Consider the following 72,089-nt stretch of genomic DNA (forward strand, 5'->3'; position numbering starts at 1 on the left):
AAGTCATTGTTTGGGTGCAAACAAAATCACACAATAATATTTAAAATGATAGTGTATTGGCGGTGTGGGGAACGGCCCAGAATAGTAGGTTGGCTGGGCCCTGGGCCCGTCCGAGGACCGTTCTGTTCGAGGAGATGTCGCAGCCCAGAATCCTTGCTCAAGCCCACTGGAGCAAAGAGAACACGTCCGAGGAGTAATTCCTCCTTGGACGTTCCAAAATCCAGGTCAAAGGTGCATCCCAGCTACTGTAGTCCTCCCTCCAAGCACGTAAAAAGAAAGGAGTCCCAAAATATCCCAGCAAAGGCTATCACCACCACATTAAATGCACCACAGCTACTCTCCTGGCCGCATTAATGAAGAGAAGACCCCTGAATAGTGCTACCTTGGTCACTGCAACTCATAAAGAACTGATAAGAGTATCTGATGGGACAGGTGCTCAAGTAGGGGTTTGGATGATCAACAAGTGTAAGGCCCAGATGATAAAAGAGGGCCTATATAATATGTAAGAGTCTCCCAAGAGAAGGGGATAGAGGAAAAAAGGAGAGAAGGAACAGAGGAGCAAAGGTTCATTGTACAAATGCATGCCCATGAATAAAATTTCCCCATTCACATCCACTTTCTTCATTCTTGTTTCTATATCTCCTGAGTCCATGCAACGAACCATTTAAGCCAACTGGAACCAAGTTCTTCAGCCCACACTCTACAAAAATTCATTGTGTGGGACCTTTTGAGCCAAGGCTTGACCATCCAGGACCGGGTCAACTAAAATCGTATCCTTACAATTGGCGCCGTCTGTGGAAAGAACTAAAGTATCGGTAAGCACAACAGTCGAGCATGGTAGAACTAGGTCCACACCAGGAGAATCCTCACTAGGCTAACCCTCAATAGACAGAACCCATTGAGTCCCAGCGGCAAAATAATCCTGCCAACCCAAGCAACAGAGGGAATCGTGAGGGAAGCGTGCATACTACCCAGACGAGCCAGAGTCACACCCAGATAGGTAGTCATGTATCCTAGAGGCGAAACAGTCATCAGGCCATACAGCGAGAGATAGATGACCTGAAAAGGAAGTTACGACGTGTATAGCGAAAGCGATCTCCCTCTAGCTCAGATGAGTCCTCTAATGGGGAGGACGCGAGTTATCGGCGGAGGTCGAGAACCCCCCCAAGTGAAACCTTTTCTTACGAGAGGGAACAACGCTATGTACGAAAATACGAGAGCCCATCCAGCAAGGGTTCGGGGAACGATGCTATGAATAGGGCACTAGACCAGATTTCAAGATCACCCTTCATGTACAGAATTGAAGGGGCTAAGTTGCCTCGATCTTTTAATCAACCAGCGTTCACCATCTATAACGGCTGAGCAAACCCGATGGAGCACGTGAGTCAGTTTAACCAGAAAATGGCTATCTACTTGCAAAATGAAGCCCTGATGTGCAAAGTCTTCCCATCTAGCTTGGGACCAATGGTGATGAGATGGTTCAACAGCCTGAAGACAAATTTCATAGGCTCATACAAGCAGCTCACTCAGGCTTTCTGCTCCCGCTTTATTACAAATAGCAGAGTCCCTCGATCCCTCAGTTCGCTATTGTCCTTATCCATGCACGAGGGAGAGACCCTGAAAGCATATTCGGATAGATATTGGGAGATGTATAACGAGTTAGATGAGAACCATGATGATGTTGCTATCAGCACATTCAAAAGCGGTCTCCCCACCGAGCATGGCTTAAGGAAATCTCTCACTGGTAAACCAGTGGCTAACGTTCATCAGTTGATGGATAGGATTGACAAATACAAAAGGGTGGAAGAAGATCAGCTACAAGGAAAGGGAAAGGAGAAGATCATTCCCCCCAAAGCGAATGATTTCAGGTCAGAACAATATAACCATAACCAGCCGAGGAGAGATTTTTCGAGACAAGCTGGACAGAGTAACATGTAAACGGTGAATGCCGTGTTCAGAGAGCCAGTACAACAAGTGCTGGAGAAAGTAAGGAACGAACCCTTCTTCAGATGGCCAGAAAAGATGGCTGGAGACCCTTCAAAACGTAACCAGAACCTGTACTGCCACTATCATCAGGATCATGGGCATACCACTGAGGATTGCAGGAATCTATGGAATCACCTAGATCAGTTGGTCCGAGAAGGGAAGTTACGTCACCTTTTGCACCCCTCGAGCAGCCATCCTGGTCAGGCAATACAAGAGCCTCGAAAGGATGTGTCATTAAGACCCCCCACATGGACGATACACGCCATCTTCACCGCACCAGGAAGAAATGGGCCATCTCCTTCCAAGGTACTGGCTGTTGGTCGGCTCCCCTTCGAGGACAGGCAAAGGGAACCTAAAAGGTCTAAAAAGGGAAGCTCTTTGATACTAGGATTCTCGGACGAGGATAAGAGGGGAACTATCCAACGTCACGACGATACCTTAGTGGTTACATTGAGAATCGGAGGCTTCGATGTGAGAAGGGTGTTGGTAGACCCAGGAAGCACAATAGAGGTAATGTACCCTGATCTATACAAGGGGCTGAACCTGAGACCGGAGGATTTGACGGCTTATGACTCTCCCCTTATCAGCTTCGAAGGGAAGACTGTTACGCCAAAAGGGCAGATCAGACTACCCATACAGTTTGGATCAGAAGTGGTGGAGGTGAACTTTATCGTGGTCGATGCCTACTCACCCTACACAGTGATAGTAGCCAGGCCATGGATCCATGCCCTAGAAGCCGCATCCTCCACACTTCACCAAAAAGTAAAATACTCATCCAGAGGCCAAGTAAAAGAGATTCATGGAGATCAGGCCATGGCCAGGCAGTGTATGGTGGCCGCCATCTCACATCGGCCCATGCCGAGTCCTCGGCCCTTGGGAACTTATAGCAACCAGCCACCTCGGCAGGGCAAGAAATTGAGCCAGCTGAGGAGATAAGGTGTGAAAGTTTAGAAAATTTTATCGTCGACAACCACCTGGAGAGATTTTTCCAAGTCGGCTCCGAGTTGCCTCCTCAAGAAAAAGATGAGCTGGTCGGATTCCTGAGAAGAAATGTTGATGTGTTTGCATGGGACGCTTACGACGCCCCGGGGGTTGACCCTAGCCCTATTTGTCACCACTTGAATGTTAACCCATCTTCTATTCCAAAGAAACAACCACCCCGACGTCCCTCACAGGAGTATGCCAGTGCCGTTAGAGACGAAGTGATGAAACTGAAAAAGGCAGGAGCTATTAAAGAAGTTTTTTACCCCGAATGGCTGACAAATACGGTAGTGGTGAAGAAGAAAACGGGGAAGTGGAGAGTCTGCGTGGACTTCACGGACCTAAATAAGGCGTGCCCAAAGGATCCATTCCCCTTACCGCGAATTGATCGATTGGCGGATGCAACTGTAGGCCACTCTCAAATGAGTTTCCTGGATGCCTTCCAGGGCTATCATCAGATACCCCTTGCATTAGAGGATCAGGAGAAGACGACGTTCATGACACCCATCGGAAACTATCACTATAAGGTGATGCCATTCGGACTAAAAAACTCAGGGTCAACGTACCAAAGGATGATGACCAAAATGTTTGAACCGCAACTAGGCAAAGTTATTGAAGTCTACATAGATGATATGGTGGTAAAAAGCAAGATGGTGTCCGAACACGTGAAAGGCCTAGAGATCATTTTTGGCATCTTAAGGGAGCATAAGTTGCGGCTCAATGCTTCCAAGTGCTCATTCGGGGTTGGGTCTGGGAAATTCTTGGGCTATATGGTCACCCACAGAGGGATAGAGGTAAGCCCAGAGCAAATCAAAACGATTAATAGCCTACAGGCTCCTCGGAATCCGAAAGAAGTGCAGAAACTCACTGGCATAATCGCAGCATTAAATTGATTCATATCCCGATCTGCAGACCAATGTCGACTTTTCTACCTCTTGATAAATAAGTGGAAAGGGTTTGAGTGGTCAGAAGATTGTGTCCAGGACTTCTAGCAACTTAAGGAATACTTGTCGCAACCACCCATCATGTCCAGCCCTGAGGCAGATGAGGTACTGTTTGCATACATAGCCGTAGCTCCCCATGTTGTAAGCCTGGTACTGATACGGGATGATAATGGGATACAGCGACCAGTTTACTACGTAAGCAAATCATTACATGAGGCTGAAGTGCGATACTTACCTTTGGAAAAAGCAATTCTGGTGATAGTGCATGCCACACGGAAGCTCCCTCACTACTTTCAAGCACATATGGTCATCGTTCTAACCCAGCTTCCCCTTCGAGCGGTGCTTCGAAGTGTCGACTACATGGGAAGGATCGCCATGTGGAGTGCGCTTTTGGGAGCCTTTGATATTAAATATATGCCCAGATCCTCTATTAAAGGTCAAGTCTTCGCAGACTTAGTCGCGGAATTCGCTGAACCCTCTGTAGAAACAATAACCAAGAAGAAAGACATGGATGGAAAATCGGTTGGCACAATTTCAATAGGGGAAACCTTGCGTTGGAAGGTCTACGTGGATGGTGCGGCCAACCAAAGAGGATCTGGAGTTGGGATAGTTTTAATATCGCCCGACGGTGTTGCCATTGAGAAATCACTGAGACTCGAGTTCTCAGCTACAAACAACGAGGCCGAGTACGAAGCCTTACTTCAAGGGATGACGATGGTTCAAAGATTGGGCGGAACGGTAATGGAAGCATTCTCGAACTCCAAATTGATCGTCGGCCAAGTGATGGGTGAGTTAGAAGCTAGAGATGCTAGAATATATGTAGTCAGGTTTTGAATCCTTCAATCTGACACACGTTTCCAGAAGTGCAAACACCCATGCAGACTCGCTGGCCACACTTGCCACATCCTTGGCGCATGATCTGCAGCGAATAATCCTTGTTGAGGATCTGGTCCAAGCGAGTTCCATTAGAAGAGACCCAGCTCAGGTCCATCAGGTTAGAAAGAGTCCCAGCTGGATGGATCCTATAAAGAACTTCCTCAAAGACGACCCACTACCAAAGGGAAAACTGGAGGCTGAGAAGATACGGAGGAATGCTCCTCGGTTCTGGTTATCAGAGGATCACAAACTATATCGGCGCTCCTATTTTGGGCCATACCTGCTATGTATACACCCAGAAGAGTTCGAGTCCTTACTTGAAGAATTACATAAGGGGATTTGTGGAAGTCACACCAGAAGGAGGTCGCTGGCGCACAGGGTGCTCACCCAAGGATATTGGTGGCCGAACATGCAAAGGGAGGCCCAAGAATATGCAAAGAAGTGTGATCAGTGCCAGAGATTCGCCCCAAATATCCACCAACCCAAAGGAGTCCTTAACCCCCTCTCCAGCCCCTGGCCGTTTGCTCAGTGGGGTCTTGATATTGTCGGTCCTTTCCCTAAAGCTGCAGGGAATAAGCGATACATAATAGTTGGGACTGATTATCTCACTAAATGCGTGGAAGCTGAACCTTTAGCCAACATTCGGGACGTGGATGCCTAGAAATTCATCTGGAAAAACATTATTACCCGCTTCGGAACTCCACACACACTCATCTCGGACAACGGTCTGCAATTTGATAGTAAGAACTTTAGGGAGTATTGCTGCGAGTTTGGGATCACTAACCGGTACTCCACTCCTGCCTACCTCCAAGGAAACGGACAGGCTGAGGCCATGAACATTGTCATAGTGAATGGACTGAAAAAGAGGTTGGACGAGGCAAAGGGGAGATGGGTAGAAGAGCTCCCACACGTCTTATGGATCTATCACACGACGCCGGGACGGTCAACCGGTGAAACCCCATTTTCAATGACCTACGAGGCTGAGGCCGTGCTCCCAATCGAGAACAGCTTCCCCACATTGAAGTCTAACACCTTTACCCCAAACAACAACGACGAGTTATTGGGGAGAAGTCTAGACTTAGCCAAGGAAAGAAGGGAAAAAGTAATGATCCATATGGTCTATTATCATCAGAGACTAAGACAAGGATATGATGCTAATGTTAAACTGCGACCTTTAGGTCTAGGTGATCTCGTGATGAGAAAGATTCTCGACAGCGCAAAAAACTCCTCTTGGGGCAAGTTGGGGCCCAATTGGGAAGGACCGTATCACATCACATCTGTGGCCAGAATAGGTTCCTATTATCTAGAAGATTTAGATGAAAAAATTGTACCTCGTCCGTGGAATGTAAATAACCTAAGAAGATATTATTATTAATGAAAACGGTTTTGCCTGTGTTTTGTTCCATGATCATCGCGTACCCATCGGTCCATTTCCATCTATACAAGTTTTAAACAGAACCTAAGTCCTGCATGGCTCCTCGGACCACAGACTTAGGGGAAATTATTACTTATGGTATCTATTCAAGTTTTAAACAGAACCTAAGTCCTGCATGGCTCATCGGACTACAGACTTAGGAGAAATTATTACTTATGCCATCTATACAAGTTTTAAACAGAACCTAAGTCCTGCATGGCTCCTCGGACCACAGACTTAGGGAAAATTATTACTTATGACATCTATTCAAGTTTTAAACAGAACCTAAGTCCTGCATGGCTCCTCGGACCACAGACTTAGGGGAAATTATTACTTATGACATCTATACAAGTTTTAAACAGAACCTAAGTCCTGCATGGCTCCTTGGACCACAGACATAGGGGAAATTATTACTTATGGCATCTATTCAAGTTTTAAACAGAACCTAAGTCCTGCATGGCTCCTCGGACCACAGACTTGGGGGAAATTATTACTTAGAACTCTCGTGCAATTTCAAGGTACGTGCGTAGTCTAGCATTGTTACAACCATTATTCAAATTCGTTGCACGACATTCTTCTTTCTTATTCGTTTATATTTATTTATATCATTGCGAATGTTAAATGGAGGGACAGCGTTAGTAAACATCCGTAGAAAACGAAGAGAACATTCTATACTAATATTCCGAGGTCAATATAAAGAGAGGTCTTTACAAAAGAACAAAAATAAGACAACTCTCATTCAAAAAAAAGAGTACAGTAATTAAAAACCTAAAAGCTAAGCATCAACAGGAGGATCCTTTTTCTGCTCTGGCTGAGGAGGAGGAATCTCGGAGATGGAGTCCTTGGCAGGATCCTTGGCTTTATCAAGCAAAGGGATGGCATCAGACACAGCCAAGCCCTGCTCAGAAGCTGCTTGAGCGCCATTGGGATTCTCTCGGATCTCCTGAGGGTAGAAGACCTTCTCAGGCAATCTCAGCGCCGAATCTGCAGGAATTCCTGCAGCATCAAGGGCATGAGCCCATGAGATGCTACAGTAATCCCTGCACACCTCGGGAATTTCCTCGGAGAGCCTGGCCTTAATTTCTTGAATCCCAAGCTGATGAACAGCTTTCTTTTCAGCCTCTGCAGCCTCCCGGATCAACTGAGCCTCTTCTTTAACTCGCCGTATCTCCTCCTCAGCTTTCTGCAGAGTGGCCTTAAGATCCAGTACCGTCTGCTTTTCAGTGGCAAGACTAGTCTCGGTTACGAACAACTGTTGGCGCTGATCCTCCGCTTGGGTTTCAGCACTCTTCAGGCCAGCCTCCATGCTCCGACGCTGTTTCTCCGACTCTTTGAACTTCTTCGCAAGTTCAATGTTCTCTTGTTTGAGGGACCCCACGGTCTTCTCCACCTCTGTCCGAGACTGGACCTCAGCTTTAGCCAAGCTGCGGTTGCTGCGACAGAACTCTTCAGCCACAAACACCTGCTAAGTGATCTGCCAACAAAACAAAACCAAAATTGTGTTAGAATGCAACAATGTCTGATGACTTAATGAAAGGGTAGAAGAATGACTTACCATCGCAAGGTCCCTCTTAAGGGATAGAAAGAGCTCGGGCTAGGAGAATAGCCTGTAGGCCTCCATGTCCTGAGGAAGGAGCACTGGCTGCTCCAGGGCCTCAGCTATGTAACCTGCTCTGCCCTTGTTGTATTCTCGAACTGAGGCAGTATAGGGGATAGCGACCCTGTCTAATTCCAGCTTCGGACTCCATACGCGTGGATTAACGCGCACTTCAACCCGATTCTCCTCATCTCGGCTTTCCACGGAATTGGCCCTTTTACTCCTCTGCCCCCGAGTGGTTTTTTGCTGCTTTGCCAGGCGGGGGGCCACTTCACCTTCCTCAGGAACGTCAACCGACCTTTTTTTTTTTAGGTCCGGGTTAACCTTGAGGCCAAGGTCGGAAGGAACCTGAGGGGTAGCTGGAGGAAGGTCCTGGGCCTGCGACTGAGCAGGCACTTTCGAAGATTGACCCTTTCCTCAGTTGGACATAAATTCTCGTAAGGTTTTTCCCTTGCCAGCCATGTTGTCTACTTCCTCGTCCGAAGAGTCATCCGAGCAGGCTATAATCATCGGAGCACTGACCACGGAGTTTCTATCCTGCTCTCCTTCAGGGTCCGAGAGCTCAATTAAGGGGGCTTTATCAACCTCCTCTTCAAAATAGAACTCGTTTATTTCCTCCTTAAGGGAAAGACGAGATGATTCGGTCTCTCCTTCAACTGGCACAGCGACTTCAAGGTTGTCTGATGGAGGCAGTTACGTGGTCGGTGGAGGATCCCGAACATCAGGTAGCACAATTTGGCTTAAGATCTTCTCAGGCTAGAAACTTAGGCTTGGATACGTCAATCCTAGCCAACCTGGGACTACCAGCTCTGATGGTGTGGCCAATGGCTTGGAAAGAACAGGTTAGTGGTTGATAGCCCAAAACCAAATGACACGCGCGTAGCTGCCCATCCTCGACAACGTAGATTTCTGACCTTAGAAGATAGTTCAAGGCCGGAATGTTCACGTGGCTCAACCTGGGAGCAACCGAAGCTCTATCTGCAATACAGCCGAGAAGGAAATTAGAGTTAAACTACAAAATTTATGGCTCAAGCAAAAAAGGGAGTGAATTCGAAGAGCTAAACCCCCTCCCTAAAGGATTGGCCCTAAAGGCGCCGCACTTGGAATTCCTGCCCGAGTTGGACAATGAAAACCATCGCTCCATTCTCTTGAGGCAATGAGGAAGTCATCCTTCATAGTTTTATTAGATATGGGGAGGCAGGAGATTAGCCTAACCACCTCGGATCGAGATTTAAGGTAATACCCTCCCTTTTCGAGGTAGTGGCACCTGTACATGTGAACCACATCATGCCAGGTCAGACCTAGACCCATTCGCTTGTTCAAGACATCTATGCAGCCTAATACCCTGAACATGTTTGGAGCACACTGGTGTGGTGTCAGCCTATGGTGGAACAAGTAGTCCCGAGTAATCCTATGCATGGGAAGTGTCATTCCTCCTTGTATAAAGGCAATCATAGGAATGACTACTTCACCCACATCTCTATCTAGCAATACTCCTTCTAGGGGACAGTACCGCAGAACCATCCCCTGCGGGATGTGGTATTTTGCCCTAAAGGCCTCCATGGCAGCCGGAGTGTCTACTAGGTCTTTGAATCTATCCATCTAGGCTGAACTGGAGGGACGAAAATAAAAACTGAGGAGAAAAGTAAAATCCGAGGAGAAATTTGAAGCGACGCAACAAATGAAACTTACGGGTATCTTCACAAACGACCGATGAGATGCTTGAAAATCTCTTCTAGGAAGGACACTTTGCGGAAACGATTATGGAAATTTGAAGAATGGAAGTGCTCGTAGGGTTTTAGGCGCTGGAGCTCTCTGGAGTTCTCTGGACTTCTAATATGAAGATAAAAAAAGAAAAAATAAGCCTCTCTAGCGCTTTATATAGTAAGAGGGAGAGAGAAAATCACTCCCGCTCGAAAATTCAAGGAGAAACGCTGACCGTCAGATCTACACCACGCCGTTGGATAAAGGAGACATAAAGCTGCCTGGAATAAATGGCCGCGCCTCATAAATTGTGGCGCGTCAAAAGTAACTACCCGCACGTGCGGACCAAGACCTCATTAATTCCTTCCTTTGTAAATGTCAAAACCCCGCTTTTCTCCTTGGAAGGAGATCAAAACCGGAGTTTTGAGGGGCTATTGTGGGGATCGGCCCAGAATAGTAGGTTGGTTGGGCCCTGGGCCCATCTGAGGACCATTCTGTCCAAGGAGACATCGCGGCCCAAAATCCTTGCTCAGGCCCACTGGAACAAAGAGAACACGTTCGAGGAGTAATTCCTCCTCGGACATTCCAAAATCCAGGTTAAAGGTGCATCCCAGCTACTGTAGTCCTCCCTTCAAGCACGTAAAAAGAAAGGAGTCCCAAAATATCCCAGCAAAAACTGTCACCACCACATTAAATGCACCACAACTACTCTCCTGGCTGCATTAATGAAGAGAAGACCCCTGAACAGTACTACCTTGGTCACTGCAACTCACAAAGAACTGATAAGGGTGTCTGATGGGACAGGTGCTCAAGTAGGGGTTTGGATGATCAACAAGTGTAAGACCCAGATGATAAAAGAGGGCCTATATAATATGTAAGAGTCCCCCAAGAGAAGGGGATGGAGGAAAAAAGGAGAGAAGGAACAGAGGAGCAAAGGTTCATTATATGAATGCATGCCCATGAATAAAATTTCCCCCTTCACATCCACTTTCTTCATTCTTGTTTCTATATTTCCTAAGCTCATGCAACGAACCGTTTAAGCCAACTGGAACCAAGTTCTTCAGCCCACACTCTATAAAAATTCATTGTGTGGGACCTTTTGGGCCAAGGCCTGACCATCCAGGACCAGGTCAACTAAAATCGTGTCCTTACAGGCGGTATTGGTATTATTTAGTTATATATTTACTATACATTTTTAGAGAGATTAAGATACGAAATCTAAGTTATTGTAAACCATTATAATGGATTTATTGAACATACATTAAGACATCATATACTATATGATAAAAGTTGGGTTTAGAAGTCATGGTTGCGCCAAGTGGTTTACCAAATTGTAGAATTTTTTTTTGATTTTAGGAAAAATATATATAATTTTTATTCTCCTATAATTTCTAAGTGAATAAAAATCTTAATTTGATTACAATCTAAATTCTACGTCTAATCCATCTAATCATTTTTCTTTTTACATATGATGTATTATAAAAAATAAAAAATAAAAAGCAACTTTTTTTTTTAATTACTACACCGCACGTAAAAAGAAAATATTTATATAAAATAAATAAATTACAAATTTTAGGATTAAAAAAAAGCTAATAACGTATTTGATTTTAAATAAATTTCTTCCTTTTTTTTTTTTTTTTTTTTTTTTGCTGATATCAACTTCATCACAACTTTCATTAGGAGGATATACAAAAGGAGAGTTATTGATAATAAATTTTTTATCTACTTTTTTTCAAATATTTTTTTAATTTAATATTTTTGGATAAATTTATTTTTATGGAATTGGATTTTAATTTAAATTTGTTCTCTTTTTTTTTTTTTTTTTTTTTTTGTGGCTTATATCAACATCTTCACAACTTAAAATTATTGTTTTAAATAGAAACAACTTCTTATCAACTTTTATCGTGGTTGAAATTTTGCTTGCTGGAAAAATATAAGAATGATTATGGATAATAGTTTTATTGTACCATGACTCTCATATTTATATTTTCAGAACAATATAAATAATAAGGCCAGATTCTTGATTTTTTTTATTAATATTTTGAACGTCCAAGTATCTATCATGTTATTTGTTATTTGTTTAATTTTGTTTGTTTTTTTATTTTTTATTATTATTAATGTTTTTTATTCAAGGAGTTTTCTTGAGGTTTCAAAGCACTCGATCAAATAATACTCTTGGTATTGAGTTTTTCTCAAAAAAATTTCTTGAAGTTTATATTTACACATTTTGTTTTGATAGGGTGAAATTCGGTGCCTCCTACCTCATTTTCAAAGCCAAAAATTCAATTATTATGTAAGTTTATCTACTTTTATTTTTAATGTTTAGTAATTTGGGTTGTTCATAATTCTTAACTATTACATTGAGGTTACCACTTAAATATGCTTTTAATTATTTATTTTTTAATTATTGAATTCAAGGTTTTTCATTTAAATAAGCACTTGAGATTTAATTATGCAAAATCCTTTTATATTTTTTTAAGGCATCTCTTTTATATTAGTTGCATAGTTATCTACTATATTCCATTCAATTAATTTTGAACTTATATATGATTTTATTTATTTATATCTTACACAATATGCATTCATTATATAACTTAAAGTAAAAGGTTACTTTGTTTCTAAAAAAAATAGAGTAAAAGATTACTTTATTTTTATTATCTATTTAATTTTAATTAAAATAATTTTTTTTCATTAATTTACACATGATTCTTGATTAAGCCGTGCATCGCACGGGCATAAAACTAGCTAACAATATAGTTGTTTCAAAGGCTTTTCACTGTGAACTAAAACCATCAAACCAAATCATATTAATATGTGTGTGTTTCCACTTACTCTCTTTCTATTTTCTCTCTCACTTTTAATTCCAATATAAATTATACCATTATATTATAATTATAATTGTAGGGACATGTTTTTCAGGCCCGGCCCAAGATGTTTGGGACCTTAGACCCGTGAGCCCGATACAATGAATTTGTAGAGAGTGGGCCAAAGAACTAGGCTTTTGGCTTATGAACAACAATAATTGCAGTGTTCTTCATGGATCGAGTCTACCAGATAGGATTGCTCCTTGGTATGGTCCAGGGAGCTTTTTCCGGTGCCTCTGGTGGGATGGGGGGTCTCAACCCCCTCTCTCCCTTTTTCTCTCTTTTTTTTTTTTTTTTTTTTTTTTTAGTAGTTTTCTTCCTCCTGAATGGGGTCCTTAGGGTAGGTACTTGTCCCATCAGCCCTTCCTTCCAGTTGTTAGGAGTGGTTGTAAGGACAGAGAAGTATAGCCGGGTCAGACACAAGACACTGAATGCAATAATGGTAGCCTTTCCCTTGGACACTTCCATTTTCTTCGCTGTCCTTTTTTGCTTTAGTGCTTTTCCTACTCTGTGGAACGATATGGAATGTCACTACTAGTGGCAGGTTGCCTCTTTTATCCTCGGCTATATCCATGCCGAGGAGGATTCTCCCCATGGCCGAGGAGGGGCTTTCCCTTCCCATGATCGGGGAGGAGTTTTTTCCTTGGGTTGGGCCCCTGACCCAGTGTAAACATCGACATGGGCCTATTAGTCTTTTACCTCCTCACAATAATAATGGTGCCAATTTTTGATCTCCAAATTATCGTTAACAAAAATAATAATGATGGAGAAGTATAAAATTAGTCCAAATCCAGTTCGTCCAAAGGCATCGTCTAGAGCCAATAGAGCAGGTTGGACCAAGAATCAACCCAGAAAAAGAATATATGTTTATGGACGATAATATTACTCTTGATCGGTCAAGTCTCCCATGGACGATAAACTCGTCCATGAAGGCCGTCCATGGACGATCAACAGATGTCTAGGGACGACCAAATCATCATACACTAGACGGACGAATACGCAACACTTAGAAAACTTTATACTCTCTGTAGCGGTTACTAAACTCATAGTTATCGCCATGAATCCCTCAAATGAGTTAACTTCCGTTAGCGGTTACAACTTTAGTAGTCATTGAGGAAGTTAACTCCGAACTCATTGGTTTCCACACATCTTGGGGAGGTTATTGGACAAATAACCGTCCCCAGGATCTCTATATAAAGGATCGGTCTGAACTCGAGAGGGATAAGAACATTCTGAGACTTGACTCCCAAAAACTTGGAACTTCATTTCTGTGAGACTAACTTTGCCATCGGAGGGGGTTTGGCCGGTCTTCTCCGGTCCCCTTTTTTGACAGCGTTTGCTTTTTGTAGGCTTTCCACCGCTCAGTAGCCCACCGAAGCCAGAACATTCACCTTACTGATTCGAAGCGATATCAAATAATATTTAGGATATTGATAATTTAAATAGTATCATTTGTACATCTCATAATTTAATAATATTGAAGTGTTTATCTTTATAGTGAAACTCATTTTATTATAATTTCTGTCATTGTATTCTATTTTTCTTTGAGGATATTGATAATCTAATAATATTCGTTCATCTTATTATAGTGAAATTCATATGTTTTCATTTCAATTATCGATTTAATTTATTCTCTGTACCTATATTTGGCCATTGGCCAAGGGTTTTACACTATAAAAAAATAAATAAATAAAAGAGTGTAATACAACAATTTTAGAATAGAAGTGACAGAGACTAAAAATTTATAATCAGATCATCATACCATTCAATTTTTGGTATAAACCCCAATCTCTTATATTATGCATAAGAGCCTCTATGGTTAAGCTAACTGAATCCTACACCGACTGTCTAGCTTCATAAACTTGTGATAGATTCAAAAAGCCTATTAACCAGCCTGAGCTGGACGAGTAAAAATGACCTCGACCAACGACGACCACCGCCACCGCCAATTCTCCGACTCCGATTCCGACTCAGACCACGGCCACACCGGATCCTCCTCCCTCCTCCACGCCGACCTCTCCAACTCCATTTTCAAATCCTACCTCGAATTCACCAACCAATCATCTCCCTCCGCGTCGGACCTCTCCAAAATCCAATCCTTCCTCACCACCTCCTCCTCCGGCGCTCTCTCCTGCCTCATATGCCTCGAGCGCATCAAACCTTCTCACCCGACGTGGTCCTGCTCCTCCCTCTGCTTCGCCGTCTTCCACCTCGCCTGCATCCAGAGCTGGTCCCGCCAGTCCTCCGATCTCTCCGCCGCGCGCGCCACCACGCGCCTCCCCATCTCCTCCCAGCACGCCTCCGAAATCTCCACCTGGAACTGCCCCAAGTGCCGCGTCCAATACTCCAGATCCCAAATCCCTAAACACTACCACTGCTTTTGCGGAAAATTACAAGACCCGCCCTCCGACGACCCGTGGATCCTACCGCACTCTTGCGGCGAGGTCTGTAACCGTCCTTTAAAACACAACTGCGGCCATAACTGCTTCCTGCTGTGCCACCCTGGCCCCTGCCCTTCCTGCCCGAAACTCATCAAATCCAAATGCTATTGCGGCGCCGTTTCCGAAGTCCGCCGCTGCGGCTTCAAAAACTTCTCCTGCAACAACCTCTGCTCGAAACGGTTACAATGCGGGGTCCACAAATGCGCCCAGCCCTGCCACGACGGGCCCTGCCCTCCCTGCGCGGCGCGTGCGTTCTACGCGTGCCGGTGCGGGAAGGAAAAGCAAGAAAGGGAGTGTCACGATCGCGAGTTTCGGTGCGAGGGCGCGTGCAACAGGGCGTTGAAATGCGGGAAGCATCGATGCGAGAAAGGGTGCCATGAGATTGGCGGGTGCGGGGAGTGTCCGCTACAAGGGAAACGGGCGTGTCCGTGCGGGAAGAGAGTGTATGAAGGGATGCCCTGCGATGTTACGACGCCGTTGTGCGGTGCGACTTGCGATAAGACTTTGAGCTGTGGTCTGCATAGGTGTCACGAGCGGTGCCACCGTGGGACGTGTATGGAGACTTGTAGAATCGTCGTGATCAAGTCGTGCCGGTGTGGGAGCCTCAGGAAAGAGGTATTCACTTTTGCTTTGTTTGCCTTTTGAAGTTTTGTTGAATTTAGAAACGAGCAATGCTAGGGACAAATTTCGATTCGAGTAACGTCGTTTTCATATGCATTAATCTGTAATGAATGAATTGTGAAATTTTTTTGTGTTGCTAGGTTTAATTGATTTGGTGCTATAGTGGTTGCTTTTAGTCTCTAACAAGTTTAAAGTAGTCTGTTTTATACCCTTGAAAACTTAGGTGATCGATTTTAGTTTCTAGCAAAGTTAGAGGGATTAATTTTAGTTTCTAACGAGTCTAATAGAGTGATCACTCTAAATTTCATAGATTAAAATCATTCATGGACTAAACTTTAGGGACTAATGGTAAATTTTAAGCCTAAAAATAGTATGAGCAATGTTAGAAACACCAACACGTCATAAAATATATATAGGAGTGGCACTAGCAAGTAGTGATTGGAGCAACATCACCTCCACATGGTACGACCAGTAATACCACTTATAGTTTATGCCGGTCACAAGATGCCACCTCAATAATTGTGAAAAAAGTTTTGAAATTTTGTGTGTCACTAGCCTTATTGAAAAATGTTTTGTGTGGGTTTAAACTTTTGGAAGTTTAGTATGGGAAAGTGTAATTGAATGTAGAATAGGTTCCTTGTTATCAAGATTTGGCATGTGAAAGGAAGTGCCAGATAATGCGGGACTGTGGGCGTCATGCTTGTAAGCGTCGTTGCTGTGACGGGGATTGCCCTCCATGCTCAGAGGTTGGTGTTTGTGTGTGTGTGGCTAATTCAGTGTTGTTACTTTATTTTGAGGAACTATTTGTGACTATTGATTTTTTGAAATCTTAGGTTTGTGGCAGGAAGCTAAGATGTAAGAACCATAAATGCCCTGCCCCGTGCCATAGGTATGTGGCCTTTTCTCATTTGCTGTAAGCTACAGATGGTGATTCTGTTGTCATATGGTATATGGTGCTTAGGGTGTTTGTTGAGATAACCATTAAATTTGAGGAGTAGGAGGAATATCTACGGTTAAGTTAAGCTGAATATGATTAAATTTGTTTGGCAGGAATAGGATACAGTAGGTTCTGCTAATGTAAGAAGGTTATGATTAGTGGATTGTTTCAATTTGTATAATCATGAATTATCAAAATGTGAGCCTAAATGATGGTCAGTTTGTTGTTGCAGAGGTGCCTGTGCTCCTTGCCCAGTGATGGTGACAATTTCATGTGCTTGTGGTGAGACACACTTTGAGGTGTGATTTTGGTCTTTTAAATTCTGTAATTTGGTTTCTTACTGGCAATTGGCTTTTCTTGTATTATTTCACTTGGATTCGTGAATGATTGTTCTTTATTGGGATTGGTTGTGACTGTTGTGAAATCATTGTTGTTTTCTGGTCTCAAGGAGGACCATCTCTTTTTTCTGCATTAATTTTGTCTCTGGTCCCTATAAGTGAGAAAATTCAGATATAATTGGTAATGTCTTTCATGACAAAACCTTTTTTACAACACCTAGTGCTGGGATGGTGTTCACTGGACATAATGACCATGTATAACATGCTCATTTCCTTCGAAAATTCACAAGGGCTCAAATGTTACAGTAGAGATGATGACTTTTTCATTTGTGAAGTTTTCATCTTAAACACCAGGCTCTATGAAGCTTGGAGCAGTTTTTATTACCATTCCATTCTTTTGTTATATTGAGTATTAGAACTCTTCTAGTACTTGTTATTAACAGTTGTAATGTAGGTACCCCATGCTAGTAGTCATATAGGATGTTAGAAATGTACAAATAACATTGCCACTGTCTTCAATAATGGTATTAAGCTTTTGTATAAATTGCTTCCCCACCCCCCCAATCAACCCCTTCTAAAAATGAAATAAAGAAAGAAAAGACTTCCATGCAGTGAATGCATGCTTGCTCTTAATTAGACTGTCTTTGCTGAGTACTTTGTAATGGATTTTGTATCAGGTTCCTTGTGGTACTGAGATGGATCAAAAGCCTCCTAGATGTCCCAAGCAATGCCATATTGCTCGTTTATGCAGGCATGGATCAAATAGCAAGGTACTTGGTTGCTTGTTTCATTTCCATGAAGATTGGTTAGATCAATTGAAGACATTAGAGCATTCTAGATTTCTTCAGATATATGTCAACACTCTCTAAGAAAATAATATGAGTGGTCCTCTACATTGGGAGCATACTGGCATTTGCCAACAATCATCATGATTTCTTCTTCCTGATTTTTTAGCCAATGGCCATCTTGATTTTCTTCCATGTGTGGTTAATAAAGTAATGAAACTGAATACTTGAAATTCCCTGGGATGTCAATGAGGAGATGGTTCTTGATATCTTTAGAAGTTTTAGGTTTTTATCTGTAATTATGCCTGTAGCTCTTGCAGAAGAAAAGATTAGTCATTCACTGCTTGTTCTGTCCCAGAGATTTTTTTTTTTTTTTTTTTAAAAAAAAAAAAATTTTAACAATACTTTTTTTTTTCTTTTTTTCCAGCCACACAAATGCCATTATGGTGGTTGCCCCCCATGTCGGTTAATTTGCGATGAAGAATATCCATGTGGCCATAAGTGCAATCTAAGGTCTGCAGTATTTTAGTTCATGAATGTTATCTTAAAATCTCCTTGAGATTATGATACTAGATAATGGCCTTTCTTATGCAACTTATACTTGTTTTCCTTTTGTGTTCAGGTGTCATGGCCCTATATCTCCTCCTAATCCTGAATTTACATTGAAACCAAAGAAAAAGAAGTCAATACATCAGACTGAATATACGCCTGGTTCTCCATGCCCTCCTTGCCCAGAACTGGTTTGGAGATCATGTGTTGGCCAACATGTTGGGGCAGATAGAATGGTTGGTTGCATTTTCCTTGCTATAAATGGATAAAATATTTTAACTTGCGACTTCATTTTCTAGAACAATCAATGCCATTTTAGCCTCATTTTCCCCAGATTTTTTTTGGGAAAAAAAAAATAATGGTTTTCCCCTTGTATCAGATGGTGTGCTCAGATAAAACACAATTTTCCTGTGATAATTTATGCGGAAATCCTTTATCTTGCGGCAATCATTATTGCACTAAAACTTGCCATGCCTTGAAGAACCTTTCTGCAACAACCTTCAAGAAAGAAAGAAGCAATTCTTGTGAAGAGTGTCATCTTCCTTGCCAAAAGGTGTTTACTCTTATATTTCCTCCATTCCTCAAGTGTTATGTTCTGTATTTTCTCATGAATTCTCCTCATCTTGTGGACTGAATTGTGTCCTTACTAAGTGACTTTTCACCCTTGTATGTCTGAGTGAAGAATGGATGTATTTCTTCAGCCTCATCATTTACTCTCACAACTCATTATTTGCCTTCTTATTTTAAATGTCCTCATTCAGGAGAGAAGACCCACATGTTCTCATCCTTGCCCCTTGCCATGTCATCCTGGAGAATGTCCTCCTTGCAAAGTACTTGTAAAACGATCATGTCATTGTGGTTCAATGGTCCATGTCTTTGAGTGTTTATACTACAACAGCCTGTCTGAAAAGGAGCAGATGGCTGTTCGCTCATGTGGTGGACCTTGTCATAGGTAATTCAAAGATATATGCTCACATTAGCATATGGAGGCATGGTTGTTGATTCACTTATTCTATTTACATGAGTAAACTAAACGTACTTACTGAAGAAAAGTAAACTCAATAGAGCCTCAGTCTAAATTTATATATTCTTCATGATTGCTCTGGTTTTATTCTTTTGGGTTAAGAATTGTGACTGAAATGAGGCTTAAAGGTGATTGTGATTATGCAGGAAGTTGCCCAATTGTACACATCTATGCCCAGAGACGTGTCATCCTGGTGCATGCCCATCTCCTGACAAGTGCCGCAAGAAGGTAATAATGTTAATAACTTTATAGGGACGATCTTGTTGTTTAATTGAACACATGGATTTCATATCTTGTTTTTGGTCTTGAATCTCAAATATTATCCAAAAAACATTACCATTGGAACTGGCATTTGTATATTTGATTTACCTTGTCAACTCTTTCTCTTGCAAGGTTTTTGTTCGTTGTAAATGCCAAACCTTGAAAAAAGAATGGTTTTGTCAAGATGTGCAAGCAGCCCATCGGAATGCTGGTTCAGATCCCAGAGATATACCAAAAAATCAGTACGGAATTGGACTTCTTCCTTGCAATTCTGCTTGCAAGAGTAAAGTACAAGTTGTTGATTCAGAGTTACACTCACGTAAATCTAAAGTCATGGAGGTAATATCCTTTGAATTTTGCCAGAATTTTTGTGGATTCCTGCTGCATCATCTATTCTGGCTGGCATTTCTAGTTGTATGGTTATTTTGAACTTGAAAAGCAGTCTCTCTTTGCTTGGTTTTCTCATGCGTGCTACAAGATTAGATGTGTAATTGTGTATTGATTCAACCAGACTCAACAAGAGGCTCTAGTTTGGTAGAGAGTGTTGATGCCATATACACCTTTCAAATGGCTCAGCTCGTTGATTCATATCTACCAGATATGGGAACTTTTGGTTTCTTGAGCCCCTTACTTACCAGGATGTCATTGTCTGCTTCCTGAAACCTTTTGCAACTTGGCTGTCATTTGACAGAAGAGGTTGAACTTTTTCCATGTACCATGGACTGATTTCTCTAATTGCAAAAATGAATAAATAAAAAATAGGTACAGTTGTAGTACGGGTTCTTCACTTGGGAAACATAGGAAATAGTGGGGATGGCAAAACGAAGAACATGTTTCTTCATGCACAACCCATAACAGGGGATTCAGTGGACAGTGAAATCTATGCACTACCCATTCCCAAGTTGGTTGCTGATAGGTTGGAGAGAATTCAGAGGAACTTTCTGTGGGGTGCCACAAAGGACGTGTTAAAATTCCTGTTGGTGGCATGGGATAAGGTTTGTCTACCTGTTGAGGCAGGCGGTTTGGGGATTATGAAGATAGGGAGGTTTAATCAAGCTTTATTGGGGAAGTGATTATGATGCTTTGGACATGAAATTACTCAGTTGTGACGATGTGTGATAGCTTCGAAGTATGGGGTAGACGGGTGGTTCAACTAAGGGTGCATGGTTGTAGTCTTTGGCAGAGTATCAAAGTGGGGTGGGACAGTTTTCTCCCACGTCTTTTGAGGTTGGTGACGGTACATGTATAAGATTTTGGCACGTTCGTTGGTGTGGGAACCTTCCCTTGAAGGATTTGTATCCTGACCTATTTGTTTGTGCAACTGACAAAGATACCTCCATTTTTGCTTCTCTGTATTAGCAATAGATCAGTGGGGCTAGGAGCTGGGACGTGTGTTTTCTTAGAGACTTTCATGATTGGGAGTTGGATTCAGTGAATTCCTTTCTAGACCTATTATATTCCTAGATGCCTAGGGGGTTGGGGGATGATAGGTTGAGATGGTGCCTAAATGGGAGTGGCATATTTGATGCTCGTTCCTATTATAAGGTGATTTGTGGTACAAGCGTGTCTTCATTCCCTTGGAAGAGTATTTGGTGTGTTAAGACCCCCAAGAGGGTGTCTTTCTTTGTTAGGATAAGATTCTGACTAATGATAATCTTCTTAAGAGAGGTTTTTATTTAGTTGAATGGTGTTGTATGTGTTGGTGTCAAGGACAAATAATGGACCACTTATCGCTTCATTGCAATGTTGCCTATGGCTTGTGGAGCGGAGTATTCAAGATATTTGGGAATATCTTGTCAGTAGTAGCTCTTTTACTTGGATGGAGGAATTTGTTTGGGAGACACTACTCTGATGTTTGGAGTCTTACTCCATTGTTTTTTATGTGGAAAGTGTGGAAGGAAAGGAATACCCGTACTTTTTAGGATAAGGAGCAATCCCATGATCATTTGAAAGCCTTGTTGATCCAAACCTTGTTTGGTTAGTCTCATGCTTGGGGTTTTACTCATTTTCACTCTATTTTGGAGTTCCAAGACTCTTTATTTTCCTGTTGATTTCTTTGTAATCTTTTAAATACTTTTGTGTTCATCATCATGAACCTGAAGTAATCTTTGTTTGACTGAATAATACTACTTATGAAAAAAAAATTAAATAAATAAATAATCTATGCTACTGAAAATATCAGTCTAAAAAATTAATATCCATCTCTGAAAATTATTGCACGAAACTTTTCATACTTGAATCTTGCTTATGTTTTGCATATAAAATTCAGTAGCATTTTGGTAGATGAGCTCTATAAGGTCAAATCTAATACCACGGAAATTTTGTTTACAGGAAAAGGAGCCAGAAACTGAAAAGAATGTACCAAAGCGTAAAAGGAGACGACAACAGGTACAAGAAGGCAAGCAAATATCAAGACTGCAGGTTTGTTATTTTTCCAAAGGGAAAAAAATGAGTTCTTTCAAGTGCCCTTTTATTTACTCATTAACAGAATCTGTTCTTTATAAACAGAAAATTGTTGCGGCTATGAAGTGGCTACTTCTTATTGTCACCCTTGTGGTGGTCCTAATTGCTATAGCAAATTATGGTTACAAGGGTCTCATGTGGCTCTCTGATTGGATGAACGAAGTTGAAGAGCAAAGACAAAGAAGAACATACCGTCGGGTCTAAACATTCTTGAGGCTTTTTTTTCTTTGATACTTGAAATGTGAATAGATCTACAGAAGGTTAGTACATTAAATCCTATAGGCGTTGATTACTCACCATGCATTCCTTTCCTTATCGGCGAGAAGATGATCATTCACCATTTTTCAGAAGAAAGTTTGGAAGTGGTCGAAATTTTGGAATTTTGTCCCTCACTAAATTAGTAGTGTGAACCATAGAATTGATATTATGTATTCCCAAATCATGAATATAATTCTTGAACGCTGATACCTTAATTGGTGATAAATTATGACATGAAAATAATGGAGCCATTTGTGATTACTGCAGAACTTTTCAAGAATTGTCGAGCTGTCTGAGCTGGTTTTTGAAATAACCAACTACATTACTGATTAGAAACCTGATACAACAATTATACATGATTTATTCACTGATTGATTGATTTTACACAATGTATTTCCATTTCTGATTTTCTTCTTTTTATTTGTCTCTCTTTTTGAGTTACTTGTATCTGTTTTAAGTACAAAGTGTTCACCATCATGAACATGATGTCCTTTTTATGCAATAAATCTTTTTTTACTCATAAAAAAAAAATCACTGATTGATTGATTGATTTTAAAACTACTTTATGACTATTTGAATGTGAAAACACTAAAATTTAAAAATTCATTTGTGGATAGGATGTGCGTTTGGAAGAATCAATTCTAAAACCATAAAACTGAGATAATTAAATCTTCTTTTCTTTTCTTTTTTTCATTAGGAATGAAATAATTAAATCTTGGCTAACCAGGTTTCATGACATGCTAAACACCCCTTTTAATTGGTCATTTTGCGCAGGTTGGGATTGGTGCGAATAAGTACCGGAACATGTGAAAGTTTAAACTGGTTTTATGTTGAAAAATGAATGTGAAAACACTAAAACTAAAAAAAAAAACCCACTTTTGAGGAGAATTGCGTGTTTAAAAGAATCAAATCTAAAAGTAGTTTTGTATTTTTAATATGATTTTATTCAATTCAATTGACTGGACTAAGAAAAAGTCATCAAACTGAATAATTAAAAACCAGTTATTTAGCTAACCAGGTTTCATGACATGTCAAACACCCCTTTGAAGAGGTCATTTTGTGCAGGTTATCTTATTGGTTGCATTGAGCACAATAAGATAAGAATAGTGCTTAACTTTTTCCGTAAACAATATATATTATATTGGGCTTGTTTCTGGGTTTTATAAATTGGAGAGCTCATATTGGTTCAGATGCTTGAAATGAATTGAGCTGTAGTTAAATTTGGACGGTGCTGTCACAGACTGAGTCTTCTTATATGAAAACAGATGATGACTGACTATGAAAATGAAGCGCACACTTGTGTATGCTGCTATCGAATAAAGCAAAACGTGTTGGACTCGGTCCCTCGCAATTTTCTTCACGTTCTTCAGCCGTGTGAAATGTGCATGAGTGATGACACCTGAAAGCAACACAAAGGAGGTGTGTTCTAAGGCTTCTAGGACTAGAAAACAAACGCGAGGGAGTGTGAGAATTTTGTGTCAACGTCGTGGATTATGGGCGCTTTACATGGTCATATATTATATAGGGTTTTACTAACATATGACTATTGCTATGATTCCATGGATTAGGTCAAGCTTTGAAAAATACTAATTCAATAACGGGCTACAATTTAACCCAAAATTCTACTAGTTATTTATGACTCCTATCAAATAATGACCACCTTGTTAAAGGACACTAGGAAGTGCCAATTGAACGGATCGATCATTAATTTGATACAACTAAATATTAGGTATTATAATCAAACTCAAGTTAAAATTTGATTATGATACATCTTCAAGCGATTAAGTGGACTCTTAATTGAAATGCGATGCTTACTACTATATGGTTCACAATTAGTTTAATGATTCCGCATACTCCTTAAACGTTGGTTGAAGCGTATCTTTGGTTTAAGGTATAATTACATATTTAGTCTTACACCTTTATCTCATATTTCAAAATGGTACCTATCCTTGAAATGTTTCATTTTAATTCTTATACTTTATGTATGTGTCAAAAAATGTCCCTAACATTAAATCTTGCTTTGATTTTGAGTTGGATATTCAATGAATTCCCATGAATTTTGATAGCAGCTAGAGGTGGGCATCCAAACAACCAACCCAGTAAAATCTGGACCCAATACAACCTAAACACCTTGGGCTAGTTTTTGCGAGTTGGTGGGTTAGGTTGTAATTTTATTTTGAGCCGCAAGTTGGACCGAATTGGGATTTTCTTTTTCCGATCCATTTTACTCAAACGACCCACCATATATATTAGTTCATTTTATTACCTTTATTTTAATTTTGTTATTTTCTGGTATTTTGAGAATTAGTTATTGTAAGGACTAAACTTGGATTGGACCCAGTATAAGATTGAGTTTAAGCCCAACAAGCCCAAACAATGAATTTATAGAGTGTGGGTGAAAGAATTAGTTCTACTTCTGAAGATAGACAATAAAAGTTGCTGAATTAAGATTGTTAAGTACAAGTAAAATAAGCAAATCTGTCCTCGGCAAGGCCTGAGGAGCTTATGTTATAATATCTTATTAATGAACACAGTTTCAAGAGTTCACAATGTTATTACAAAGATTTCTTGATTTTTTCCAATCCCCACTTTTAGGCCAACTTCTCATACCATACCCGTGTAGGTTGGATTCTAGGAACTCCTTCTTGTCTCGTCCAACACCTCCCAGAACCATCAACTAGTAGCTGTAAGGCTGCTTGACCATTGTTCAGATATCACCTCCACATTAATGCGGCCAGAGAGTTAGTTGGGAGGCATTTAATATGGAGGTAGCAGCTTTTGAAGATGTTTGTCGCCTCCTTTTGCTCATACCTTATCCAATGTCCGACTCTTAGTTGTGATGCAACTTTGAAGGATGTTTGGGGTGATAAGGCATTCTTACTGACCTCGGATCTTCGTTTCCGAGATGATTTTTCTCCTCGGACGTATTTTGGGCTATTACATTTATTTCTTCTTCTTATACCATTCCCATTATAACTTTGTTTGACCATCCTCGGATTGATTGATATCCTCGGATTGGGTCATAGGCCCAACTCAGACAGTTTCAATAGTTCCTTCTAGATGATTAGCCCCTACAGTTATAATGAATTTGGAATATAACTTATGCATATTACATGAATTATAATATTTTGTTAAAAAAATACATACTTTATGAAAGTACATTTTTTACAATGAAAATTTAGAAACAAATAATAATAAGTAAGATTAATTTATTTAATCAAAACTATCATATGCAAATATATACGCATAAGTTGCAACTTGAAAAAAATAATAAACAAAAAAAATAAATAAATAAGTGGGGTGCAAGAAGGATTCTATGGAAAGACCATTGGTGAATATATATATATATATATATATATATATTTATATATATAAGTTTTAAAGTTTTGATAATGGATTTTTAGTTGGAGTAGGATTTAAATTTCTAAAACTTAGATGATAAAATTTTAGCTAAATTAAATTATAATTAAATATTATCCCTTTGATTTGAGGAAATATATCCTAATAATTAATAATTTTTTTTTAAATGATTAATAAAACGTAAGGAGCAACTTGAGGGGGAAAAAGCGTGGGATGTTGTGTGAGGGGGAATTAACAAGTTTATTTTATTTTGTTTTATTTTCTAGGGAAGGAAGTTTTAAAAAAATTATAATAGACTTTTAGTTTGAATAGAATTTAAATTTGTTAAAATTTAAATGATAAAGTCTTAGGTAAATTAAACTATTGTTAATTTTATCCCTTAATTTGAGGAAATATATACTAACAATTAATAATTAATTAATTTAATAATTAATGAGAGTAGTTGTTTATTAGGAAAAAAAATTGCTCGAGAGAGAGAGTATCATATAAATTTATCAACTTCAATGGATCTATACAACATGTATATCATTCCAATACAAATACATATGCATAAGTTGCAACTCAAAAAAAAAAAAAAAAAAAATGAGGTGTAAGGGAGATTCTATGGAAAGACAAAGACCATTGGTGAATATATATAAGTTTTGAAATTTTGATAATAAATTTTTAGTTGGAGTAGGATTTAAATATCTGAAACTTAGATGCATGTTGCATGTTTTGTTAAAACACTTATTGTTACTTTATCTAAATAAATTGATAAGAACAAATAAGTTGTTGTCTTTGTTAACTGAAACTTAAATGCATATTGCATATTTTGTTAAAACATTTATTATTACTTTATTTAAAGAAATTAATATTTACAAATAAGTTGTTGTCTCTATCAACTGAAACTGAAACTTAAATGCATGTTGTATGTTTTATTAAAACACTTATTGTTACTTTAGTCTCTATCAACTGAAACTTAGATGCATTTAGCATGTTTTGTCAAACACTTATTGTTATTTTATCTAAAGTACATGTTACATGTTTTATTAAAACACGTATTCTTACTTTATCTAAAGAAATTTATACGAATAAATAAGTTATTGTTTCCATCAATTGAAACCTAGATGCATGTTGCATGTTTTGTTAAAAAATTTATTATTATTTTATCTAAAGAAAATGATAAGAACAAATAAATTGTTGTCTCTATCTAAAAAATTATTTTTTATCCAAAATATTGCTATAATTTGGTGAAACCACTTGGTACAACCATGAATTTTAAAATCTACCAATTATATGCATTGACATGTGAATTTATAAAATTTGTAATGAGTTTAGTATATCTTCTTTCTTTCTTTTTTTGATTGATTTCAACAAATGGTATCTAGATTTTGGAATTGTTACATTGAATTTTGATTCACTTAACTAGAATTGCTTATAATTAAATGATCTAAAATTTAAATATCCATCCATTTTAAAATGAGAAGATTGAATCTTGTTATACTATCAAAATTTAAACAATAATCATTACTATTTTTGATATATTTTTAAAGAGAAGTCATACATCCGCAACATTTTCACAATAAATCATAAGTGGTAAGTTGTTATTCGTTCTAATTTGAATCCACAACTTAAATTACTTTTTTGCTCATCCATAAGAATCAGTAACAACCTGCCACTTAAGATTTATCGTAAAAATGTTGTGAAAATATGTGTACATAGGATTTCTCATGAATAATTAATACTATGATAAAATTCGGTTTTTACTCTTTCTTTTTTTTTTTTTTTTTGGAGCAAAAAATTTATTTATTTTACTTATTAGTTATTACAATAGATAAAGCCATAAAACATAGAGATACCCTAATTCTTGTGTTTTGGATATAGTTACCTTGGGTGCCGTAAGGGGTGTCGTCTGATTTGCACGTCGTAAACATTATCCAATTTTTTATCCACATGAATTTTTGAGCAAATGGTATCTGCATTATTCTCGAGTCACATCCTTCAATCTTTGATTCACTTAGCTACAACCGCCCATAATTAAATGAGTTAAATAATAATGGCCAATTAATGGACAAAAAGAAAATAATAATTGCTGATTCGCTGTTTTGCATATAGAGATTTGGGCATAAAATTCCAATAGGCAAGAAATGGATGATTCATAACTTTATTCATGTGCAGTGGTGGGGTCTCCTATATACATTATACTTGTGTTTCATAATTAGTTGCATTTTTTTTTGTATGAAACACACACCCAAGTCTCATTAAAATTTGTGCATAGTCTTCACCAAATATCTAAATTATTATGAACAATGGAGGTGGTGGCGGCCACCGGCCACCTAGAGTTTAGACTCACCCTTTCTCTGAGTCTGTTCCTCACACTATATTAGATGCTAGTATTAAATTTATAGAGTTATTGATTTGATTGGTATTAACTATAGCATATTTACATTAAATATTTAAATGCTTTGCTTGGTTATTAAAATTTAAGAGGCACCGTTTGATTTAATGAATTTATTCTCATAGCTGAAGTCCAATAGCATAGCATCATAGTGATGCAGATCCAGAGTATTGGGATCTTGAACAGAGCAGTTTTAATCTTAACTTGTTAAAGGGAATTATAATTTTCACAGTTGTTGAACCTCTGCATTTTATTAAATTTACAAAGTTGTCTTAGATTCTCAATTAAATTGTGGGTTCCTAGTTAATTGAAGAGGTAAAATATTTTGTAATCAAATAAGAGATTTGAGATTTATCATTTTTTACACAAAAAAATTATTGATGTACACAAAAAAATTATTGATGTTTTAATCTGATAATAAAAAATAATTATTATAAGTGAACATCATAAATTAAAATTCTCTTATTTCTTTTTATAAAAATTCTCAATTAAATTAAATTATAAAATTATATACTGATTACTTCAAGAAAAATAATATTATATTTTATTAAAATCAATTATGTGATTCGTTAACCAATAAATCCATATACGACAGTTAAAAAAATGTATAATACAACATCTAAAAAGAAATGTGTGTGGAAATCTAATTAGGTCAACTGATAAAAAATTTTATGGTTTAATAAGAGATTAAGCCTAACTAAAAATCGGTTGGTGTTTTAGTTTAATGATAAAGAGCACAGTAAGAAGTGAATGCCATAATTAGCCCAATTAGTAAATATTTTTATAGTTGAATAAGAGATTTGGAAGATTAACTTTACACCAAAAATCGATTAAAGAGCACAACACAATCATCAACAAATGCATAGTTTGAAACTCAATAAATTAAATATAAAGAAAAAAAAAAAGTGTCCAGAATAGTTGTTGCGTCGTGGAAGTTAAGAAACTACTAGGCCATATCCTATTGACTGCTCTCATTGAATTTTCAAAGTCAAAGTGTGCCCAGCGCGTAAAAGTGTGGACTGCATTCTCTCATTTCAAATTGTCGGACCACAATTCCCATCTACCCCTGTTTTTTAGTGGGACCATAAAAAAATAGCATGGTTGACAAATAAATTTGAGTACCTGCACTGTGGGAGCAAAGGACATACGTTACCCCCAGTCTTTGTTCACAAACTTCACCATACTTTTTATCATTCTTTGTGTCATATGCTTATCAAATTTATGAGTGAAAAATACTCTCTGCTGCAATCGGAAATTATTTGGTCAAACAGAAAACAACACATTATATACGTTGATAATAATGAAAACAAAAAAAGGTAACAACTTGAGAGAAAAGAAAGGCTATTTTCCTGAAAAATAAATCATGTAATCCTTCTTTCTAGCTGTTAGTGTTCACAAAATCCTACACCTACAGCTCAATATTAGATGAAAATCCTAAAATTTACAAAACACAATTTTACCCAATGTGATTATCCCCAAAAAAAAAAAAATCAATAAAAATTGAAGAAAAAATGTAATTTTTTTTTCCCTTTGGAATTTCATTCTGAAACAATGGAGATTGTACCACTAGAGATGCTACCATGACTATGATCGCAGAGAGACAATGCCCGGTCCAAATTAGCAACAATGTCAGCCATGGTTGGCCTTTCCCTCCCTTCCAAATTCACACAATGCAATGCTGTATAGGCCATCAGTTCTACTGCCTCTGCTTCATTCAGTTCTGGAGGCCCAACCCTTGAGTCCAAGACCTTTCCCAATTCTCCAGCCATAATTGCTGGCACCGTGAAGTCCACCACACTTATGGGTGCCCCTCCATTTTCACCATTCTTGAATATAGCTCTCTTCCCTGTCAAAAGTTCCAATAATACTACTCCTAGACCATAAACATCACTCTTTGCTGTTAGTACATTAAGACCATAATACTCAGGATCAATGTACCCAACTGTTCCAGCTGCTTTCATTGGCCTATAATCGCGATCAGATTCTGGACCCATTAAAGACAATCCAAAATCAGATACTCTGGCTGTCCAGTAAGCGTCTAACAATATGTTAGAGGACTTGATGTCTCTATGAATTATAGGTGGGACTGCATAATTGTGAAGATATTCGATCCCTCGAGCTGCATCCAATGCGATTTTGATCCTCATTTTCCAAGAATTCAAAACACTGCTACTCTTCTCCACATTGTTCTTGTCATGTAAATGATCATAAAGTGCACCATTCTTCATGAACTCATAAACCAACAGCCTCTCTTCCTTTTCATCACAAAACCCAACAAGCCTAACTAAATGCTTGTGATGAAGCCGTGACAAGAATGCCAATTCTGAATCAAATGCGCTTTCTTTCTCTTGATATTTCTTCATAATTAAACTAGTATCACCCCTTTTGATCGCAACCTCACGGCCATCTACCAATTTGCCTCTATACACAACACCGAAGCTTCCAGCACCAATCTTGTTCTCCAAAGCGAAATTGTTGGTGGCTGCTGCTAGCTCAGCTAGTGAAAATTCCTCAGCCTTATCCGTGTGCTTTGACGAGGTACCACTCCTCTGCCGCCTCATAATCCTCGACCCTTGACGCCTAATTGTGGATGACCTTGAAGGCGGGCTATTGTTCGAGGTTGTTCCATTGTTAGAACTAGCAGCTCTAGTGATTGTAGGTTGCACTGAATTATGCACTTTCTTCTTCCCAAAACAAACACCAGTCCACAAGCAATAAATCACAGTGCAAATACCCGCAAATCCTCCAATCGATCCCACAATGCAAAAGGCCAATAAACCCCTTCTCAAACCCTTGGATGGTGATGAATTCGATGAGGGGGTTGGGGTTGGGGTTGGTGAAGGTACTGGCTGTTGCGTTGAATTTACATTCTTACAAACCGGACAAATAATCCCAAAACCAGAGCATAAACTCTGAGAATCTGGATACACACTACACAAACAATTAGATTGATCCACACAAGGACCTGGAAGAATCTTAGGCAAAGATAACTCAACCCCAGAACTCAAATTACCTTCATTAGGCCACCCGGGTCCCCAACACAAAATCGATAAATCAATCGTCTTTAATCCACAAGTAAAATTAGACCCAGACGCAATTGCTTCAAACGAACCCCCTTCTGTCACATTCAAAGAATATCCCCCTCTCCCACCCCAACACACCGCAAATTGATTCGATTTCCTAATCCCACAACTATGGCTTTCTCCGAGCGACAACTTAAACAAGTCTCCCACCGAATCCGAAGGAACATCTAACTGACCAGAACTGTTATCTCCTTTGCAAACAACAGACTCACTTGAGTTTAACCCACACGCGTGTGAACCACCAGCTACAATACTATTCATCGACATGTTCGTAAAACCACTCTGTATCAAATTCGATAACACAGTATTGCTTCCCCAACACTTAACTTGTTGACTGCTGTTTAAAATTCCACAAGAGAAACCAAACCCAGATGAGATTGACGAAAACGAATCAGACCCAGGTGGCAAATTGAAATCTTTATTGCCTCTCCAGCAATAGACTGAGTTTGTACCATTGAAAGTGGCGCAGACTTGGTCGCCACCGACGGAGAGGTTGTTTAACAAAACGGTGTCGTTGAAGTAAAGGCGTTTGGAGCTGAAGTTGTTAGAGGGGTCCCAGCAGAGGAGACTGTAGCCACCGGAGCGGAGGCCACAGAGGAGGTTGGTGCCGCCGGAAATGGAGGTGAAGTTGGTGTTGGGATCGACGGATATGACTTGGCCACGTTGGTAGCATTGGATGCGTTGGGTTGGTTGTGAGGCTATTATGCCGCAAACGGTGGCGGAGGAGGAGATAACGGCGAGGGTGGCGCCGGAGCCGAGGGCGTGGGTTTTGGAGAGGAGGAGGAGGTGGAGGAAGATGAGGAAGATGGAGGGTAGTTTCGTCATTTAAAGAAGTGGGGTTTTCTGAAGGGTGTGGTGGGTTTGGGTTTGAGTTTGAGTTTGGTGTGCTTCATTGGGCGGAAATGGCCAAGCCAGAGAGAGAGAGAGAGAGGCAAAAGTGGGATTTTCAGCAGAAAAAGAACAGGGCGTATCTTTTTAAAAGAGAGAGTTAGAGAGAGATTGGAGAGTAATTTGGTTTTTTTTGAGAGAGAGAGAGATATGTAGTTACAGGTTTAGTAGAATTGTAGCAGTAAGTAAAAAGTCATGAAAGTTAAAGCTTAAAGGTAGTGTTTGGTCTTGACAACTTTGATTGTGTGAACAGTGTTCACAATATTTACCAAGGATTTGTTTTCTTTTTTTTTTTTCTTTTTTTTTTATTAGGAGTGAGACTTGGGACTTGTGAGTTGTGAGAGACTTTGATTTGAAAAGAAGATGGAACACCACATCCTGATTTTGTCATGTACAGGAGTCTGTCACAGGACTCAGGAGGTTCACTGCAAAAAACCATTGTGAATTAGGATTTAGGAAAGGTTCATGTTCAATAAGAAGTAAGATGCAATTTTTCTTTTGGAATTTGAAAACTACAACCATAGGAAAGAAGATTTGAATCCTAATTCTTATCTTAGAAAAAAAGGAATAGTATTACCAAATTACAAGATTTGTAAAACAAGTAACTATATAAATTCTAAAAATAGGGTTATGTTAACAGGTGTATTTAGGTCAATTGTTAATAAACTACGTTAAGAAAATTTTGACCTCACTTTTATTGAAAATATAAAAAACTGTTAAAAAATTATTGTTTTATCATTTTTTGATTAAAAATAGTTTCTAAAAATAGTTTTGTAAACCAACATTTTTTTTTTTGATTGAAATTTTTGATTGGGCAGAATTCACAAACTACTTACTTAATTCTAGCATTTAATATCGTATTTGGAATTTTTTTTTTAAATAAAGAGTTTTCATAATGTTAAAAGATGTAAATTTTGAATTAGTATACGAACCGAAGGATTTCATTTTATTTAGGAAATGTTTGAGTTGTTATCAACCTAAAGTCAATCTACTAAATTAAAACAATTTCATTTAAAATTAAGATTAGATAAAATAATTAAAATTATTTTAAATTTCTATCTAGAAATATTAGTGGTTTTTTTTTTTTTTTTTTTTTGGAGAAGAATGGTATACTTTAATGATGTTTATGAGAGAACAGAGATTAAATTTAATATTACCTAGAATATAAGATACTATAATGATGCATGTTCTTATTATATCTTTCATACTTGCAAAATTTTAAGAAAATCAAACAACAATTGCTATACTATTAAACAAATGTTAAAATTTCAAGTTTTTGTAATTTAAAAATGTGTATAAAAAATAAGTTTATTTATCGAATAGTAAATAACATCTGTTTTGAACGAAATTTGATATGCATTTAACAGTTGCATTTTCAAAATTAACACTCAAAATAGAGATACATGAGAGGTTTGTAATTTTTCCTAAATAATTTTTCTTTTTGTTTAAGGTGCTTAAAAAATGCTGGTAAAAACTAAAAACACTGATTTTAATAATGAACCAAACACATCCTTAATCGTTTGTTGGTAGTACGGGGATCACCAAACACGGTTGTCGAAACTAAAATTCAAATACTCGCCGCCACTGACGAACACGTAACATCGCTATCGTCTACGCGCCTGAATATGAAGCACGTGCATGCAATAATGAAATGAAATGAAGCACAACCAAAGCAAATTTGTAAAACACAGGACAGGTGGCGCGATTTGACCAAAAAAGTCTGCGAATCCGTTTTATCTCAAAGTTAAAATCCGTGTACGTGTGTGTGTGTTTTTTTAAAAGCAATTGTGTTTTTTTTAGACTTGGCAAAATTGGATTCAACTTAAATTCAAAGAAAAATATTGGAGTCGAACTCAAGAATTTTTAATTTTGATCTAAAGAAAAAATGGGTTGACCTGTGTTACTGTGTCACCCTTTTTTCAACAATTTTTTATTTTTATATTTATATTTAATTCAAACCATTTAAACTAGCAAATAATTTCAAATGCTAAACTACGTAAATGTAACATGATTTCAATCATCCAAAGGTTTTTCTCCAAAAAAAAAAATCTAATATGACTATTGGGAGGTTCAAACTTCAAAGAATTTGAGAATTATTAAGAATCTATGAATTATTTAATTTTTATTTTTTAGTATTTGTATTTGTATTTGTATTTTTAACATTTTTTTGCATGTGAAAAAAAAGACCAATTTTCTACCCGAATCTGATTAACTCATCTATTCACAACCTATTTTAAGACGATCAATTTTTTACCCGAACTTGATTAACTCGACCAGACCCGTTGCTAGGTCTAGTTTTTTTCTTTTTCTTTTTTAACATGTTAAAGTTGTTTATAGTCTTATAAGTTGCAATGCTTTCTAACTTATAAAGATGATTAATTAATTATATTCAAAATTCAAAATAGAAATCCTAATCAGTCAAATTACATGAAATATAGGCTGCTGTTATAGATTCTAGGGAGAAAAAGGAGACAGAAAGGGACATATGGTGGGTATCGTTCTTGGCTCATTTATAATTTTCAATGGAGTAGAAAAGGGTCAATCACGTCCGGGAGATATCCAAAGGGCCAAAAACAAGTTGGCTGGTCAATGCAAAAACTCCAGAAACAATCCCCATCGTTTTGAATATTACACCTTCATCCATAATTTCCTTCACCACATAACACTCTTTAGTTTCTTTTTTTGGTTATTACAAATCGTAACGCTATGTTTAAGAGATGAGTTTAAATTAAATCCTATAACTACAAACTTTCCACACACACACACACACACACAAAAAAAAAAAAAAAAAAGATTCAAACTTTCCAATTAAACTATAAAATTTAAGAGGGTTATGAATTAAACTTTATAGTTTTGAATTCTAAATCTTTAAAATCATATCTATTTAAATTTGGAACCTTCGAGGGTTGATTTAAAGGGTTTACCGTTCACATTGATATAAATTTTGAAATTTTAGAATTTGATTTGAAATTAACGAAATTATAGGAGTTACTTTGTAATCATCCTGAAAATTTTAGGTTTAGTTTGGTTGAAATTATACCAGTTAGAACTTTGAAATTAAACCACCCCTGTTTTCAAAAAAAAAAACCACTCCTAAAATATAGGGTTTAAAATGAAACCTTTCCTTTTTAAGAAAACAAAATTAGGAAGTTAATTTATAGTATTGTATTGAGATTTCTCACCAAATTTGATTTGTTTAATTTGGAACCTGAATTGTTTGTTGAATTTATTTTTTATTATGTTGCCTAAAAAATTAAGATTTCTAACCAAATTTAGTTATACAATATTACAATCTTTTTTTCTTTTTTTTTTTTATATCTACAATATTACAATCTATGTTAAATATATATGAATAATTGAATACCATAGAATGGATATATGGATTAGAATACTGTATTATTCTTTTTTTTTCTTTTTTAATTCGAGAATACTGTATTATTCAATCTCAAATAAGATGGAAACCATATAACCATACGCCAAAGGCTACGTATATAAATGGACCGGTCAATTAATATCACCGGCCTGTACCGTTCACAATCAATATATAGCTAAAAACTTGATGCAACATATGATATAAAACTTGATGCAATATATAGCTAATATATATATATAGCTAAAAAAAAAATCTATTGGAATGGAACATATGATATATTAATTAATAATAATCCTCGCTCTGTGTGAACATTGCAAAGCTCATGTATGAATAGAGTCAATAGACAATATATATGGTTCTCATGTTTTTCAACCACTTTTTAATACTGCGGCTACTGCCAACCACAAACTATGACAACATCCAGGTTTTTAAATCATTGCCATTTGGGGGTAAAGAATTAAAGATTCATGAGCTACAATTTAAGAAATTCTGTTGGTTAAATTAATTGAATAAATTCTAGAAAGACATTCTTTTTAGTGAATTTTTTTTGGTGTCAGCATTATATTTAAAAGGTTTGGTATTTTCCTAAATCTTAGATTATAGAGCCTTCAAAAAAAAAAAAAAAAAAAAAATCTTAGATTATTGATCAAAATAAATGGATGCTGTCACATTGATGATGATAGGTGTTCTAGATTATGTAAGGGAAGAGATAGAGCATAGATATGAAACTTTGTATGATATATATATATATATATATAGCTAAAAAAAAATCTATTGGAATGCAACATATGATATATTAATTAATAATAATCCACGCTCTGTGTGAACATTGCAAAACTCATGTATGAATAGAGTCAATAGACAATATATATGGTTCTCATGTTTTTCAACCACTTTTTAATACTGCGGCTACTGCCAACCACAAACTATGACAACAGCCATGTTTTTAAATCATTGCCATTTGGGGGTAAAGAATTAAAGATTCATGAGCTACAATTTAAGAAATTTCGTTGGTGAAAATATTTGAATAAATTCTAGAAAGACATTCTTTTTAGTGATTTTTTTTGGTGTCAGCTTTATATTTAAAAGGTTTGGTAATTTCCTAAATCTTAGATTATTGAGCCTTCAAAAAAAAAATCTTAGATTATTGATCAAAATAAATGGATGCTGTCACATTGATGATGATAGGTGTTCTAGATTATGTAAGGGAAGAGATAGAGCATAGATATGAAACTTTGTATGATATATATTTTTTTTTTTGAGAAACAACTTTGTATGATATTTGATTACTTATATTGAGTTACTATTTAAATACATTGTGATTAACTAATGTCTCTTTCTAATAAAAAAAGGGGTTTGAATTTACTTCTTAGTTCTTGCCCTTACGTATAGAATTTGTCAAAACTACACGATAAAGTCTAAAGTGTTTAAACAAAAAGAGGTAGCTTTACTTTTTCCACCCTCTATAATACAATTAATGGACTATGGTTTTTTTTTTTTTAATATCTAATTATAAATATGATATAATTTTAACTTTTGACATCAACTCCATAATATTAAGTTATTAACTCATTATAAAATTTTGATTTTATTGATTTTTTTTTTTTTTTATATAAACAGAATAAATTTAATAAACTCTTAACTCCATACAGTAATGTTCAAGAATTAATTCATGTAACTTTAAATGTCCTTATTAATTAACTACGAAATCTAAGATAAGTTTAATTTTATTTAATTATGTATCTTTTTTTTTTTTTTTTTTGAGAATCTATTTAATTATGTATCTATGTCGAAATTTCACGGGTGCATGAAAGTGAGTGATCAGTCTCCTCAATTAACCCGTCTTGAGTCTCTTGTATGAAATCATGAATAACAATGAGGCTGATCATGATGACCGTTAATTTTTTTTTTCCAAGTATAATTTGTTACTTTTTCAAATGTTTCAACTTTATGACTAAGTCTTAAATGGAAAGACTTTTTGATAGATGAAACTGACGAGGTATTATTACCACGCCTATAAGCAACAATTAATGAAATCTTATTTACTTACAAAACCTTCTTAGTGCATTCGTATTTGCTTACAAAACCTTCTTACTGTTTATCACCTTCACAGAACATAACCAAAAAGATTGCAAACATAAAATGAAGCAACCATAGAAAGAGGTTTACTTACAATAACCCCATCCCAAGTGCTTCACATGAGTGATAACTCCGCAGTGATATTGAATTTGAATCACAAGCTAGGATCCTATGCAAGAAAAGAGGGTTTAACTACTAAGATTAAATTCTATAAGGATGTGGTGTAAAATTTAAGTTTTATCCCTTCCATCTCAACATACCACATTATCATATCTACATATATATTAATAGGTAAAGTTTAGAGAAAATTCAATTAGATTCTACAATTAAAGTCTAATTTTGTGCCACGTGTTCTAAATTATTTATTTTTAGAGAGAGTTTTATTTCTTAGTTTTGGAGTCAAATGTGGGATCACATCATAAATATCAATCTAAATGAGTTATTGCGTACAAAAACCAAAGTGTCTAAAATTAATGAACATAAATTTTTTTTTTTAAAAATGGACAATTTACATTTTCTAATTAATAATATTATTACAAGACTTTTTAAAGAGTTAGAAAAAAATGACTTCAATAATATTTAAATTATATATGTAAGTATACGGTATATAGTCATGGACCCATTATTGTAGGGCCCAAGGTTGTACGGTGCACTATAGTAGGCCTATCACTTTGGGGCCCAATATGTACGGAGTGCTTGGCAGATAGGTCGAGTACTATTTGGGCCTTAATACTGTTGTTGCTCGGATGTTTTCTAGGGTACCTCAGTAGTGCCTTGGAAAATATTACTGCTGAACACCATTCGGCATCTAGCACTAGTTCCAACGTTCACTTTCCTGTTCCCAAAGCGGGTCGACTTCTGTCAGGAATAATCAAAATGGGCCCCTCCCACATGAGTTGTGGGAAAGATAATCATTAGTGGTCCATTGAGGCGAGGTTATAAATAGGAGAACAACATGAGAGCAAAGGGTTAGACACTAGAGAGGAAGGACTGAAAAATAACCGAGCATAAAGAAAAATAGGAAGGTGTTCAGTTAGAGAGGTTAGCCACATTAACAGGCCTTTAGTCAACCTAGTCAAGAGCTACCCATTGTAAGATACTCAAAAACCCACCAAAATAAGTAAATTGTGAGCCGAATTACTAGGTTGGCCCATTAACAGGGAATTGGGCATGCACAGTAAGAATTATACTATGCATCTTAATGTATATTTTTTAAATATATTCATGCCTATACATGAGGTTATAAACTTATTAAAGAATAGGCTCAATCACATTCAATCAATTTTAATACTCATTTGAAAATCAAACTTAACTGTGAGTTTATTGAGATGTTATTATATGTGGTAGAATTTATTGAATTTTAAATAAAAAGTTGATGTGAGAATCTCGTATTGAATGGTATAAAACATGAGTTTTACACCCTATCTTTACCGAATTCAGACTATTAACTATTTGTGAATGCAAATTCTTTGCACCACTTTTTATGTACTACTTTTTGTTTTACCAATTACTACTTACTATGTATATAATTGCTTTTCATTTTAAACTTCAATTATTTATAAGGAAAGTAAAATCAAAACATAGCAAGTAATGATTGGTGAAATATAAAGTGATACACAAAAAATGGTATAGAGGATTTGTATTCACTAGTTATATGTAGGGGGCATTTTATTTGGACAATAATGAAGTTTTATTAAGAGGGGATTACGTGCAGAATTGAATGAAGCCGGGCTTACATGGTTGTAAATAAGTTGCATAAGGGATGTTTTGAGCTTTTATTCCAAATTCCCTACGCTCTAGATTTGTATAATTATGGAACTTATTACTTAGTGTAGAATACCAAATAAAAAATAAAAAATCCTATATTTTAATTGTACTTTTGCCACATTAAACTATAATAGTTTGTAATATATTCCCTGTTTCCCAAAAAGGGGTCTACAGACTGTTTTGATTGAGCCAATATAGTTTCATACTCTGGCTTTCAACAGTACAGCAAAAGCCTTTTCTATGGAATAGAATAGAAGTAGACGGTGGAAGAGGAGTGGAGAACGTGGCTGGAAGCTTGTAAGCTCTCTCCGTATTATTATGGAGTAAGTGTATGTTAGGAATCCAAGGGTAAAATTCACCCTTAAAAACCAGTTTGCAAGAAAAAGGTGTTTAAAAGCTTATAAACACATGTTTAAATTTATACTTAATCCATGTGGGATATTAAGATCATAATAGTGTATGCAATGCTTCTATCCAAAAAAAAAAAAAAAACCATATACGTAGAATGCACACATATGTAGCTTATACACATTAGATACTACTTATTATCTTCATACATCTAAATATGAGACTAGTCTATATAAAAAAGTATTTTACGCAATACATGTACTATAGTCTATATATCAATATGACACTCCTATCACATGTAGAATGACTTACACGTGGATTTTACATACAAATAGAGAGTGGTATTATACATATATGATTGTAAAAAAAAGGTATGACTTAGTTTGGTTTGATTAAACTAAATCTCTAACTTTTGCTTAGATGTTAGTCATTATTAATTTTTTTCCTATAGGACAACATGAATGAAAATGTTCTAAAATGCTATTAATGCTTCCAAATAATGTTACAATAAATCATAAATTGATTTTTATAGTTAATTAATCAAAGTTGGATGGTGGAATTCAAATATTGTTCTCCTAATAAAAGAATCTGGCAATGCCATTGAACTATAAAATTTTTGACTCATATTGATTTTTTTTTTTTTTTTGGATGTTTTGATAGTTAAATAGGAGGAGGAGGATATGAATCCTAGAAGTTTATGTTAAAAATACGATGAAACAACGATTGAGCTACAAGATTTTAGCAACACAAATTGAATTATTAAAGTTAGGAGAATATGTACTAAAAAATAGGTATAGGAACACATAATTGGTATATTTCAAGAAATAAAATACTATAAAGGTCCGTAATTTAAGCTTTAAAGTTCAAGCTTTTTTTCTAAACTAATACGCAACCAAGTAATTTATACATACATCTAAAGCTGAAAGGTGCTTCTGACCCAAATAACAAAACAAAAAGGTCCTTTTGATAGCTGGTGAGGAGATTTCAAATCTAATTTAAGAACTCTCCAAATTAAAACAGTTCAAGAGATGTGTAAACAAAATGTGAAACCATAACATCTTAATAGACTTATTTGGTCCATTTTTATTTAAATAAGAATAACAAAGACAGTATAAACAAAAGGTAATCATTAACAAATGGACCAAATTGTATTGAAGAGACAACAGAAATCGAGTGAGTAGAGTATAAACAAAGGTAGCCAACAACAGGAGAGAATAAAACAATTACTAAGCAAAGGCGTAGGCTTATCAATGTCATCATAGCTGTTGCGCAAGATTAGGACATCGCTAATGTATTGTCAATAGTATATTTGGTCAGTGTAGGTAACTTTATTTAAGACTAATAATTGGAAGAGTCAAAGATAGACAGTTCGTAGCATTATTTGCATTCAAATAGTTTGTAATCAGATACAATCATCTCTATACAAGTCATAGTACTTTCTTCAAACCGTAAATGTGTTTCTTATGGATATATATATAAATTTTAAATGGTATTTGCATAGCATTTTTACAATAATTCTATAATAAATTTTAAATGGTAAGTTGTTATTAATTCTAATTTGAATTCACCATTGAAATTATATTTTTTACTCACCAATAACAGTAACAAATTACGACTTAAAATTTGTTGTGAAAATATTGTGAATATAGTATTTTTTTATATAACATTGTGTTTACTTTTGTTGATTCATCCACCACCACATGATTATCTTCTTCTTTTTGGTGCCAATGTTAATCAAATCCATAACTATTTAGTTCTGAATTTGCTATAAAGTTTGGCAAATTCCGGTCAAAGAGATGAGAGTTGGGTAGCATGATTGTGCAATATGTCAAACTCAGGTCATATAAATTTTTCAAGCCAAAGAGATACCTTCACCTACCCTTTGATTCATAAACTCAAGACCATATGAATAGTATAATATAAGACTTAAGGGGCACTCAGTAGAATATGGAATACGATTTCTAAAGACAACTTTGAAAAAGACAGACATGGAAAAATAAAGGTCGCATTCCATAATTTATAAAGGTGGAAAAATAGGTTGAAAGAAGATCATCCTTTTCAAGTGTCCTGTGCGGCTTGATGCTGTCGTTTATTGGTAATGACAAAGAAAAGCTTTTTAAGGGCAAAGCTGCAGAAAGACTCATTTGGTAGTCTGAGTTCCTAACATCATGTCGAAATTCTAAACTACTCTTCGATTAATGGTACATCATTATTCATTAACAACTTAACAAGAATATCGCCGCCCATGTGGGCTTCCAAATTGTCCTCGCTGTGCCCCATTATCGAAGACTAACAGATAATTTCCAGATAGCTTAAGATCAAAACCCCAAGTCAAAGTGAAGATGTACACAATTTCCTCTAGTAAAGGAGGATAAAGTGTTGCGCCAATGAGCCAATGACCAATGAATATGATATTATAACCATTTACCTGGGAGTCATGCCAGTAACATAAAATATTTCAGAACTCGTTAAAAGCATAGCAAATTATGATTAATACAATATTATTTTCAATTGTTTATCACTTGTACCACTTTTATTGTACCATAACAAGTCATCTTGACAGCATAGCAAATTATGATTAATGCAATATCGTTTCTAATCGTTTATCACTTACACCGCTTTTATTGTATCATGATCATGACATGTCATCTTGACATTTGAGAAGAGAAATGGTGAAATTTTTGTTTCACTAAACTTATTGATTTAAGGTGTGTTTGGTAGTGTGCGCTTTAAGAGTTTATTAAGTTTAAGTAGAAATTGCCAAACATTTCGATTTTGACAAACAATGCTTATGTTTTATAAATTTAGAACATTAGTGTATGTATATACACACACTCAACAATGCTACGGACAAGCTCAATTCCAAACTCTATTAAATTGTCAACGTATGATGAGAGTTAATAACTTATGATGAGAGTAATGTTACTTTTACACAGATCTACCACTAAAACTATTTTTATTAGACACTAATCACTTGATGCGGTATGAAATTGAGTGTATCCCCCTATAAATATATAGAGCTCAAATATCATTTTTCTCCTATTGCTAACTGTTCAAGCAGAAAGAAATGAAATCATGCCCTTTTCCCTAGCCTATAGACTCAGCTTCTGTCTCATATAGTCGAGCTATGATTTGGATAGTACTTTATTTATAGTATAAATCCCGGACTGTGAAGGCAGCGAGATATCATTGGGCCACTAAGCATCGATTTTAGTAGGATGAGAAGATCACCTCTCTTAAGTCTTAACAGCACTGCAGGTTGGTCCATGTCCTTTTTTTAGGTTTCAATGCGGCACAACATACGGTCTCCGGGTTGGGATTGGGAAACAAGTGGGTTCATCTGTCACAAAAAGGGTTAACTAACATTAACACCTTATATCAAGCAGGACCACCTCTACTTTTCTTGCAATTTGTATTCGCATCTAGAAGAAGTCTGAGGAGAAAAATATAGGTGGCTTGAATGGTTGATCCTTGACTTGTAAAATACAAACTCAAAAGAAAAAAAAAATAAAAAAAAATACAGCAGGCAGAAATAAATCAAGCGTGTGAACTTTGGCGTGCATCTTTTGAATGCAACAAGTAAGTCCTTTTGAGCTCTTGGTTCATGCCCATAGCTATCCCAAACTTAGGTAAATCCAGAACTAAGAAACGCACTACATGAAATGTGTCGCAATTAGTTCTTGGCTAGTTGGCTCTTTTTTCTTTTCCTTATAGCACTATGCAATTCTGCAGGGAACATTTATGCTAAAAATTATTGATAACAATTTTACAAAATTCCAACAAGTTACATAAACAATCAAGATGATCACAAGCATAAAAATAAAATTACATAAGAATCAGAGTTTTGACAAATCTACATACATAAATGCTGTACCTATGTGATCATGATGTGCAACAGTTCAAACCTGCGGATAAATTTTGAAGGGGTTTTCATCACCTTCAGCGTACAAATTGATGCTATACAGAAATTTGAGTCAGGCGATGAGATGCTGCTTTTGTTCAAACTGCTGAGGATTATATAAAGAAGAATAGTGGATTTTGATGCATGCAGTCTTTGTTCTATGAAATCAGCCAGAATAAGGAATCCCTTGCTTTTGAAACCATTCAGGCATATGGAACCTTTCATAGAGTGCAGGTCTCACATCTTTCTGCTGAGAGAGGTGCTTGAGGAGTGGAAGAATTACATCCAGAAGCTGAAAACACATACACACACACACACAAATAAAAAAAAAAGGTTATGAGAGGTGGAGGGTAAATGATGAAATTACTTGGTGAAGATATACTGGGATGTGAAATGCAAATCTCTATACCTGTGTGTCATGTGGTTGCCCAGCAGAAAATGGAATGCATGGAATTCCATTCAATGGTTGCAACAAAAAACTGAATGGATTGTTATCGACAATAACAATTCGGCATGGATTCCTTGAAATGCAGGAGAGATCCTTCACATGCTCCCGATACTCCCTGTAATTTAGCAGAATCAAAGGTTTTACCAAACTAAATCAAATTATATTCAGCTAAACAGACCTCTTGAGAGTTCATTTCTTCAACAATTGTAAAATCATAAGAAAATAGTGAATAGCAGCACTCATGGAACTACACGTTAACCATGAAGTTCTATACTTGACATAAAAAATCAGTGAGGATTTAAGCTAACAAAAATTAGGAGCATAAAAATACAAAGAGTTCAAACATCTCATAGGAAATGAATAAATCCTTCCATTCCACAAAATTGATACAACTCCATGATGTTTCCAAAGAACTTAATATGACCCAATTAACATGCCAAAGGATATAGGAAATATTGAGCCATTTACATCCATAACAAAAATGATCAGTTATATGATGCTTTTAGAGAGATGAAGGTAGAGTGACCTCCAAAGCAGAGTAATGAATCTGAAAAATAAGGAGAACAAAGACACGGGTTTTGGTGTGAAACATTGATTAACTTTTCAAAGCAGAAAAAAGTCCCTAATAGACAAGAAAAATAAAAAATTCATATGAAAGTTTCCCTGTTACTGGCTATGAATAACAAACCGGACCACTGGCCACAGTCATGAATGGGTGGGCAAATCACCAAGGGAAGGAGGCAGTACTTACGTGCTAGTTGTTGAAGGCCGGTAAAGTCTGAGACTAAATCGATTTTCTGTATCTATTCTGTCAACAAGTGGTCTGGCATAACCTGTATCATTCATAAAGATATCATTTTCATAAAGCAACAGGGAAAAATACAAGTGGACAGATGTCTAAAAATATTTAATGTGCAAACCTTCAAGTCCTGCTGTAAACAGTATAAGATCCGCAAATTCACTCAGTTCTTTTAAGAATTCATGCAATCCCGGGCGCTCAAAAACTGTAACGTAGTTGACCTTAGGTTTTCCTTCACATTCCTTCAAATCCCAACATACTCAAGTGAATATATTTTTGAATGAATTACTGCCACATAATCAATTACATACAAAATGAATGTTTTGCAAAGCACCTTGTCTGAAGACACACACTCCAGTTCGAACCACTTCAACCCACCTTCTGTTGCTTGATTACGAACAACAGCCGGCAAACTGGATGTCTCGTATGCACATACTAGAGTTTCATCCAAGTCAAGAACTACCTGTAGGTGAATTTGTCAGTTGCTAAATCTATACAGGAAGGAAGCAGCTCCAAATGAAATTTGTAAACAAAGATGATAGTAAAAAGGGAAACAAAAGAAGAGAAAAGTATTGACATGCTTTGCACATCTATGTTACAGATTTCTTTTCTCAATTGAAGTGCCTTAGATGAACTAATTGAGGTTGGCATATTTGCACTCATGTTCTTATACAGTTATACTTTCTTAACAAAATTGTACACCTGGTGTCACTCCTGTTATTATTACACCACTAAATGAAGCATTCTACACCCGGTGTAAATCTTATTATTATTACACCACTCGTTGAAGGAGAATTTTGATAAATCTATCATTTAAATTACATCTTGATAACCATCTAATCTAGAAAATATTCTTCTTCTTTTTTAAATTGTAAGAAAAAAAATAAGTTTATAGATTGTATATTAAACAACATTTGATTCACATGAAATTTGATGTGTATGTTAAGCACAAAGAAAACATCCAACAATGAAATTTTTAAGTTGGTAAACGAAATAAATTTATTATGTAGCGTAACATTAACAAAAAGTTACACTGACTTAAGATTGACATATATAACAAAAGGTGATGCCCAATGCGCAAAACTTCCACTTGTGTAGGGTTTGAGAGAGGTGATTGGTAGACAACCTGATCCCAATTTTTTTTAAGAGGTTAATTCTTGGACTTGAACATGTGACATGCTGCTTTGGGTGGAAGCCACTTGTCATTGCACCAACACCCAACCTCTTGATTGGCATATATAACTATGTCTATCTTCTTTTTTATGAATACAAGATTTTATTCAAAACTCAAAAAACCAACAGATACAAGCAGACAAATTCAACTAAAGACACACACAACACAAAGCACTCCAAATACATAGGACTTCCACTAAAGTACAAAGAACAGTAAAACCAGCCTAAACCTTGGAACTAAATATGACTGTATCTCATAACAGACATAGCAGCTTGAACAGCTATCAATTACCTTTCAAAAACACAGCAGGGAAACCCTTTGTATATATGTTTGGAATATTTCCTTGTAGATAATGACTTTGAATTTCTAAGGTGAAGTAGCATTACCATTGCATGCTGAAAAATTTACAACATGCCCACAAGATCAGCTCAAACACTATACAAAAGCTAAGGCAAAACAAAGTGACATATACAACCAAATCAAATGGTACTAGGGCCATATCAATATACTATCCATGGTTTTCTCAACTTTTGCTTCCCCACAAACAACTTCTCTATCAATACTAACATCTAATTCATACCCAATTCTTTTTTTGATAAATACGACAAGATTTGAACTTATGACATCCACTAATCCACTCCATGATAATTACTCTATACCATTAAGCCAAGACGCTTCCATGCGGGGATTCAATCGAAGTCCCTTATTCAAGTACAATAAACTTTAAATGTTGAACTAACTAAAACCCACAATTTATGCTCAATTCAACTGGGCTCTTCTTCATGTCCTCAAGCACAACTAAATATTCAACCTTAAACTAAAAGGGTTTGCATTTATTTCGAGCATAAGTAGTATTAGTAACTAGTAAGCTCATTACATATTACTAAACAAAACGAATTCAAGCATTAACCTTAAGCTACAACAAAGCGTAACGCTTCTCTAAGTAACATAACAATCAATTACTTGTTTTCCCAATTAGCAACTAACCTACGATAAAGTCGTTGACAATGAAAAAAATAAAAGTAGAAAAGTCAGATCGAATTCAAATCTTCAAAAAAAGGAAAAAAAAGAAAAGAAAAGAAAAATCGAAACTTTATTTTAACGAGACCGTACCGTGAGCTTCTCGGAGCTGTGATCGGAATCGGAGACGGAGACGGTGGCAGCGGCGGGGATTTCGACGGCGGCCGGAGAGTCTTGCTCCGGGAGCTCAGCGACCGGCAAGGGCTTGAAAGCATGAGTAGTTGAAGAAGAAGAAGAAGAGGAGAGTAAAGGCTGATGGCCAAGAGCTCTGAGGATCTGAGCGAAGATCTGAAAGAAGAAAGCTAACCAGTTGAGAAGTGTACGCCATAGTTGAAGGGAACGAGGAGAGTACACCTCGGGCTGAGTCAACTCGGCCATAGGCATAGATACCCAAATAAACAAACAAACAAACAGTCTTTTCTCTCTCTCTCTCTCTCTCTCTCTCTCTCTGTTGCTTGCACTCTTTGAGAGAGAAAAAGAGAATGCTTGGGTTTCGTTTGGGGTGCGTTGGATATTAACGCATTGTTTTTGGCTTTGCTTTAGCACGGAAATATCAAAATAATATGTTCGTTAGATTTGGATTTTTGCTTTGCTTTCCTCGCTCGGACTCTCTCTCTCTCTCTCAGAGATGTGGTCAGGGTCTTCGTCGAGAATGAGAGTGATAGGTCACGCGCTGTTGCGGCGTGTTAGAAGAGTTACTTTTACTGTTCATATTCCACATAGGTATCCATAGACCATAGACCATGACTACATGATACTTCTACTTTTTGTCTTTTTTTGTGTTTTGTGTTTTTTCTCTAATAATATAATGGGTTAATTACAGTAATCATCCTATAATTGAAGTTATTTTAATAACTTCATTATATGGGGAATGTTGACTATGTAATGCAGTTGTTACTCACCTCTTACTTTTACTATTAAAAACTTAAATAAAAATAAAACAATTAAGTCAATTTCTAAAATGGGTATTTTGTATAAAATGTAAGACTTAAGTGTACTACTTAAATGTTATTCCTTAAGTTTTTGTTTTAAAATTCTGCCAGGTTTTTTTTTTTTTTTTTTTTTTAATGGAAGTGTATTTTTTAGTTGAGTAGTTATATAACTGAATTTTGAGAGAAGAACCTAAAGTACCGTATATAAGTTTTGTCCTTTGTACAAAATTGAGAAATCACTTATAGCAAGATTCGCTTTCTTTAGGGTGTGCTTTGAGCTTCCCAACAATGAATTAGGCATCAATGACAGTGTTTTACTCAAATGAAGAGCTAATTTGGTCCACCTCGACAATTATGTCACCTTCATAACAACCTTAGTCCTTCACTTCACCAACAACAATGTTAGTGTTGCAAATGGATCTTGTGCCAACAACAGTGGAGATATTCTTAATCAATTGGCTTGGAGAAGCTCATCCCATCATAGTGTTCTTAAGTCAAAGTGTACGCAACTTTCAAATTGTTTACAAATGCCCTTTTTAGATCCTTGATGGACAAAGTTTAACTACAAAATTGGTTATAGCCTAAACTTAAAATTTTACTCAATATTTTTTTATTGTATGTAATTTTTGACAAATTCACATTTTGATTATATCTTCTTCTTATATCCTCCATACTTGTAAAATTTATAGAAAATGAAAGATCAATAGTTATATCATCAATAAATTGTTTAAATTACAAGTTTTTGTAGTTTAAATTTATAAATAAATATAAGTTTATAAATCATACAGTAAATAATGTTCAATTGGCACAAAATTTGTCATGTGTATTAAAAGTGTAAAGAACATGTAATTTAACGGTTAAATTTTCAAAATATGTAGTAATATTTATTTTATTGAGTAAGGTTGTAATTTAAGGATACTACTAATTTTGTAACTAAACTTTGTTCATCTTTGATTTCTCTTCATTTTTTATGTAATTTTTAATTTTATGTTATTAACTATGATTATGATGAGTTGCTAACAATATAATGGAGCCAACTTTAGATGGGTAAATTGACAATTTCAAACCATGAACATGTAACATTAAAATGACCTAAATCACATATTGATAAAATGTAATTAACCTTAATACCATTGTTAACAATTTTAAGGGCCAAGACTTAGGCTCTTTTGAATATACACTACTGTAAGGACACGATTCTCTGGCGGCCCAATAAGGATGTTGGGCTCGCGTACGAAAGATCCCTCACAATATGATTTGTAGAGAGTGGGCTTGAAAAGCTAGCCGCTGGTCACGGGGCGATGTCCGATCCTGGTTTTAGAGGAATTCAGGTAGAAAAAGGAGTTGGGCCTGAACATTTAAGCCCTAAGACGTCGCACCCTATGGGATGGGACTCCTCGGAGTTGATCCGAGGACCATTGAGGCCTTACCCCGGTTATCCAACGACAGACTTTCTTCAGTGAAGTCCGGTGTTGTTGAGATGTTCTCCCCCATGTGATCTTTCTTTTTCCTTAGGTGGGATGGGGTCCCCTTCAGATTTATTTACTTTCTTCTTTTATACTCGTCCGTGTTCATTGTCCTTCGTCTACGTGTAGGGTCAATCTTTACAAGATTGATATTTGTCCCATCAGTCTAATCCCAGAATTGTTGGGTATGGTTGATAAGGCTGCAGAGTACGGCTCTGTCATGTGTTGGGTCTTATCCGGAAGGGTAGTAAGGATAACTTCCCCAAGATATTTTGGATCTCCTTACAAATTCGTCCCTATACCAGTTTTATCCCTTCATTTCGGTGGGATTCAGGATCTGCCGAGGACCAAACTGTCCTCGGCTGCCTTCCAAAAATTGTTTTGTACTCTGCACTGTAGAGCTTGGGCCACAGCTCTCCTCGGATTGGGCCTTCGGATTTTCCAGGAGCAATTGGGCTTGGTCCTTAAATTATTGGGCCCCACAACTACTATCAGTTTCTTTAAGATGTTCTCTCCTCTCCCTATGTGTATGTGTGTGTTAAAATACTTCGTGTATGTGTTAAAATACTTCGTGTATGTGTTAAAATACTTAGTATTCTAAAAAAAAAAAACCTAGGTGTATATATTTATTATTATTTTATAAATATCTAAGTCAATTGTAATTAGTCTAATATGTTATTATTTTGTTATAAATTTATTATAACATACATCTTAAAATTAAATAAATTGTAGTGTACATTCAAGAACTTCGAGATATAATTTTTCAAGCACTTGAACATAAGTCCTCAAATTGAATCAAGTTAACGTAATTTCACATTCTTTTTTATTTTTTATTTTTTATTTTTTATCTTTTCTCTTTCACATCTAACTCGAATATATAATCTAACACGATACAAGAGCCAGCCTTAAATTTTAGAGTTCAATAGTTTTATGAATTTAATTATCAGATGGCCAAGACATTCATTTTAAAAAAATATTTTTAAAAACTTTTATTGAAATATATATATATATATATATATATAGGGTTAGGTTCAAATTATATCTGGTGTAACTTTAAGTAATGTTACATCATCTAATAACTTGTTATTGAATTAATATTTTGAAAATCCAACTGTTGAATTACATGTTCTATATGTTCTTAACATGTATGGTAATTTTCATATCAATCGAATGCTATTTACCATTTGATTTATAAAGTCATTTTTTTATGCATTATTTTAAACTACAAAAATTTGAATTTTAACAATTGATTGATGACATGGTTATTAATCTTTGATCACCTCGAAATTTTGCAAGCATGAACAATATACAAAAATAATGTAATCTAACAGTGGATTTGTCAATATTTGCATCCAATTAAAAAATATTGAGTAGTGTAACATTGCTTAGAATTACACCAAGTGTAACTTGAACCCAATCCATATATATATAGAGGACAATTTTTTTTTTTTATATTTTACAAATTTTTATATTTTTAATAAAAATAGTATCAAAATTTTTCTAAAACTTTTATTTAACAAAGGATTCTATTAATGGATGCCGTTAGGTATTTATTAATAGATCATTCTAAGGAAATTTTAAATACCATTTTTATTGAAAAAAATAAAGAAACACAAAAGTACACAAAAAAAAGTGAACCATTTTTTTTAATAAAATATTTTATAAACTAATACTCGTAGAGTGTTAGTTTACTTTTTTTTTTTTACAAACTCCACTCTGCCTGGTTTTATTTTGGCCTAAAATAGTAAATATGTGAGTGGTTGTAGCGTAGCTGGATGAGATCGGTCTACAGTAAGGTAGCTGGAAGGTTGAATGATTGGGGAAGGGAGTGCACGCGCTACAGGGAAATGTGGGGCTGCAAAGATCTTGATTGGACAAAAGTAAGAATGCAAGGAGGCTTTCGATTTAGAACCCGCCAATCAGAAGAGACAATCTTTCGCTCTTTATAGACTTTGTCCTTGCTAATAATTACGAGTGATGATTCGTAGGAGAGAGAGAGAGATTTTATGTGCTACACTCGGTTCTACTCAATAACATGGAGTTCGTTTCTCAACCAAAAAAAAAAAAAATGGAGTTCTTAGTTCTTACTTCTTTAGCTAACTTTCATTTGTTCCCCCGAAATATACTTCTGGTTTGGCTAAGTTTTATTTATCCATAGTTTTAAAAATAGAAACAGTTAAAAAATTGTAAATGAGTTTTGTTTTCAGTTTTTACGAGTTGAATTGACAATTTTTACTATTGAATGATCGATTTTTAGTAAATCGATTCTATACCCATTCTCGATGAACCAATTCAACTATTCAATTCGACTTTTAAAACCATGGTTTTATCTTTTAAGTTTCAAATAAGATGAGAGATTTTGCATTGACTTCAAAGGTGCACACCACTGAGTTGATTTTTTTTGGGTGTTTTTTGTTATTGATTTTAGGCCATATTAGCCTTTTAACATGTCATATTAATATTTTATTTGTTATATATGCATTTTTTTAATGGCATAATAACAAAGAGACAAAATTGATTCCTTGTAATTCCTTCCAAAATAAAATTTGTAAACTTATATCAAATTTAATAAGATACAAAATTGAACATCATCCAAATTTTAGAATTGGAAAATGTGTTTTAGGATTTTATTTATTTGTTTAATCTGCTGTTTATGTGTGTAGATATTGAAAAAGAGATAGATTGCATTGAGTGAAAAACATGTGAGCTTTTACCAAAAACGAAAAAGGAAAAACACGTGAGCATTGAAAATATTATCTTGAAAGTACGTAAAGCTGTACACTTGTATGTATGTTTTCTATGCTGATAATTATGAAACATTGTATTTTGCATAAAAATTTTACCAGCAAGATTTTCATTGACCATGATATTGTTGTCCAAATTTCTTTTACCAAAATTCAGTCAATAATCAATTCCTGTCGTATAGATTCTGGCTTAAAAAAATTATTTCAACTTTTATGATCCACGTTTTTTTTTTTTTTTTTTTTAAAATATAAAATTTAGGTGAAAATAGTCAAAAATTGCTTGCCTATTTTTTCCACAATGTCCCGCTTTTGTTTTGTGAGAGGTGCCCATATGGACTTTTGTACACATTCACAGTTCTGCTGGGCTTTCTATTTGGACTAGACGAGAAGACACATTAGAATTTTAGTTTGTGTCCACAATTCTCCCCAAAAGGCCTATAGATGCACGCATCATTCTTTTTATTTTTATTTTTGGTGAAATCATTTATTGAATTTTAAATATGAGTAATACGAGTAACAGTTACATCTGAATCATTAAAAGCTAAAACAAAAGCTTTTTCCAGAGGAGGGACTTGATGGATTACAAAAGTTAGAAGAAAAAAAATGTTACAATTCTAAACTTATATAATAATTTATACTTAATATAATATGTTATATGTCTTTTTTTTTTTTTTTTTTGGGTAGAAAAGGAATGTATTAAAACTAAACAACAGACAAAACATCAGGACAAAGTCTGTTTACAAAAACAGCACAGACATCATCCTCCAAAATAGAAAGCAGATCCACAGGTGGACTAGAAAAAATAGCAAAATCATTCTGAAGGCCAGTGCCTATTTTAGCTAAGAAGTCCACACATCTATTGGCTTCTCTGTACACATGCCTGACTCTTGTTTGGGGAATTTGAGTAACCAAGTGCTTGCAGTCTTCCATGATAGAGTAGATAACAGTGTTAGTGTAGCTTTGAAAGCGTAAGGCATCAACTACGGCTTTCACATCTAATTCAATACAAATAGCTTGGGCTTGAATTTGAAGATAGAGGCGAAGGCCGTCCCGGAGAGCCCAAAATTCCGCCAAGAAATTGGTAGCAGTCCCGATCTTCCTTGCAAATCCTATTAACCAAGTGCCATTGCCATCTCTAATTAAACCACCACCTCCAGCCAACCCACCACTTATTGTTGCCGAACCATCAGTGTTGAGAGTCAACCACCCCTCACTCAATTTCTCCCATCTTATACTCTTCAAGATCATCCTTTTGGTAGCTGGTTGATTACAAGCGCAGAAAACAAACTCCACAGCACGGTCCAAGATTGCTTTATCCAGGTTTGGGTTCAAACTTTTATTCCTAAACACGTGTTGATTCCTATCTTTCCAAATCATCCATATAGCAAAGAGAAAAACCTGAAACCATGGAATGAGGCCAGAGCTGTGATGTTGACCAAATTTTGCATTCGAGCTAAGCCACTCCTGAAGGTTTTGGATAGAGAAAAAGGAATCTGTTACTGGCCTACCCGGCTGCTGTCAAATCCTTTTGCTTGCAAGGCAGTCATGCAAGTAATGAAGGATGGACTTTGCTTCAGTGTGACAATGGGGTATACATTTTTTTCTTTAATATTCTTGAATATGTTCAAATTAGTCAATCGATTATAATTGTAAGGACCATATTTGAGATTTAAGCCCAAAGTATGAATGGACTTAGGCCCAAAAAACCCAAAACAATGAATTTGTAAAGAATGAGTTAAACAAGCTGGGCTTTAGTTAGCCAAACAACAAGTTAGGTAGGTTTGATGTCAAAAGAATGAAAATACATGAGTGTATATTGAAGAAAAAACGTCATCGGCGAAGTCCGAGAATACTGGTTTTTATATAATGCTCTTAGGTAACGTTACAAGTTTGATTCTCAATTACTACAATGTTTCTTTCCTCCTTTTTTCGGACACCTTTCTCACTCACTCCTTCTCCTTTTATACTGTCTTTACCTTTCATCTCCACCTTCCACATGCATTCTAGACGGTTGGTTTGGATACTTGTCCTATTAGCACTCCTCATAAGTCCTCATGTAGTAGCTGTAAGGCTGAAATCCACTATTCAAGCATCATTTCTACATTAATGCAGTCAGAGAGTTAGCTGCAGTGCATTTAATGCAGAGGCAGCAACTTTCACCTAAGATATTTTGGGACTCCTCCTTATCTGATGTCTCTGCAATACTTGTCCGCTCCAACTGAATTTTCGGGATCGTCATTCTTGCCGATAACCCATCTCTTAGGACCTCGGTTTTGTCTAGCCAAGGACGCCTTCATTCTCGGCACACTCTCTTGAGCTATTATGACCAACTCGCACCTTTTTATTCATCAAAATAGTCTCCTATGATGAAGACTTCTCCTCCTCGGGCAAATTCTTGTTCTTGGCTTGGGCCACAGGCCCAATATACGGGTAGATAATAAACTCCTGGGCCAAGGACCCTACAATAATATTTTTTTAAAAAATCATTTTAATAAAATCTTCTCTATTTATATAAAATAATATTATAATTATGTAATTTAAATCTTTTTATCAAATTAAGTTCATCATACATACATTCATATATATATATATATATATATATATATATGAGATGGATTCAAGTTACACCTAGTGTAATTCTACAAAAGTTACACATTTTTTAGATCGTAGATTTAAAAAAGATCTAACAGCTAAAAAAAAAATCATTAAATATGATTGCTTCCACCTTATTATCTAATTAATACAAGCATTCTCTCTCTCTCTCTCTCTCTCTCTCTCTCTCTCTCTCTCTCTCTCTCTCTCTCTCTCTCTCTCTCTCTCTCTCTCTCTCTCTCTCTCTCTCTCCTTATTTATTGCTTTCCAAGAGAAAATATTTTGTTCAACACAACCTAAGAAAAAAAAAATAATCTAATTTTCTGGTTAGACTGGCAAATAACTTTTTTTTATTTTTTTATATCAGATAAATTTTTCTCATCAGATAACTTTAAAAAAAAAAAAAAAAAATTACGGTGAAGATAAAAGTATATATTTGTGTAAACAAAAAACAAAGAAAAAAATGAGTTTGAACATAGGGGCCACCTCGGTGGGTCATGGCTGCCAAACACCAGTAAACAAAACAAAAGAAAAGTTCCATAATTTTTTTTTTTTAAAAAAAAAGAAAACTTCCAATTGGTCCTTTAAAAAAAAAAAAAAAAACAAAAAAACAAAACAAGTCTGAGCCTATCATACACTAAGGGTCTGTTTGGATACCACTTATTTTGCTAAAACTAAAAACTTATTGTTGAAAGTACTATAGATTAAGGTAAAAGTTAGTCACTTAGTTGAAATAGTACAGTAGGGGCTCATAAATAGTATCAAAAAGTGCAGTGAAATCCATAAATAGTAGCAAAAATAAACATAATAGTAAAATAATTTTAATTTTTAATTTTTATCCAAACGCATGCTATCACTTTTTTTTAAAATTGAATTCTACATTATCAATGTTTTAATATATACATATAAACAAAAAACATTTACATAATTAAAATTTTTAACAAACCTACACAATTATTATATGGTGTGGTATATGATTTTTTTTTTTTCCCTTTCTGTTTTGGTAAGACTACGTTGAAGCAGCAAGTCTAGAAGGTCTACCTTTCAAAATTTCAATTGCTTGGTGATGAAAAGGTGGGAGGTTTGCTTGTTTAGTGTATGATAGGCTCAAAATTGAAGTTTTGTTTTTGTTTTTTCAAGGAGCAATTGAAAGTTATTTTTATTTAACTCTTGTTTTTAATTGGTGTAAGGACGCGATTCGTGGCGGACCGTAACAGTGTCGGGTTCGCACGTGAAAAAGCCCCCAACAATATCATTTGTAGAGCGTGGGTTTGGAGGGCTAGGCCTTGATCGATAGGAGGTGGGTTTTTCGCGGTGTCCGAACAAGTTTAAGTTTTCCTACACCTCTGGAGTCTTTCTCCTGGAGGTGGGCTGGGAAGCTCTGGTTTCTGGCCATTTTTCCCAACCCCCTTTTAGGTTACTTCTTTTTCCTTTTTATATTCGCCTGCGTTCATTGTCCGTCGTCCACGTATAGGGTCAACCTTTCCAAAATTGATACTTGTCCCATCAGCCTATATTCAAAGTCGTTGAGGGTGGTTGTAAAAGCCAAAGACTGCGGCTCTGTCAGGTTCAGAGCATTGAATGGCAGTGAGAGCAGCTTTCCCTGGATATTTTAGATCTTTCGTCCTGATTTCGGTCCTATACCGTTTTTACCCTTCCTTCAGGGAAGGGAACTTTGGGTCTGCCGAGGACTGAGCCGTCCTCGGCGATATCTACAGGCTATTTTGTCGGGCTTGGGCCATAGCCCTCCTCGGTTTGGGCCTTCGGATTTTTCCCAGGTAGACGGGCCCGGCCCATAAATCATTTGGGCCCCACAATAGCCCCTCAAAACCCGGCTATCCAACCTCTTGGTTGGAAAGGGGGGTTTTGGCGATGCCAAACCTCTTCCTACGGCCCAATTAATTTGGCCTTTTAATAATGCTGGCGGCTCCTCATCTGTCCAAGAAACGCGCCGGTCTATGAGGCAGCCTTTTGATTTCGCGCTTGACGCGCTCGTATCGTTTGGGCATCCTAAAACGTGCTTTTAATGACCACTATTTACGAGACTGCTTTAATTCGGCGGTTTGTTTTGATGGGGTGGAGAAACGGAACCGGCATGTTCGTGTTGGCAGATTCCTTTGGATATCTGAACCTATTAAATGTCTCCCGCTCCCCCCTCAGTATAAGAAGGAAGGGCGGAGGTTATTGTTTTTGTAAATAATTCCTTCTCATCTTTCTGAGATTTGAAATATTTGGCCTCCCCCAAGGTTCATTTTACCGAATGGTTTACGCACTAAATCGTGATACACTTTACCATAACGACGAGCGATGCGAGAGCCAAAACCCTCTCATAAACGCCATGTTCCAATAAAGCTCATTATGGCTCAATCGGGACAGGGATGGCGAAGACTCAAAATCAACCTCACCCTCCTTTCAGTCAAAATCCGAAGCAGGGACTCGTCACGTCAAACTTTCGGCGTGACTGAGTCGAGAACACCCATCATCAGTACCAACCGCTCTCCTATGAGCATACCTAGTATGGCTCCAGTGTGTTGGGAGTCAGGATCGAGGCAGGGACTAAGTGTCTCTACTTCTTCCCCTCTTCCTTCACTGGGGCTATTCTCCGTCTCCTTTTCTTAGTCTTCCCAGCACCAGTTCCACCCTGGTGCTTTCACTTCTCCCTCTTTTGCTCCTTTTTCTTTCCTTTCATCTCTTCTCTCTTCTTCTCCTCCTTCTTTACTCATGTCCTCCATCTTCTTCATTCATCTCCTCCATATTCTTCATTGATTTCTTCCTTACTATTTCCTTCTCCGCCATTTCCTCCCAAAGAAGGTTCTTATCATAATATGAGCGGTATTGAGGCAAAGATTGGAGAGACTTTGAAGACGAGTTTAAAAGACGCCTGGGAGTTTACTTATCTGTACTACGGATGTAACCGTCGCTTAGGCAGTTCACATTTTGCATAGGCTCGTTCGAGCCCCTCTTTGTACATTGTAATAGTTTTTCGTATTAATAAAAATCGTTGTTATTTTATTTCGCATGTTTTGTCTCTATGCCTTTTTTTTTTTTTGGATCTACAAACGCTGCTCGGCACAATAATATAGCATCTAAATCAATGACGACTAAAACCAAAAGATTTGATAATAAAAAGATGTTACCATAACTTTAATAGAAATGCTTGGCATAATAAGGCCGATCAGTGAAGAGTCATACTTACCCCATGCTAGCCGAGGAGAAAAACGAAGGCTTGATGTCATGTAAGGAACAACCATTTGAAGATATATCACCCACCAAATGAGCGGCCTTCTAATATGACTAAGTGCTGGGGCGTTCCACTCCCTTCCTTACACCTTAACTGACCTTAACCTTTTATGGTGTTCAAGCCGTGGATGAAGTGACCTGACATTCTTACCAAGTAACCCATCTTACGAGATTCAAACCTTGTCTTATCCAAGTATTTGGTTTCCCCATAAGGCTTGGGTCCGAGGACCATGCAATGCCTTGGTTCTGTCCGAAACCTAGTTTTCATCATCCAGGTAGTTGGTTTCCCCTGAGGCTTGAGTCCGAGGACCATGCAATGCCTTGGTTCTGTCCGAAACCTAGTTTTCATCATCCAGGTAGTTGGTTTCCCCTGAGGCTTGGGTCCGAGGACCATGCAATGCCTTGGTTCTGTCCAAAACCTAGTTTTCATCATCCAGGTAGTTGGTTTCCCCTGAGGCTTGAGTCCGAGGACCATGCAATGCCTTGGTTCTGTCCAAAACCTAGTTTTCATTACATCCAGGTAGTTGGTTTCCCCTGAGGCTTGAGTCCGAGGACCATGCAATGCCTTGGTTCTGTCCAAAACCTAGTTTCATTACATCCAGGTAGTTGGTTTCCCCTGAGGCTTGGGTCCGAGGACCATGCAATGCCTTGGTTCTGTCCAAAACCTAGTTTTCATCATCCAGGTAGTTGGTTTCCCCTGAGGCTTGAGTCCGGTGGACTATGCAATGCCTTGGTTCTGTCCAAAACCTAGTTTTCATCATCCAGGTAGTTGGTTTCCCCTGAGGCTTGAGTCCGGTGACTATGCAATGCCTTGGTTCTGTCCAAAACCTAGTTTTCCCTTTGTGCAGGATCTTGGCTTTAGGGGAGTTAGCTCCTCAGCCAAGCCCCTAGAGTTTATCCATACGGTTAACGTTATCAAGTGCCTAGTTTGCTCTTTACGGGGGACCTTAGCTTTAAGGGAGTTAGCTCCTCAACCAAGCCCCTAATCAAGAAACGTAGTTCCTAACAGAACTTTATACTAGAACCCTATAACCAACGGTTAGATATAACGAAGAAACTCTATCAACCCACTTCCTATACCAACACACAAGCCCTTCCCACAGACGGCACCAATTGTAAGGACGCGATTCGTGGCGAACCGTAACAGTGTCGGGTTCGCACGTGAAAAGGCCCCCAACAATATCATTTGTAGAGCGTGGGTTTGGAGGGCTAGGCCTTGATCGATAGGAGGTGGGTTTTTCGCGGTGTCCGAACAAGTTTAAGTTTTCCTACACCTCTGGAGTCTTTCTCCTAGAGGTGGGCTGGGAAGCTCTGGTTTCTGGCCATTTTTCCCAACCCCCTTTTAGGTTACTTCTTTTTCCTTTTTATATTCGCCTGCGTTCATTGTCCGTCGTCCACGTATAGGGTCAACCTTTCCAAAATTGATACTTGTCCCATCAGCCCATATTCAAAGTCGTTGAGGGTGGTTGTAAAAGCCAAAGACTGCGGCTCTGTCAGGTTCAGAGCATTGAATGGCAGTGAGAGCAGCTTTCCCTGGATATTTTAGATCTTTCGTCCTGATTTCGGTCCTATACCGTTTTTACCCTTCCTTCAGGGAGGGGAACTTTGGGTTTGTCGAGGACTGAGCCGTCCTCGGTGATATCCACAGGCTATTTTGTCGGGCTTGGGCCATAGCCCTTCTCGGCTTGGGCTTTCGGATTTTTCCCAGGTAGACGGGCCCGGCCCATAAATCATTTGGGCCCCACAATTGGTACTTGTTGTGAAATCAAAGAAAATAGATTTTTTTTTTATTTGTTTTGTTAGGTTGTGTGGAATAAAATATTATCTCCTAGAAACTAGGAAGCAATAAATAAGGATAGAGAGAGAAAGATAGAGAATGCTAGTATTAATTAAATAATAAGTTGGAAAGCAATCACATTTAACGATATTTTTTTAACCGTTAGATCTTTTAGAAATCTACAATCTAAAAAATGTGTAACTTTTGCAGAGTTATACCAAGTGTAATTTGAACCTCTCTCTCTCTCTCTCTCTCTCTATATATATATATATATATTGTTGTTGTTGTTGAATGCAAATATATTATATATTCAGTTACATAAAACTTATAAAAATATAAAATACTTTTAAAAAACACCTACAAATTTTATGTTATATTTTTATAAAATTATAATATTACATTTTTCCACGTATTAATTGAATTTTTTTTAGTAGAAAATGATAATCAATAAACGTCTACATATAGAGACTAGGGTCTCTCATAATACATGTTAGCAGAATCTTAAAACAATGACATAGAAAAGTCTGCAAGCAGATTATCAAATAACAAAAATTCTTGCTCTGAATTGGCTCCCATCCGTACCAGAGCATTCGCATATTTGTTGGTTTCATGATAGCAATGCTTCATCCTCACTTGAGGAATTTGGTTGATGAGGGTCTTGTAATTTATAATAAGGGAGGCATGATGTAAATTACTACTATCATTATTAGAGACCCAACCAAGCATAATGATAGCATCAAATTCAATCTCAACAGCTAAAATTTAAATTAACACAGAGCATAAGTCCATCTCTCAAAGCCCAGAGCTCGGCATCTACACTAGAGGCTTGGCCTATGGACCTGGTGAAACCTTTAATCCACGTCCCATTATGGTCTTGGATTAAACCTCCACCACCAGCTAGCCCAGATTGCTTATAGAGGAACCATCCGTATTGAGCTTTACCCATCCAAATTCGGGTTTGGACAGGATTTGTTTCCTTTTGAGCATGGATGTGCGGCAAGCACAGAAGAGGAATTCACTTGCAGCGGCTTGAACTTCTCTTTTTAGATTACTCCTCAACTGTTTGTTCTCAAAAATCACTTTGTTCCTGTGGGTCCAGAGGTTCCAAACAGCAAAGGCAAAGAAAATATTCCATGGGAGAAACTCATGCAATATTGATTTGTTGCCAGCATTAATCTTGAGCCAAGTTTGAAGATCTAGAGAGAAGAAGTTTTGAACAAAATTAGGAGCCCGTGGGCTTTCCCAGAAGGCCTTAGCATAAGGACAATCTCTAAGAAGATGAATGATTGATTCCCTCACACCATTGCAAAGCTGACAAATCACATCTCTTATATACCCACAGCTAGCAAGAACCTCTTTTGTGGGAATACTCTGCCAAAGACATTTCCACAAGAAATGCTGGATTTTTGGTAATGAATCTAGCTTCCAAATCCAAGATCCAGCAAAGTGGGATTGGTGTGTTGAATCTCCCTTGGCTAGAAGTAGAGCATTCTTAGCCTCAAAAGCAAAAGCACCAGAGGGAGAGGATGCCCAAACAATTTTGTCATCATAGGTTGTGCACAAAGGAAAGGGACAACTTTTAATAACTTTAAAATGTTAGGTGAGAATTGAAAGGAACAAACAAATAGGTTCCAATAATTTCCCGCTCTAACCTCTTGAATTTGCAGATGGTCCTCGTCCTGCCGAAGGGGTCCTGCAATAAGACTACTCAAACTGCCCTCTGCCACAATGCCACTAGTTCATCTAATTGTGGAGTTATGACTAAGTATTCGTTGACAAATATTATTTTTGTCAACTTATTTTACTATTCAGCTTATTTTTGATACTATTCATAGGTCTCACTGTATTATTTCAGCTAACTTTTACCTTTATCTACTGCACTTTCAATAAAAAGTTTTCAGTTTTAGCAAAATAAATGGGTTTCAAACAGACCCTAAAACATCATATTGCATAGTTGAAATGTTGGGGCTATATTGCTGCAGCATGCACCAGCAGCACCGTGCTGCAGGAAAACGCTCCTCTTAGATTAAAACTACTCAGAACATTAAAAGGCCAACAAGAAATGCTGTAGTTCTGTTTTGTGTAGATGATATTCTAAAAAACTCGTTTGCTCTGAAGAACAAAAATTGTATACAGAAAAAATAATTGTACACTATGTTTGATAATGCAGCACATTACAAGAACTTCAAACTCGCTAGCATATACAATCCAAATTGTTGTGCAGAAATTATTTCATTACACCCAGTAAACTTTTTATTATTATTGGAAAACAGAACTTTCATTAATTCAAACTAAAAAAAATTACATCATTAGTGAGAGCACGTTTTAAGAAACAAGAGCTCTCCTCAATCCACGTAACATGGTGCTCAACACTGTAAGCATGTTTTGCTAATAAATGTGTCGGCTGGTTACCAATCCTTGTGTGAGAAGCTTGAAACCCACGAAACTCACATGATAGGGATGTTATACCATAAACTATCAAGGCAATTGAAGATGGTGGGGGAGACCTTCCTGCAATAGCATTTGCAACCACCAGAGAATCACCCTCAAGGATAATTTCTCTAATTCTGATCTCCCTAGCAAACAGCCAACCCTCCTCACTGGTTACTTAGTTAATGAGTGCTTTGACTTTGATAATTTACAAACCCCCAAGAACCAAGGGCGAAAAGAATCAGGCAGAAGCTTTGTACAAAAAAACCGTGTTAATTTAATAAATAAATGTACAATACAATAAAGCCCTTACAAAAAGGCATATACAAAACCAAAACTGAAATCAGAAACACATTCCATTCCCATGCTAAGCGCTACTCAGCTTATGAGACTCATGAAAATTGACTTAAATAATCCCACAAAGAATGAACTCCAGAGATTTTAGAAAGAACTGGACTGGTAAGAGTAGGAAAGCCATGGGTGCTCTAGTGCCTCGACTGCTGTCGGGCGCTGCTTTGGATTGATCTCAAGCAAGTTTCTTACAAAGTCAATAAACATGTCATCGGTACCCTGCAGGCGATGCTCCAACAAGGATGACTCGGGGATTATGTACTCCAGTTGGTTTGTTTCCTGAACTCAGCATGTCATATATAGACTAAAGTTTAATTCCATATGCAACAATAGGTCCACTTGTTTAATGCATCACAACACACACACAAACAAACTATTGATAAGAGCATCACTACAGATAAATAGTATCTTCTGAATGTATTTTCCACATTCTACATAAAAAGAAAGAAAAGAAGAAAAAAATGTGATAGTCTACGCTTGACAAAGCATGACAAATTAGCCACTTATGGTTATGCACTTGCTGAGCTCTTTCAAAAGAGTATTTTAGAACTATGAACTGAAAAAGTTGGGTTAAACTCTAAAAAATCAGACTTCAGATTTATACTGCCTCTTTCAACAAGCAAGAGATTGAGTTAATGTGTCATGTTTCCAACTGCAAGGAAGACATTATACATTCATAATGTCTTGTTTAGATAAAATATGTAAACAGACTTCACATATTGAGGCAGGAAACTTGAGAAACAAACCTCATTTATCTGATAAAGATCATATTCTTGTGTGAAATACTTGTCCGTCTCCTGCCCTTGTTCCAACATCTCGAGATCAATAGGACCAAGCATCCCAATCATGCGTGCAAGGATCATTACAATTGAATCATTAGGAAACAGCACCTGGTGAACACATATACATAAATAATTCACTAATAACAGGATAAATTTCATGAAATTGAAATATTCAAATGAATGGTCACAAAGAGAGCTAGAAATTGGCTTGACCTCAAAAGCAAGTAGTTAGTACCATATGTTCTAACTTTAATTTAATAATAATAACAAAGCAAAACAAAGACATACTTCCCCAGAGCATAGCTCCACCAAGATACAGCCAAGAGACCACAAGTCAATCCTTTGGTCATATGGATGGCCCAGGATTACTTCAGGAGCTCGATAGGAACGAGACTGTACATACAGGCACAAGTTGTCGGTTTGAAAGCAACTGCTACCAAGATCAATAACCTTTATCTCACATCTTCTGTAACTTTTGATGAGTATGTTCTCTGGCTTTAGATCACAGTGAATAATTCCCAAGTGATGCAAGTATGCCAATGCCTCCAAACATTGACGGGTTATAACCTGTGAAGTGGAAATATTTGAAGCATACGAAATTTCATGCTGGTTGTAAAATGGCTTAATAACGGCTAAGTAACGAAGATAAAAATTTTACTGAGAAGAACAACAAATCCTGGGTCACAAATATGGACCACGTGAATCTAAGGCACTTATACCAGAAGACTGATGGTCTAAACAAAACAAACAGCAGAAGGAACCAAATTGAATAAACCTTGGAAGTAGATATTATAATAAAACAAACCTGCAATCTGCTCAAGGTAAAATAAGCTTCTCCACCAGATTCTTGATTGAATTTCTGAAATTCATATAAGTTTGCCCGGAGGAGTTCACAAACAATGAAGAGATGCTCCTGCATTATTCAAGAAAGGTAGTTTTATGCTATGTTGCAAAGCTACATTTTAATAGCATGCTAATTGTAAAATATCCAATCCATCATTCTACCAGGATTAGCTTAGCGAGCCTATTTAAGATGTCTATATACATACCAAACAGACAAAAGGACACATAAATTATACGATTTTGAAATGTAGGTTCAATAAAATACATTTGTTATCTGAGTCACATAAAGCAAAAAGAAAAAAAAAAATCACTTTGAGCTAATGCTGGGCCACAAGGACATACCTGATGATAAAAGTAGTCATAAAGACGCAAAATGTGGCGTTCATCAGCAGGGTCATGCTTGTTGACAAGCTTTAAAAGTTTAATTTCATCTAAACTCTGGTCAAAAAAATCTTTATCGTTTTTTATGATCTTAAGGCAAACATCGATTCCTGTGTGAAGATCATGTGCCTGAACAACCTTACTAAAAGCGGCCGAACCCAGGTACTCTGTTACGTAATATCTGCCGGCAATGACAGTATTTATCACAATAGGCAGATCCTTGTTTTCTTCAAATCCTGTCCTGTAGAGGCATAACACATGAGTACAACTGATTGCTACATATCAACCTGCAAATACACAAGCTTCAAATCTCTATCAAACAGAGAACTAACAGTATGAAACATTTGATGACTACAACCAAACTTCTAAGGGATCGTGTGCTCCAAAGCCAAAACAAGTCAATCCAGACAAATTGCAAAAAAAGAAAAAAATTCTCAAAGAAAAAAGAAAGAATTTCCAACTAACCTGTTTTTTCTGTGTATGATTCTGAGGTCAAATACTTCATATTCATCATCGTTAGTATTGTACATTAGAAGTTCATCAGTAACATCCTCTCCTTCTGCAGCAGCATCAGGCTCCTGGGGTTCTGCATTTACCTTTCCACCATCTTCAAATTCATAGCTTTCAATTCCATTTGGTATGAAATCCTTCTCAGCAACCTTAATGTGAAAGTCAGGGGAACCTTTACAATCTTCAACCCAGTCATTTGTGGAACCCCTTTTAACAGAGTAGGTAGTTTTGTTTATTTTATGTTGTGCAGTAGAGTCACAATCAGCGGGAATATCCCCTACAAACTCTAACTGAATATCATTCAAATCAGTTTCTTTTGAGCTCAGATTGCTGTAGTCTGCTGGATTTCCACCATAAAATCCTCCAGCTCCTGCACAGCATTTGCAGAAAGGGGTTGAACAATAAGAAGCAGAACCTTTGGATTCCCCCTTAGTGCACCCTGCATGCTCATTATTACTATCAACATGATAATAGTCCACCACATGCAGCTCATTTTCATCATTCAAGGGAGAAATATAAAAAAGACATTCCTTTTCCGTTGAGTCCTCATGTTGCTTCTTGTTCTCTGAAGTCATCACAAACTTATCTTCACTTGGACAGCCAAAGAAGTCTGGCCCTTCATAGCTGGGAGTCATGAAGTCCCCATTGTCTTTCTCATCATACCAAAACAAGTCATTTTGCAAATCAAAATCAGGATAATCGCGTGCTGTGCCGAATTGAGATAAATTCTCTGATGAAACTTCAGAAGCATCTTGAGATGTAGATCTAACACCATATGGGTTTACGAACTCTGCATTCATAAAAACTTTTGAGACTGCTCCAATGCACTACCGACAAACAGAGAAGAAAAATGATGGGAAGCATAAGAAACAATAAGGAATGACTACTTCAACTTTGCAATTTAACAAGTTAGTACTACTGCATTCTCTTCTCTATGACCAGTTGGTCACAAACATGCCTTTGAAATGCCCATATCAAAGAAACATATGTGACAAAGGACACAAGTGGCAATCAGAGTGATGGTTAAAACTTAAATCATATGAAAGAATACAACAACAACAACCAAGCCTTAGTTCCAAAAAATTTTGGATCGGCTATAGATCCTCAACAAATTAGTCAGGATCGGCCACATATATTCTTTCCTGCCATTCTATTCTATCTCGAAGTCATACTCTCTTTTACTTGCTAAAGGTCAATTCCAAATACTCCAAAACTATGAAGTTGCAAGTTTTTACCAATGAAGTGCTTAGATAATTTAACAAAAGAAAGTGGTAGGAACATAATGAAAGTAAAGCAAACGATTCCGTTTCTTGAGAAAGAGAATGATGCCAGACTATGCTAAAATTAGATCACAATCAAGCCTACTTTTCTAAAACTAATTTAGGCCCACACTTGATGAAAAAAAAAAAAATCTTAACGATAGATTACAAGTAAACAACTTGACATATGTGAGGGAATAGGAACAACTAAAGTTCACCAACATGAACAAGTGCTGTGAAAATCTATAGTATACCAAATAAAATCTTGTTTTCTGATACGCTTGGATAGAGTCTCAGTCACGTCTCTATCAAAACGAAAGTACTACCAGATGAATAAAGATCGGCACAACCAAAACACATAAAAAGAGCATATAATCATTAATTCCTCTGACCAAAAAAGAACAACCATTTTGATTTCTGGGCCATAATGTTTCACCATTTAGAACCAAAAAATAAATGTACAAAAAGTACTAAGTTTTAACATAAAACTCAATGTAAGAACAAGTACCTGAAGAACACACATCCGAAGTAGAAGACCCCATGCTCACAAACTCATCATCTTCGGACTTAGAACTCGATCTTGAAGATTCAGCTGCAGCACCCTGGATCTCCGTTCGCCGTACACTGGACGGAATTCTCACCGGCGGCGGAGGTGGCACCATTGGAAAGAAGAATTTCTCGAAATCAAAGGCACCCAGATGACCCTTCTCAATCATATCCTGTCTGAGAGCTGACTCGGCCTCCGAAAACCCATTTTTCCTCAAGAACTCTAGCACTGCTTCGACGTCTGAGACCGCCATGAACGTGAAAAGTCAAAGGTTGACCAAAGGCAGAGGAAGAAGAGAGAGAATAATGAGTGGTGAGTGAATTGTGAAGGGTAGAAATGAAAAGTACTATGAAATGGTTTTGAGTTTGCATGCTTCTATGAAAAAAATAGAGAGATAGAGAGCTCTAAAGTCTCTCTCTCTCTCTCTCTCTTCTTTTGTGCGCTTTCTATGTTTGCTGTAAAACTCAAGCTAAGAGCAGAAAGAAAGAAGAGAGAGTTGTGTCTTACCAACTCTGAAAAGTGAGAGGCCTATGGGTTTTGGGGGTTTTGGTTTTGTGGGCCCTACTGTTTTATTATCAATAACGTTGTACACGTGGAAATCTATGGACTTCACACGTCACCACTATTTTTGGATTTGGTTTTTTTTTTTTTTTGGTGTTGGTGTACAAATTTTTCCCCTCACACAATGGATTATTAGTTTATTAGCAATAACAAACAGTTTATTTATTTATTTTTTTTTGTTGAGAAAATTTGAGTATTATTATAAAGTTGAATGTTGAGATGCATTCCATTTATCTCAATTGGTTTAATTTATCTACTAAAAAACTAATAATCAAGGACCTTATATGGTAGTTTTTTGTATTTCTAATAAAGGCATTTAGAATTTAAATCACCTCTCTTACTCTCAACCATTGATTTTTTTTTTTTAAATAAATTATTTTTTAACTTTAGAGTTTTTCATGTGTCTCATTTCAACCTTAAACTTTCAAAATATTTCAACCAATTGATCACATGATGTTTAAATTTAATGGAGTTAATTGATAAAAAGACTGATAGAATGTTTGAATGAAATGTTTTTAGAAATTTTTAGGTTTAAATGAACCATTTTAAAAGTTTAAGATTTAAATGAAACATAACCATAATTTTAAGGTTTAAAAAGTAATTTATCCTTGCACTACTCAGAAGAAGGAAACCCTTAAAAAGAATTATCATGAAACAGATATCACAAGTTTTAAATTATAATATGTAACTATATATAATTGTTTATTAAAAAAAGCTGGATGTTTAGGACTCGTTTTATACTTCTTTTGAAAAAAAAAAAAAAAAAATTGTCTTGAGCTAGTGGTAAGGAAGAATCATCGAGTGTCATGAATTTTAAACTAGAGTATATATGTATCTTATTTATTTACTTTAAAGTAGGATTTTTGGACCAATTCATTTTTACTTTTTTTTTTTTTTGACACTTTTCAAATTTTAGCTTGGAGAAGGTGTTTCGCATTTTACTTTTGCTTTCTGCTACTTTTTTTTTCCTTAAAATTTTTAGTTGGATACTTAAGCTTACGTTATAGATATTCCTCTAACCCTCTTTTTTAATAGCATAAAGAGCCAAAGTTTGATGATTAACATGTTCTGGTTTTGTACAAGATTGTGGTTTGGAATGTTCTTATTTGCACAGTCACGTCCTCACCTCTTGACATTTGGATTAAACTTAAAAATATAGAATAGTAGACTTTAAGTTATGGACAGGACCTGTTACTTAAGATTTATATGATAAGATAAAATTTTGTCATGTTCTGTTGGTTGGTGCTCACAACGTATAAAAATTAGAAATTTTATATTCCAAAGAACGTCCTCACCTCTTGACATTTGGATTAAACTAAAAATATATATATATAATAGTAGATCTTAAGTTATGGGCAGACCAGTTACATAAGATTAGATACGGTTTGTGTCCAGTTATGCACAGTTATTGTAGCATGTTCAATGTAAACATATGTTTAAAATTAAACACATATTCGAATCGTATTGTGTTTAATACAAAAAAACGCTAGACACAAACTTCATCTCCTAAGATTTATATAATAAGATGAAATTTTGTCATGTTCTTTTCTTTTGGTTGGTGTTCATAACTTAACAGTCAGTAAAAATTAGAAATTGTAAACTCCAAAGGGTAAAAAAAAAAAGTATATTAATGAAAAAAGAATGAATGTCATAGTCAACTATATAGTACAATATATTTAGGTAAAAAAAAAATGTTAATGGGAATAAACTGTTGCTCTGATGTGGGGTCACCTTATTGATTTCATTCATTTATTGGTCAGAGGTTTTTGGTGTGGGGTGCAATTGTTTTTTCTATGGTAGAACATACTTTTCATGGGGTCATGAAAATAGGTAATACAACCCACCGAAGATCATAATTGTTGTTCCTCTATACCAGTGTGGCTGTGTGTGTGTGGACACACCCAGCTTTTTCACTTTCTAGCTTCTTTTCCATGTGACCAGGGATAAAGCATGATTAATCACTTTTTTTTTTCCTTTTCATTTCTCTCTCTTATTATTTTAACTACAATCGTTTTCTCTTTTTGTTGGAGTGTTGTTTTCAATTTTCAAATTTAAATGATTTGCCCGTTGGTGACTCCATAATCATAATCACCTTTTTCTTAACATTTTTCTTTTTCAACAATTTGGTTCAATTTTTTTTTTTGGGAGAAAACCTGGGTTCAAATTTAATTTGCTATAGCCTACAACTTTAGCAAATGCACATTTTTTTTAACCATAAATATATACACGAGATTTATTCTTTCTTTTCTTATAGTTTTTTTTATTTTTTTTTACACATAAGTTTTTTTTTTAATAATATTTTATGAATAATGCTAGGGATAAAAACTATTTTACAAAATTTTTTATAAACGGCTGATGTGGTGAGTAATTAGTGTAAATGAAAAAGTGATATTAATGGTGGGATTTAGATAAAAAACTAATAAGAAGTTGAACACATCAACATTTTGTAAAAATGTCGTAAAATAGTTTATAACTGTAGTATTATTCTTTTTTATTAGGTTTTTAATTATTTATTAATATTAGACCTTTTGTTTTATACACAACATTAACTCACTTATTAAAAAAATTAGATAGCATAAGTGGCACAAAATTATATAATAATTAAAATTCAATTAAAATCTAATTGAATTTTTTCCTAGATTTGACTTTAATTAAATATATATAAATCACCAATAATGAAAACATACCTAATATAAATGGGTTCATTTTATTAACTTACAAAATGGTCATATCATCTATCAACTCAAACAAATTATTATTTCTCCAAAAAAAAGAAAAAAAAGAGAAAAACTCGACAGATTATTAATTTGAAAGGGGTTTGAGCCGATAATGGCCTTTGTCTTACATCTTATCTTATTTTTTTTTTCAACAACTATGCTCAAATTAAATTGCTATGGTCTGCAACTTTAAGTGAAATCACCAATAATGAAAATATACCTAACATAAATAGGTTCATTTTATTAAGTTACAGAATGGTCAGCATCAGATATCAACTCAACAAATTATTAATTTTTAAAGGGGGTTGAGTCCATAATGGCCTTTTTCTTACATTTGTTTTCAACAACTATGTCCAAATCAAATTGCTGTGAACTGCAACTTTAATCGAAATCACCAATATATAATTAAAATAGGCCTAATATAAATGGGTTCATTTTATAACTCACCAAATGGTCAGTTTCAACTATCAACTCAACAAATAAATAATTTTAAAGGGGTGTTTGGTCCAAAGACTCCAAACTAGGACCCTCTTTGCACCACCAAACTTATCTTTTTATTATTTTTTGGATGGTGTAATGAACTTATCTTTTAATAGATTATGTTAATTGTCAAATATGTTTATTTATTATTATTATTATCTATATATATATATATATATATATAGGAATATGGTTGTATTATTAATTAGTCTGATTAGAATATATTAACTGTTTTCCTCAAAAATAGAATATATTAAATGTCACTTCAAAAATATATATTAGAAACGCATGCCAGTGGTTTTTTATATCATTATCTGATCTCCCTGGCAAGCTTGCCGCAATCATAGACCATCTACAAAGAAAAATACATGGGGTTTATATAGATTTTTTTTTTTTTTTTTTTTTTTTTTTTTTTTTTTTGTTTTGTTTTGTTTTTGAATGAGAAGATTTTATTGCATCAAATGTCTAGAGTGCAAAGTTCAAGTAACAGCACCTATTAGCAGAACTGGAACACCAGTATATACACCAAATCTAACTCAATTTCAAAAGTTTATATGTTCGTAGTTTCATTACCATATATATACACATATATAAGCTCATTGAAAAGTTCATTTTGATTCATTTCAAAGAAAAACTGACTAATTATGGTGACATATCTTGGTTACTTACAGACGCATTTAATGCAAACATAAGATGCTTGATTATTCACCATGCCAACATGTTTACGCTGAATTCTTTGAAATGAGTGGCATGCGTGAAGTAGTTTATGCTCATAAATATTTGTTATCAAGCATGAAAACATGCAAACAAGAAAAAGCGCATGGAAAGAAGGGGAGATTTTGTAAATATAGTTATGTTCATCCAAATTCTTGTTGAAGAATTAAGAATATATTAAAATTTGCCTCAAAGGCAAATTTTAGACCCCATATGAGGCCCATACGTTTCTAACAAGTTTTTCAATTCCGTAAGTCTTGTTTGTTTATATAAGCTTGTTTATTTCCTCGAAAGTGGGGTTTGTCTTTGACACAATGAGTCAAGGTACGTAGTAGAGCCATTTTTGCCTTATTCTTATAATTCTTTTGAGAGCGTACAGAACTCCCATGTGATTTCTAAGTAAAATACGGATGTCTCTTCAATTTTGAGTGCAATAATCTCATACGGTATTGTTTTATATGTAAATCGCTAATTCTGTCACACTCACTAAAATTTGTGAACACCTAACAATATTACATGGAAGTTTTGCGTTACGTTCAAAAACAACAAGAGGTTAAGAGGCTAATAGGATTGGCAAAAAACTGAGTGATATCACTCAGTTTTCATAATATATAGTTCAAAACTCGTGAGTCCCACAAATGAAGGAGTGTTTAAGTTACATAATTTACGGTTTACACATGCTACATAGTATTATTAAGTATTGCACTTAAAAACTTAATGGGTTCCTTATTTTGTGGAATAACATATGAGTTTTTGTGTAGTTTATCCTTTATTTTTCTTCCTGCAATCTAAATATATATTTTTATTTCAAAATTCAGTGGGCTTATAGCAGTAAAATTCCCATTTTATACTAATCAGTGATCACCATTTTATATTATAAAGTCAGAGGCATCTTAACTCTTCAGATTCCCACATCTTGAAGCATCTTTGAAAGATGGACATGGAAAACTAAACAAAGTTGATGTGTTCCAATTTCCATTCATAATGAAAATGACTCGAGGAAGACTAATAACAAATTCTAGAACCTAGATTAGGTAGTGATAGATACTCAATCCGCAGTAATTAAATGCATTAATTTTGCGCGTATTTTTTTTTTTTTTTGG

At 36.2% G+C, this 72,089-nt stretch overlaps 4 protein-coding genes across 7 annotated transcripts; 1 reads left to right on the plus strand and 3 right to left on the minus strand.

Moving 5' to 3' along the window:
* Positions 1-14,197: 14,197 nt before the first annotated feature.
* On the plus strand, positions 14,198-22,323 carry LOC115955753 (NF-X1-type zinc finger protein NFXL2). Its single transcript, XM_031074065.1, has 13 exons — positions 14,198-15,422; positions 16,061-16,174; positions 16,262-16,317; positions 16,598-16,664; positions 17,381-17,473; positions 17,916-18,001; positions 18,111-18,273; positions 18,417-18,590; positions 18,799-18,989; positions 19,208-19,289; positions 19,455-19,661; positions 21,654-21,743; positions 21,831-22,323. Exons 1-13 carry the CDS (start codon positions 14,280-14,282, stop codon positions 21,987-21,989), a joined length of 2,625 nt encoding a protein of 874 aa, XP_030929925.1. The 5' UTR covers positions 14,198-14,279; the 3' UTR covers positions 21,990-22,323.
* A 6,728-nt stretch (positions 22,324-29,051) lies between these two features.
* LOC115955374 (putative serine/threonine-protein kinase-like protein CCR3) lies at positions 29,052-31,929 on the minus strand. Its single transcript, XM_031073485.1, has one exon. It carries the CDS (start codon positions 31,686-31,688, stop codon positions 29,319-29,321), a length of 2,370 nt encoding a protein of 789 aa, XP_030929345.1. The 5' UTR covers positions 31,689-31,929; the 3' UTR covers positions 29,052-29,318.
* Positions 31,930-42,752: 10,823 nt separating this feature from the next.
* LOC115955376 (CTD nuclear envelope phosphatase 1 homolog) lies at positions 42,753-47,260 on the minus strand. 2 transcript variants are annotated; one of them, XR_004084130.1, is made up of 7 exons: positions 46,754-47,260; positions 44,801-44,929; positions 44,588-44,708; positions 44,419-44,500; positions 43,629-43,782; positions 43,193-43,511; positions 42,753-43,044 (listed from the first exon to the last, which is right to left on the minus strand). XR_004084130.1 is itself a non-coding variant. In XM_031073486.1 (6 exons), the coding sequence occupies exons 1-6, from the start codon at positions 47,042-47,044 to the stop codon at positions 43,386-43,388; spliced, it is 903 nt and encodes a 300-aa protein (XP_030929346.1). In that variant the 5' UTR covers positions 47,045-47,260; the 3' UTR covers positions 42,753-43,385. The 2 variants fall into 2 exon arrangements, 1 of the variants encoding a protein (XP_030929346.1); XM_031073486.1 differs by having other exon boundaries at positions 42,753-43,511.
* A 14,834-nt stretch (positions 47,261-62,094) lies between these two features.
* LOC115955704 (serine/threonine-protein kinase ppk15) lies at positions 62,095-67,034 on the minus strand. 3 transcript variants are annotated; one of them, XM_031073964.1, is made up of 7 exons: positions 66,476-67,034; positions 64,664-65,498; positions 64,160-64,439; positions 63,780-63,887; positions 63,263-63,541; positions 62,939-63,082; positions 62,095-62,471 (listed from the first exon to the last, which is right to left on the minus strand). In XM_031073964.1, the coding sequence occupies exons 1-7, from the start codon at positions 66,765-66,767 to the stop codon at positions 62,283-62,285; spliced, it is 2,127 nt and encodes a 708-aa protein (XP_030929824.1). In that variant the 5' UTR covers positions 66,768-67,034; the 3' UTR covers positions 62,095-62,282. The 3 variants fall into 3 exon arrangements, with proteins under 3 accessions (XP_030929824.1, XP_030929825.1, XP_030929826.1); XM_031073965.1 differs by having other exon boundaries at positions 64,664-65,535; positions 66,476-66,589; XM_031073966.1 differs by lacking the exon at positions 66,476-67,034 and having other exon boundaries at positions 64,160-64,443; positions 64,667-64,811.
* Positions 67,035-72,089: the final 5,055 nt, after the last annotated feature.

The sequence above is a fragment of the Quercus lobata genome, chromosome 8 (assembly GCF_001633185.2).
Source record: "Quercus lobata isolate SW786 chromosome 8, ValleyOak3.0 Primary Assembly, whole genome shotgun sequence".
Classification (NCBI taxonomy): domain Eukaryota; kingdom Viridiplantae; phylum Streptophyta; class Magnoliopsida; order Fagales; family Fagaceae; genus Quercus; species Quercus lobata.

Bases quoted from the DNA above. Each gene is read 5' to 3' on its own strand.
- LOC115955753 (XM_031074065.1), top strand. From the start codon at position 14,280: ATGACCTCGACCAACGACGACCACCGCCACCGCCAATTCTCCGACTCC. The intron at 16,318-16,597 runs GTATGTGGCCTT...TTGTTGTTGCAG, and splicing joins TGCCCTGCCCCGTGCCATAG to AGGTGCCTGTGCTCCTTGCC. The intron at 19,662-21,653 runs GTAATATCCTTT...TTTTGTTTACAG, and splicing joins GTAAATCTAAAGTCATGGAG to GAAAAGGAGCCAGAAACTGA.
- LOC115955374 (XM_031073485.1), bottom strand. From the start codon at position 31,688: ATGACGAAACTACCCTCCATCTTCCTCATCTTCCTCCACCTCCTCCTC.
- LOC115955376 (XM_031073486.1), bottom strand. From the start codon at position 47,044: ATGCCTATGGCCGAGTTGACTCAGCCCGAGGTGTACTCTCCTCGTTCC. The intron at 43,783-44,418 runs GTAAGTACTGCC...GCTAAATTACAG, and splicing joins CGGCCTTCAACAACTAGCAC to GGAGTATCGGGAGCATGTGA. The intron at 43,512-43,628 runs GTATAGAGATTT...ATGTGTTTTCAG, and splicing joins GGCAACCACATGACACACAG to CTTCTGGATGTAATTCTTCC.
- LOC115955704 (XM_031073964.1), bottom strand. From the start codon at position 66,767: ATGGCGGTCTCAGACGTCGAAGCAGTGCTAGAGTTCTTGAGGAAAAAT. The intron at 64,440-64,663 runs GTTAGTTGGAAA...ATGCCTCTACAG, and splicing joins ATCATACACAGAAAAAACAG to GACAGGATTTGAAGAAAACA. The intron at 63,888-64,159 runs GTATGTCCTTGT...TGAATAATGCAG, and splicing joins ATGACTACTTTTATCATCAG to GAGCATCTCTTCATTGTTTG.